Source organism: Musa acuminata, chromosome BXJ2-9 (assembly GCF_036884655.1).
Source record: "Musa acuminata AAA Group cultivar baxijiao chromosome BXJ2-9, Cavendish_Baxijiao_AAA, whole genome shotgun sequence".
NCBI classification, from domain to species: Eukaryota; Viridiplantae; Streptophyta; class Magnoliopsida; order Zingiberales; family Musaceae; genus Musa; species Musa acuminata.
In genome coordinates this window covers 49,909,777-49,979,600 of record NC_088346.1, presented here as the reverse complement: position 1 = coordinate 49,979,600, position 69,824 = coordinate 49,909,777, and the positions used below count along the sequence as shown (strand labels likewise).

Genomic DNA, 69,824 nt, shown 5'->3' with positions numbered 1-69,824 from the left:
ACCACGACTCTTGTAATTCTTGGATTTGTTAGAATTAGATACCATGGTGGGATGGCAAAGGTGCCTACGTTCTGTTCTTCGCCAGGTCAATACCATGATGGAGCGCAATGGCCGTTCATCTGCCATTGGGTATGACGCTTGCACTAAGCTCTATTCACCAGGTAACCTTCTAAAAATTTATGACAGACACTTTTCCTGAATGTGCCATCTCTGTTAGTGTGAATATGCGTCACCAAGGCAATATTTCTAATCATATGCTTTTGTACCTCCTAAATAATTTTGGTTTTTTGCATCCTATCCAATGGCTGAAGAATGTATATGTCCCTACAAATGATTTTGATGCTTACTTTTTCATGCGTAACAAACTCTTAGTCCTGAAATGCATATTATTGACAAATGCACCATAACCTACTTGATACAAAATTCGCTTTTTGCATTAGTATTAACCGGTGCATTTGTTTGTCTGCAGATGTTAAATATGTAGCATCAGATTGGTATATTGTCTGACCTGAAGAATTATGAATTCTTTTTTATTTTTTGCATGACAGCCATTTCTAGTGTGACTTATTCTGTTATTCCTGAAGCTGAGCTGATCGAGAGGCAAATTTGTGTTATTCCTGAAGTTGAACCCTAGCGAAGCGAAGCAAAGCAAAGCAAGCCCGACTGCTGCCGGCGAGTTACTGAGAGCCGGTCGTCGCTCGCTGCCTCTCTCCCAATTCTCAAGCCTTGGCTGTCGTCGCCTGCCGCCGCCAGGAGGTTCTCTCTCGCTCTTTTCTTTTACTTGATGCTCTATCGGAGCGTTCATTCATATCCTGAGAAGCAGTGAGATCGGTGTGTAATAATTAGCACTTTGAACCCTCATGAGTAGTAGTTCTGTGAATCACCCGACACGGCATTTCGTTGTCTTGATTTCTTTTTATTTGTCCTTCTTCTTGCCTTGGTGGTGATTCAGGGCGGGCAAAGGGGGGTTGGGTTGTTGATCTTGGTTTCGATGATCGATGTATTGTCCTGGTGGCCAAATATTATTTAACCATATGAGTAACTACTGATACTAGCGCATCGAATTAACAATACGTTTGGATTTGGTTTTGGCTGGAAATAGTCCTTGCAGAACGAGTTGTAGTTCCGACCGGAGTTACTGGCGTCGGGGTAACTTCAGTTCATGCATTTATCGGTCACATTCTATGTTTTGTTTATTGAACTGGATTGCTCCAGCGGCTATACCAGTTGGTAATTTTTGAAATGCCTCGATTTTGACTTCTCTTTCGTCTTTCGTTCTTAATCTTTATTCTGGTACAAGTTTCATGCCTGCATTGACCGTAACCCCCCGCATGGATGGCATCGTATGAATTGACAGATAATTATGTGGTTCGTGGTTTTGAAACCGAATAAATGTTAGACATGTAACATTTCTGCACAAAAGCTGCTAAATTGTCGTTCGGTATGAAGAATGCAAAAGAAGTTGCTGGTGAAGAATGAAAAAAGACCAAAAAGAAAAAAAGACCAGATGTTGGTGTTTCCCTAATTAAAGTGACATCTGGATTTCATCAGGAAATTGCCATCTCCAACTGACATTTATTTATTTAATTTTTTCGTGTAATGTGATTTTGAAGTTTACTATTACCATGAGCACACACATCGCCATTGGTTGTGTATTCAGAATTTGTGATAGTAGCTAGTCACAGTAGTTTCCTTGTTTCATGCATGATCTTTATAGGGCAATTTTAAAATTAACATTATGAAAGTAACACTGATCTTGTGCTCTTTTCTTGTATCATATATATTGTGTGCAATTGTTTGTCGCATTGTATTGACCACGACTCTTGTAATTCTTGGATTTGTTAGAATTAGATACCATGGTGGGATGGCAAAGGTGCCTACGTTCTGTTCTTCGCCAGGTCAATACCTTGATGGAGCGCAATGGCCGTTCATCTGCCATTGGGTATGACGCTTGCACTAAGCTCTATTCACCAGGTAACCTTCTAAAAATTTATGACAGACACTTTTCTTGAATGTGCCATCTCTGGTAGTGTGAATATGCGTCACCAAGGCAATATTTCTAATCATATGCTTTTGTACCTCCTAAATAATTTTGGTTTTTTGCATCCTATCCAATGGCTGAAGAATGTATATGTCCCTACAAATGATTTTGATGCTTACTTTTTCATGCGTAACAAACTCTTAGTCCTGAAATGCATATTATTGACAAATGCACCATAACCTACTTGATACAAAATTCGCTTTTTGCATTAGTATTAACCGGTGCATTTGTTTGTCTACAGATGTGAAATATGTAGCATCAGATTGGTATATTGTCTGACCTGAAGAATTATGAATTCTTTTTTATTTTTTGCATGACAGCCATTTCTAGTGTGACTTATTCTGTTATTCCTGAAGCTGAGCTGATCGAGAGGCAAATTTGTGTTATTCCTGAAGTTGAACCCTAGCGAAGCGAAGCAAAGCAAAGCAAGCCCGACTGCTGCCGGCGAGTTACTGAGAGCCGGTCGTCGCTCGCTGCCTCTCTCCCAATTCTCAAGCCTTGGCTGTCGTCGCCGGCCTGTCACGACCTTAGCTGGAATTGCCTAAGGCGTGAGGCACCCTTGCGGCCAAAGACTCGAAGCTAGCGTGCGTTGCCAAAATCGCGGGTCACCCGTGCGGCAAAGACGCGAACTTAGCTTGCGTTGCCTAAGTCGCGCTTCGCCCTTGCGATCTTGCTCCGCAAGGATCAGCCACTTTGTAACCTCTCGCAGGTCCCGAAGGACCTGTAAAAGAGAAAGAAAGTTAGATCGAAAGAACGAGCAACGGACAAGTCCCGAAGTCTCGCGAAAAGGGAAGCTTTACAAGCAATTCGTCGAACACCTTGTGTGCACAAGAGAAAAGAGGGAGAGGGGGGAAAAGCAAGGCTTTCAAGGATGAACGAACAGCTGCAAGCCCACAAACAGCCGCTCACCTGGTCCCGGACGCAACACCAAGTTCCCGTAAAGGTCACGTGCGAACTTGCGAAAGAGTGTTCAACGCCCGGTATATAACCGAAGCCCCATCCAGCCCGGTGCCACCTGGGGGGTTCCAGGGGTCTGAAATGGCTGACATTTTGCTTCGACGAGACAGTTCGCCGCGCGAGCCCGTGGCACGCGAAAACGGGGCTGATTTGGGCTGTTTTGGGGCTGTTTTGCTCGGTTCGGTGAGCGGTCGAATTGCAGCGCTGCAGCTTGTTCGAACTTACATATTTACAAGCAAAATGACCCAAAACCAAAAGAAAACCTGCTGTCAAGCAGCTGTACAAGCGGGTGTGAGCGACGAACGGATCGTTGAACGAAGTTGTTGCGGGTGCGCGACGACCGTTCGTGACATTCTCCCCCACTTAAACTGTCGACGCCCTCGTCGACGCTTGTTGGTAGTTGTTGATGACTTCTTCTTCATGTCGCAGGGCGTCTTCAGGCTCCCAACTGGCTTCAGTTCGGGGAAGCTTTCGCCACTTCACCAAGTACTCTGTCTGCTCCGTTCCGTTGGGTAGCTGTATCTTGCGATCCGCCAGAATGGTTTCCACTCGCTTCTCGTAGGAGGCTGTGATGGGAGGTAGCCGAGTTGGAACACTTCGAGAAGCATCTTGCGGGTCCGAATGGTAGGCCTTCAGGTTGCTGGCGTGAAGAACGTTGTGAATTTTGAACCACGCCGGCAGCTGTAGCCTGTAAGAAACATTGCCTACCCTGCTGATAATTGGGAAGGGCCCTTCATACTTACGCACCAATCCTTTGTGAACTCTGTTCCTGAAGAATTGGAGGGATGCCGGTTGGAGCTTTACCAACACCAAATCGCCAACTTTGAACTCTTGCGGTCGCCTTCCCAAGTCAGCCCACTTCTTCATCTTCTTTGCCGCCTTCTCCAAGTAAGCCCGCGCAATATCTGCATTTCGATGCCACTCCTTTGCGAAATGATAGGCTGAAGGACTACTTCCAGTATACCCAATTGCCATGGTGTGCGGAGTCGACGGTTGTTGTCCTGTGATAATTTCGAAGGGGCTCTTGTTGGATGCAGAGCTCCGCTGCAAGTTGTAGGAGAATTGGGCGATGTCCAACAGCTTCACCCAATCTCGTTGATTGGCACTCACGTAGTGCCGGAGATACTGCTCTAAGAGCGAATTTATTCTTTCAGTCTGACCATCCGTCTGGGGGTGGAGGCTTGTAGAGAAGTATAACTTTGACCCCAACAATTTGAATAGCTCGGTCCAGAATCGTCCCAGGAACCGAGCATCCCGATCACTAATGATATTGTGTGGGACTCCCCAATACTTCACTACACCCTTCATCATCAGTCTAGCCGCCTCTTCAGCTGAACAATGTAGGGGGGCAGCAATGAAAGTTGCATACTTTGAAAACCGATCGACCACCACGAGTATCGATCCAAGTCCCCCTACAGGTGGCAAACTTGATATGAAGTCTAAGGAAATGCTCTCCCATGGCCTTTCTGGTACGGGCAACGGCTCCAAAAGTCCCACCGGCTTCCGCTGCTCCACCTTGTCTTGTTGGCAAGTAAGGCATGTTCGAACATACTCCTCCACATCAATCCCCATTTTTGGCCAGTAGAAGGCCCTCTCCACGAGAGCCAACGTTCTGTGAATGCCGGGGTGTCCAGCCCAAAGGGAATCGTGACACTCTTTCAAGAGTTCACGCCTTAGATTGTCCACTCGGGGAACATAAACCCTATTCCCTTTTGTGTAAACAAGTCCCTCCTGGACCCAAAATCATCGTGCCTTGCCTTCTTTGATGAGCTGCATCAGGATAACTGCCTGGGGATCACTATACAGTCCATCTCTGATTCGGGAAAGGAAGGTGGAGTGTAACTGACTTGCTTGGCCTCTGCCCTCCAGTTGTGCAGCATTCATGCATTCCACTTTCCGACTCAGTGCATCGGCCACGACATTCGCCTTCCCGGGCTTGTATTCCATTGCCATGTCGAATTCGGCCAGGAAGTCCTGCCACCGTGCCTGCTTTGGTGAGAGTTTCTTCTGAGTTTGGAAATAGCTCAGGGCGATGTTGTCTGTCCTCAGCACAAATCGCGACCCAAGGAGGTAGTGTCGCCAAACTCGTAGGCAGTGGATCACCGCTGTCATCTCCTTCTCATGCACTGGATACCGCCTCTCGGTCTCGTTGAGTTTGCGGCTCTCGTAGGCCACCGGATGACCTTCTTGCATGAGTACACCACCAATAGCAAAGTCCGAAGCATCTGTATGGACTTCAAAGGGCTCTCCATAGTTTGGCAATTTGAGCACTGGTTCTTCTAGAACAGCAGCTTTCAGGTCTTGGAATGCTATCTCACATTTGTCCGACCACTTCCAAGGCTGCTCCTTCTTCAGCAACTCCGTCAGTGGGGTTGCCCGCTTCGAATACCTGGCAATGAAGCGTCGATAGTAGTTGACGAAACCAAGGAAGGATCTCAACTCTGGCACCTTCTTTGGAGTTCGCCATTCCGCAACTGCTTGCACCTTCGACTTGTCCATCCGAATGGAGCCATCACCGATTCGATGCCCCAAGAATAGGATCTCAGTTTGAGCAAAGTAGCATTTCTCCCTTTTTACGAACAACGTGTTCTCCCTGAGAACCTTGAAAATTGTCCGAAGGTGTTTGACATGCTCCTCGAGCGTTTGGCTGTAGACGACGATATCGTCCAAGTAGACGACCACAAACTTATCCAAATACTCCTTGAATAGCTGGTTCATGAGAGTACAGAATGTGGCCGGAGCGTTGGTTAAGCCGAAAGGCATCACCAAGAACTCAAACGCTCCATATCTGGTCACGCAAGTTGTCTTTGCTTCGTCGCCTTCAGCAATGCGCACCTGCCAATATCCCGACCGAAGGTCGAGTTTCGAGAAATACTTCGCCTTGCCCAATTGATCGAACAAGTCCGCAATGAGCGGGATGGGATACTTGTTCTTCACTGTTACTTTGTTGAGGGCTCTGTAGTCGACGCATAATCGGAGACTCCCATCTTGTTTCTTCTGGAAGAGAACTGGAGCTCCGAAAGGTGCTTTTGAGCTGCGGATGAGACCACCGCTTAGCAGTTCACCTAACTGCTTTCTGAGTTCTGCCAACTCTGGTGGGGGCATGCGGTAGGGTGGTCTCGCTGGAGGCTTCACTCCTGGCTCCAGCTCGATACTGTGATCCACGCCTCTGCGTGGTGGAAGAGTCTTCGGCAACTCGGGTGGCATAACGTCTTTGAACTCCTTCAGGACGTTCGCCACCACGGCAGGTTCTTGAATGGCTTCTTCGTTGAGTGGCTCTAGCTTCATAGCAGCCACGAATGTCAGTTCGCCCTTTCGCACCCCTTTCTTCAATTGTAACGCCGAAATATGTTGGGGCTCCTTGGTTCCTCTCCGAGAGACGGGAACCACGCAGGGGTCATCGCCTCCCATCATACATAGGGAGTTCAAGAACGGCATCGGCACCAACTTCGCCGCGTGCATAAATTCCATTCCAAGAATCACTTGGAAGTCGTCCAGTGGCACGGCCATCATGTTGGTGTTTCCGCTCCAAGTCCCGATTTTGATAGGAACACCCTTCGCCAACCCAGAGATTCGCCTGGCCTCCGAGTTCACCGCTTTCATTCGGCTTGGGCTCTTCTCCAAGATCAACCCAAGTCGTTGTGCTTCACGATCGGCTATGAAGTTGTGGGTAGCGCCCGTGTCCACCATTGCACGGGTCATTTGGCCATTCAGCTTGATGTCTACGTACATCAACTCACCACTTCCTGCTTTCTGTTGCTTTGACTTGTTGTTCTCCCCCACTTGACCCCGCATAGCGTTCAACAAACGCATTGCTCCCATTCGGGGTCCTTGCGACTCTTCATCGTCGCTGCTGGATTCTGAACTGCTTGAGCTAAGGGCCACAGCTTTGCCCTTGTCCGAACGGGGAGGGTGGATGGATGCCGTCAACGCATTGAGTGCCTGTTTTTGTGGGCACTCCCTTACCATGTGCGGTCCTCCGCACAAGAAGCATCCTCCCGGTTTTGAGGCCTTGCCTTTCGGGTTCGGCCCTTTGTGGGAGCTCTTCTTCTTTTGTTCACCCCCGAGCTCCTTCCCTCGAGAATGTTTTTGAGGGCGATTGCTTGAAGATTGTTTCCTTCTCGCTGGGTCTTCAGAGGAAACGAAGTCGGTGAGCCTTTCTGCAGCTGCAATTGCCCCGACCACGTCGGTAACATTCCTTCGATTCAGCTCTTGCTGAGCCCATGGTTTCAAACCATCAAGGAAACTGAACAACTTGTCCTTCTCGGACATGTCCTGTATGTCCAGCATCAGTGCAGAAAACTGCTTTACATAGTCTCGGATGGTGGTACTTTGGCGGAGTTGTCTCAACTTCCTTCTTGCGACGAACTCTGTGTTCTCCGGTAGGAACTGAGTTCTCAACTCCCGCTTCAAGTCTTCCCATGTGTCGACTCGACACCGACCTTGTTGGATTTCCTCCCAACGAGTTCGCCACCAAAGTTTCGCATCTCCGTTCAGATACATTGTTGCTATTGAAACTTTGGTATCTTCAGAATCGGGTCTCGTAGCTCGGAAGTATTGTTCCATGTCGAACAGAAAGTTCTCGAGCTCCTTGGCATCTCTGGCCCCTCCGTATCCATGGGGCTCAGGTGCCCTCAAGTTTTGTGGCGGTGCAACGCGGGTGTTGCCTCCTCCCGCATTTAGCGTTCTTGTGAGCATAGCCACCTTCGCCGTGAGTTCCGCCACAACATCTTGTAAGTGCTGCACGGAGTCCTTGGTGTCATCGGACAGTCGGTCAACTAGGGTCTCGACCTTGTCGATCCTGGACTCCGCTTCCTCTTGCGAGCTCTCTACCCCAACAAGTCTTTGTTGGCCACGGTAGAGTTCCTCCATGCTCGCTTCCAGAACATCCAGGCGGGTTTCCGCCGTCGTGAGTCTCTCCTTATGACTCTTTTTCCTAGTTAGCGCACCAGATTGCGCTTCCTCCGCTCGCGGAGAGTTGCCAACTTCTCGCTCATCCTGTTTGCTGCCGCGATCCTCATGAGCGGCTCCAACAGCATGAGAGCGAGTGTGCACATGCAGCCCACCTGCGGCTGCTTGGGGCAAGGGTCCGGCCTGCCCCGTCTTGCTTGATTCGCCACGATGCTTTGCCATGGCGAAGTTGCGAAGTTCGTTCGCTGTTCGATCGAAGAGCTTGCCCGCTCTGATACCACAATGTCACGACCTTAGCTGGAATTGCCTAAGGCGTGAGGCACCCTTGCGGCCAAAGACTCGAAGCTAGCGTGCGTTGCCAAAATCGCGGGTCACCCGTGCGGCAAAGACGCGAACTTAGCTTGCGTTGCCTAAGTCGCGCTTCGCCCTTGCGATCTTGCTCCGCAAGGATCAGCCACTTTGTAACCTCTCGCAGGTCCCGAAGGACCTGTAAAAGAGAAAGAAAGTTAGATCGAAAGAACGAGCAACGGACAAGTCCCGAAGTCTCGCGAAAAGGGAAGCTTTACAAGCAATTCGTCGAACACCTTGTGTGCACAAGAGAAAAGAGGGAGAGGGGGGAAAAGCAAGGCTTTCAAGGATGAACGAACAGCTGCAAGCCCACAAACAGCCGCTCACCTGGTCCCGGACGCAACACCAAGTTCCCGTAAAGGTCACGTGCGAACTTGCGAAAGAGTGTTCAACGCCCGGTATATAACCGAAGCCCCATCCAGCCCGGTGCCACCTGGGGGGGTTCCAGGGGTCTGAAATGGCTGACATTTTGCTTCGACGAGACAGTTCGCCGCGCGAGCCCGTGGCACGCGAAAAAGGGGCTGATTTGGGCTGTTTTGGGGCTGTTTTGGGGCTGTTTTGCTCGGTTCGGTGAGCGGTCGCATTGCAGCGCTGCAGCTTGTTCGAACTTACATATTTACAAGCAAAATGACCCAAAACCAAAAGAAAACCTGCTGTCAAGCAGCTGTACAAGCGGGTGTGAGCGACGAACGGATCGTTGAACGAAGTTGTTGCGGGTGCGCGACGACCGTTCGTGACAGGCCGCCGCCAAGAGGTTCTCTCTCGCTATTTTCTTTTACTTGATGCTCTATCGGAGCGTTCATTCATATCCTGAGAAGCAGTGAGATCGGTGTCTAATAATTAGCACTTTGAACCCTCATGAGTAGCAGTTCTGTGAATCACCCGACACGGCATTTCGTTGTCCTGAATTCTTTTTATTTGTCCTTCTTCTTGCCTTGGTGGTGATTCAGGGCGGGCAAAGGGGGGTTGGGTTGTTGATCTTGGTTTCGATGATCGATGTATTGTCCTGGTGGCCAAATATTATTTAACCATATGAGTAAGTACTGATACTAGCGCATCGAATTAACAATACGTTTGGATTTGGTTTTGGCTGGAAATAGTCCTTGAAGAACGAGTTGTAGTTCCGACCGGAGTTACTGGCGTCGGGGTAACATCAGTTCATGCATTTATCGGTCACATTCTATGTTTTGTTTATTGAACTGGATTGCTCCAGCGGCTATACCAGTTGGTAATTTTTGAAATGCCTCGATTTTGACTTCTCTTTCGTCTTTCGTTCTTAATCTTTATTCTGGTACAAGTTTCATGCCTGCATTGACAGTAACCCCCCGCATGGATGGCATCGTATGAATTGACAGATAATTATGTGGTTCGTGGTTTTGAAACCGAATAAATGTTAGACATGTAACATTTCTGTACAAAAGCTGCTAAATTGTCATTCGGTATGAAGAATGAAAAAGAAGTTGCTGGTGAAGAATGAAAAAAGACCAAAAAGAAAAAAAGACCAGATGTTGGTGTTTCCCTAATTAAAGTGACATCTGGATTTCACCAGGAAATTGCCATCTCCAACTGACATTTATTTATTTAATTTTTTCGTGTAATGTGATTTTGAAGTTTACTATTACCATGAGCACACACATCGCCATTGGTTGTGTATTCAGAATTTGTGATAGTAGCTAGTCACAGTAGTTTCCTTGTTTCATGCATGATCTTTATAGAGCAATTTTAAAATTAACATTATGAAAGTAACACTGATCTTGTGCTCTTTTCTTGTATCATATATATTGTGTGCAATTGTTTGTCGCATTGTATTGACCACGACTCTTGTAATTCTTGGATTTGTTAGAATTAGATACCATGGTGGGATGGCAAAGGTGCCTACGTTCTGTTCTTCGCCAGGTCAATACCATGATGGAGCGCAATGGCCGTTCATCTGCCATTGGGTATGACGCTTGCACTAAGCTCTATTCACCAGGTAACCTTCTAAAAATTTATGACAGACACTTTTCTTGAATGTGCCATCTCTGTTAGTGTGAATATGCGTCACCAAGGCAATATTTCTAATCATATGCTTTTGTACCTCCTAAATAATTTTGGTTTTTTGCATCCTATCCAATGGCTGAAGAATGTATATGTCCCTACAAATGATTTTGATGCTTACTTTTTCATGCGTAACAAACTCTTAGTCCTGAAATGCATATTATTGACAAATGCACCATAACCTACTTGATACAAAATTCGCTTTTTGCATTAGTATTAACCGGTGCATTTGTTTGTCTACAGATGTGAAATATGTAGCATCAGATTGGTATATTGTCTGACCTGAAGAATTAAGAATTCTTTTTTATTTTTTGCATGACAGCCATTTCTAGTGTGACTTATTCTGTTATTCCTGAAGCTGAGCTGATCGAGAGGCAAATTTGCGTTATTCCTGAAGTTGAACCCTAGCGAAGCGAACCAAAGCAAAGCAAGCCCGACTACTGCCGGCGAGTTACTGAGAGCCGGTCGTCGCTCGCTGCCTCTCTCCCAATTCTCAAGCCTTGGCTGTCGTCGCCGGCCGCCGCCAAGAGGTTCTCTCTCGCTCTTTTCTTTTACTTGATGCTCTATCGGAGCGTTCATTCATATCCTGAGAAGCAGTGAGATCGGTGTCTAATAATTAGCACTTTGAACCCTCATGAGTAGCAGTTCTGTGAATCACCCGACACGGCATTTCGTTGTCTTGATTTCTTTTTATTTGTCCTTCTTCTTGCCTTGGTGGTGATTCAGGGCGGGCAAAGGGGGGTTGGGTTGTTGATCTTGGTTTCGATGATCGATGTATTGTCCTGGTGGCCAAATATTATTTAACCATATGAGTAAGTACTGATACTAGCGCATCGAATTAACAATACGTTTGGATTTGGTTTTGGCTGGAAATAGTCCTTGCAGAACGAGTTGTAGTTCCGACCGGAGTTACTGGCGTCGGGGTAACTTCAGTTCATGCATTTATCGGTCACATTCTATGTTTTGTTTATTGAACTGGATTGCTCCAGCGGCTATACCAGTTGGTAATTTTTGAAATGCCTCGATTTTGACTTCTCTTTCGTCTTTCGTTCTTAATCTTTATTCTGGTACAAGTTTCAAGCCTGCATTGACCGTAACCCCTCGCATGGATGGCATCGTATGAATTGACAGATAATTATGTGGTTCGTGGTTTTGAAACCGAATAAATGTTAGACATGTAACATTTCTGTACAAAAGCTGCTAAATTGTCATTCGGTATGAAGAATGAAAAAGAAGTTGCTGGTGAAGAATGAAAAAAGACCAAAAAGAAAAAAAGACCAGATGTTGGTGTTTCCCTAATTAAAGTGACATCTGGATTTCCTCAGGAAATTGCCATCTCCAACTGACATTTATTTATTTAATTTTTTCGTGTAATGTGATTTTGAAGTTTACTATTACCATGAGCACACACATCGCCATTGGTTGTGTATTCAGAATTTGTGATAGTAGCTAGTCACAGTAGTTTCCTTGTTTCATGCATGATCTTTATAGAGCAATTTTAAAATTAACATTATGAAAGTAACACTGATCTTGTGCTCTTTTCTTGTATCATATATATTGTATGCAATTGTTTGTCGCATTGTATTGACCACGACTCTTGTAATTCTTGGATTTGTTAGAATTAGATACCTTGGTGGGATGGCAAAGGTGCCTACGTTCTGTTCTTCGCCAGGTCAATACCATGATGGAGCGCAATGGCCGTTCATCTGCCATTGGTTATGACGCTTGCACTAAGCTCTATTCACCAGGTAACCTTCTAAAAATTTATGACAGACTTTTCTTGAATGTGCCATCTCTGTTAGTGCGAATATGCGTCACCAAGGCAATATTTCTAATCATATGCTTTAGTACCTCCTAAATAATTTTTGTTTTTTGCATCCTATCCAATGGCTGAAGAATGTATATGTCCCTACAAATGATTTTGATGCTTACTTTTTCATGCGTAACAAACTCTTAGTCCTGAAATGCATATTATTGACAAATGCACCATAAGCTACTTGATACAAAATTCGCTTTTTGCATTAGTATTAACCGGTGCATTTGTTTGTCTACAGATGTGAAATATGTAGCATCAGATTGGTATATTGTCTGACCTGAAGAATTATGAATTCTTTTTTATATTTTGCATGACAGCCATTTCTAGTGTGACTTATTCTGTTATTCCTGAAGCTGAGCTGATCGAGAGGCAAATTTGTGTTATTCCTACAGTGTCTTAACGGACGATTTAGACCGTTATCGTGTGGTGCCGGGCGGCACCGGTGGAACACTGTAGCATGACTGCTACAGTGTCTTAACGGACGATTTCGACCGTTATCGTGTGGTGCCGGGCGGTACCGAATGGTGCATGGCGGTACCGGTCGAACACTGTAGCATTCTAGCCATCCCCGTCGTGGTAGTTCAGAAAGGTCATAGCGTCATCAAGAACACGTTCTTCTCAGCTTGCAGTTGGCCTCTCAACCGAATGGTGTCGCACCATGCAGCATGCGGCGACACGAGAGGTGATGGAAATACTCGTGACCCTGCAAATAAACCGATTATAAATATCCTCTCCCACTTCTTCACTCCCCTTCATCACTCTCGCTCCGTTCCTTGTGCAGAACACTAGCCCATGGCCACCTCCCTTTACATTGTCCTCTCTTTCTCTGTTTGGGTGCTCCTTCTCTTGCACAACTCACCAGCCCCACTTGGCTTGGGCCAGCAGCGAGCAGGTGAACCATGGATGAGTGCTCATCACTACAGCCCCGTGAGCCACTGCAGAATCGATAAGCTAAGCGCCCTTGAGCTCACCCGACGTGTGCCCTCGGAAGCTGGGTACACGGAGTACTGTAACCAGTTTACTGAACAGCTCCAGTGTGTGGGTGTGGCTGCATGTCGTCGTACCATCCAACCGAGAGGCCTTCTCTTGCCATCCATTTCCAGCCCACCACGTCTCGTCTATATTGTGCAAGGCTCGTTCACGCATATACATCGTGCTCTTTTGAATATGATGATTTAATTTCATGTCATATATATTGTCTTAAAGCTCGACGATGGTCTATGATGGATGCAGGAAGGGGAATCATTGGAACAGTGTTCCTTGGTTGCCTAGAGACGTTCCCATCCTTCCAGCAACCCAAACAAATATGGGAGCAGGAGACAGGCAAAGAATGTCAGAGGTTCCGATACGAGCACCAGATGATCCACTGCCATGAGGGAGACATCATCGCATTGCCCGCTAGAGTTACTTATTGGAGCTACAACAATGCCGAGGACTCGGCAACTGTTGTTGCGATTACCGTCACCGTCTTCGACACGAGCAGCAACGATATATATATATATATATATATATATATATATATATATATATATATATATATATATATATATATATATATATATATATATATATATATATATATATATATATATATATATAAAGGCTCGGAACTAAGATAAGGTTACTCATGTTGTGTGCTTCGAATGAAAAGAGCGTGAAAATATTTGTGTTTGAAGTTGGGAATTAATCGTGTTTGAAGTTGGGAATTAATCGGTGCATACAGCATGAATGGTTTGTGTACAAAAGGTTACCGACCTCCGTTGGAAGGAAGGCAACGGCGTCCACACTACCTTCTTGGGCTTGAAACGGGTCATCCATGTTTGGTTCTACCAAGAGCATTTCATGGCAATGATGCGACTGAGATCGATTCCAGTAGACGTCAGCTACGAATGTTAATTTTCACGTATGAGCCGGTTCGGATGTCGAGCCGACCGGATTTGAGATCGGACTCACGTCTCCACTCGGTAAAATCTGACGCCACTAGAAGCCACGAATGATTAACATAAAATAAACAGTCGCCCAGTATTTCCATGACCCCGAAGTTGAACCCTAGCGAAGCGAAGCAAAGCAAAGCAAGCCCGACTGCTGCCGGCGAGTTACTGAGAGCCGGTCGTCGCTCGCTGCCTCTCTCCCAATTCTCAAGCCTTGGCTGTCGTCGCCGGCCGCCGCCAAGAGGTTCTCTCTCGCTCTTTTCTTTTACTTGATGCTCTATCGGAGCGTTCATTCATATCCTGAGAAGCAGTGAGATCGGTGTTTAATAATTAGCACTTTGAACCCTCATGAGTAGCAGTTCTGTGAATCACCCGACACGGCATTTCGTTGTCTTGATTTCTTTTTATTTGTCCTTCTTCTTGCCTTGGTGGTGATTCAGGGCGGGCAAAGGGGGGTTGGGTTGTTGATCTTGGTTTCGATGATCGATGTATTGTCCTGGTGGCCAAATATTATTTAACCATATGAGTAACTACTGATACTAGCGCATCGAATTAACAATACGTTTGGATTTGGTTTTGGCTGGAAATAGTCCTTGAAGAACGAGTTGTAGTTCCGACCGGAGTTACTGGCGTCGGGGTAACTTCAGTTCATGCATTTATCGGTCACATTCTATGTTTTGTTTATTGAACTGGATTGCTCCAGCGGCTATACCAGTTGGTAATTTTTGAAATGCCTCGATTTTGACTTCTCTTTCGTCTTTCGTTCTTAATCTTTATTCTGGTACAAGTTTCATGCCTGCATTGACCGTAACCCCCCGCATGGATGGCATCGTATGAATTGACAGATAATTATGTGGTTCGTGGTTTTGAAACCGAATAAATGTTAGACATGTAACATTTCTGTACAAAAGCTGCTAAATTGTCATTCGGTATGAAGAATGAAAAAGAAGTTGCTGGTGAAGAATGAAAAAAGACCAAAAAGAAAAAAAGACCAGATGTTGGTGTTTCCCTAATTAAAGTGACATCTGGATTTCCTCAGGAAATTGCCATCTCCAACTGACATTTATTTATTTAATTTTTTCGTGTAATGTGATTTTGAAGTTTACTATTACCATGAGCACACACATCGCCATTGGTTGTGTATTCAGAATTTGTGATAGTAGCTAGTCACAGTAGTTTCCTTGTTTCATGCATGATCTTTATAGAGCAATTTTAAAATTAACATTATGAAAGTAACACTGATCTTGTGCTCTTTTCTTGTATCATATATATTGTGTGCAATTGTTTGTCGCATTCTATTGACCACAACTCTTGTAATTCTTGGATTTGTTAGAATTAGATACCATGGTGGGATGGCAAAGGTGCCTACGTTCTGTTCTTCGCCAGGTCAATACCATGATGGAGCTCAATGGCCGTTCATCTGCCATTGGTTATGACGCTTGCACTAAGCTCTATTCACCAGGTAACCTTCTAAAAATTTATGACAGACTTTTCTTGAATGTGCCATCTCTGTTAGTGCGAATATGCGTCACCAAGGCAATATTTCTAATCATATGCTTTAGTACCTCCTAAATAATTTTTGTTTTTTGCATCCTATCCAATGGCTGAAGAATGTATATGTCCCTACAAATGATTTTGATGCTTACTTTTTCATGCGTAACAAACTCTTAGTCCTGAAATGCATATTATTGACAAATGCACCATAAGCTACTTGATACAAAATTCGCTTTTTGCATTAGTATTAACCGGTGCATTTGTTTGTCTACAGATGTGAAATATGTAGCATCAGATTGGTATATTGTCTGACCTGAAGAATTATGAATTCTTTTTTATTTTTTGCATGACAGCCATTTCTAGTGTGACTTATTCTGTTATTCCTGAAGCTGAGCTGATCGAGAGGCAAATTTGTGTTATTCCTGAAGTTGAACCCTAGCGAAGCGAAGCAAAGCAAAGCAAGCCCGACTGCTGCCGGCGAGTTACTGAGAACCAGTCGTCGCTCGCTGCCTCTCTCCCAATTCTCAAGCCTTGGCAGTCGTCGCCGGCCGCCGCCAAGAGGTTCTCTCTCGCTCTTTTCTTTTACTTGATGCTCTATCGGAGCGTTCATTCATATCCTGAGAAGCAGTGAGATCGGTGTTTAATAATTAGCACTTTGAACCCTCATGAGTAGCAGTTCTGTGAATCACCCGACACGGCATTTCGTTGTCTTGATTTCTTTTTATTTGTCCTTCTTCTTGCCTTGGTGGTGATTCAGGGCGGGCAAAGGGGGGTTGGGTTGTTGATCTTGGTTTCGATGATCGATGTATTGTCCTGGTGGCCAAATATTATTTAACCATATGAGTAACTACTGATACTAGCGCATCGAATTAACAATACGTTTGGATTTGGTTTTGGCTGGAAATAGTCCTTGAAGAACGAGTTGTAGTTCCGACCGGAGTTACTGGCGTCGGGGTAACTTCAGTTCATGCATTTATCGGTCACATTCTATGTTTTGTTTATTGAACTGGATTGCTCCAGCGGCTATACCAGTTGGTAATTTTTGAAATGCCTCGATTTTGACTTCTCTTTCGTCTTTCGTTCTTAATCTTTATTCTGGTACAAGTTTCATGCCTGCATTGACCGTAACCCCCCGCATGGATGACATCGTATGAATTGACAGATAATTATGTGGTTCGTGGTTTTGAAACCGAATAAATGTTAGACATGTAACATTTCTGTACAAAAGCTGCTAAATTGTCGTTCGGTATGAAGAATGCAAAAGAAGTTGCTGGTGAAGAATGAAAAAAGACCAAAAAGAAAAAAAAGACCAGATGTTGGTGTTTCCCTAATGAAAGTGACATCTGGATTTCACCAGGAAATTGCCATCTCCAACTGACATTTATTTATTTAATTTTTTCGTGTAATGTGATTTTGAAGTTGACTATTACCATGAGCACACACATCGCCATTGGTTGTGTATTCAGAATTTGTGATAGTAGCTAGTCACTGTAGTTTCCTTGTTTCATGCATGATCTTTATAGAGCAATTTTAAAATTAACATTATGAAAGTAACACTGATCTTGTGCTCTTTTCTTGTATCATATATATTGTGTGCAATTGTTTGTCGCATTGTATTGACCACGACTCTTGTAATTCTTGGATTTATTAGAATTAGATACCATGGTTGGATGGCAAAGGTGCCTACGTTCTGTTCTTCGCCAGGTCAATACCATGATGGAGCGCAATGGCCGTTCATCTGCCATTGGGTATGACGCTTGCACTAAGCTCTATTCACCAGGTAACCTTCTAAAAATTTATGACAGACACTTTTCTTGAATGTGCCATCTCTGTTAGTGTGAATATGCGTCACCAAGGCAATATTTCTAATCATATGCTTTTGTACCTCCTAAATAATTTTGGTTTTTTGCATCCTATCCAATGGCTGAAGAATGTATATGTCCCTACAAATGATTTTGATGCTTACTTTTTCATGCGTAACAAACTCTTAGTCCTGAAATGCATATTATTGACAAATGCACCATAACCTACTTGATACAAAATTCGCTTTTTGCATTAGTATTAACCGGTGCATTTGTTTGTATACAGATGTGAAATATGTAGCATCAGATTGGTATATTGTCTTACCTGAAAAATTATGAATTCTTTTTTATTTTTTGCATGACAGCCATTTCTAGTGTGACTTATTCTGTTATTCCTGAAGCTGAGCTGATCGAGAGGCAAATTTGTGTTATTCCTGAAGTTGAACCCTAGCGAAGCGAAGCAAAGCAAAGCAAGCCCGACTGCTGCCGGCGAGTTACTGAGAGCCGGTCGTCGCTCGCTGCCTCTCTCCCAATTCTCAAGCCTTGGCTGTCGTCGCCGGCCGCCGCCAAGAGGTTCTCTCTCGCTATTTTCTTTTACTTGATGCTCTATCGGAGCGTTCATTCATATCCTGAGAAGCAGTGAGATCGGTGTCTAATAATTAGCACTTTGAACCCTCATGAGTAGCAGTTCTGTGAATCACCCGACACGGCATTTCGTTGTCTTGATTTCTTTTTATTTGTCCTTCTTCTTGCCTTGGTGGTGATTCAGGGCGGGCAAAGGGGGGTTGGGTAGTTGATCTTGGTTTCGATGATCGATGTATTGTCCTGGTGGCCAAATATTATTTAACCATATGAGTAACTACTGATACTAGCGCATCGAATTAACAATACGTTTGGATTTGGTTTTGGCTGGAAATAGTCCTTGAAGAACGAGTTGTAGTTCCGACCGGAGTTACTGGCGTCGGGGTAACATCAGTTCATGCATTTATCGGTCACATTCTATGTTTTGTTTATTGAATTGGATTGCTCCAGCGGCTATACCAGTTGGTAATTTTTGAAATGCCTCGATTTTGACTTCTCTTTCGTCTTTCGTTCTTAATCTTTTTTCTGGTACAAGTTTCATGCCTGCATTGACAGTAACCCCCCGCATGGATGGCATCGTATGAATTGACAGATAATTATGTGGTTCGTGGTTTTGAAACCGAATAAATGTTAGACATGTAACATTTCTGCACAAAAGCTGCTAAATTGTCGTTCGGTATGAAGAATGCAAAAGAAGTTGCTGGTGAAGAATGAAAAAAGACCAAAAAGAAAAAAAGACCAGATGTTGGTGTTTCCCTAATTAAAGTGACATCTGGATTTCACCAGGAAATTGCCATCTCCAACTGACATTTATTTATTTAATTTTTTCGTGTAATGTGATTTTGAAGTTGACTATTACCATGAGCACACACATCGCCATTGGTTGTGTATTCAGAATTTGTGATAGTAGCTAGTCACAGTAGTTTCCTTGTTTCATGCATGATCTTTATAGGGCAATTTTAAAATTAACATTATGAAAGTAACACTGATCTTGTGCTCTTTTCTTGTATCATATATATTGTGTGCAATTGTTTGTCGCATTGTATTGACCCCGACTCTTGTAATTCTTGGATTTGTTAGAATTAGATACCATGGTGGGATGGCAAAGGTGCCTACGTTCTGTTCTTCGCCAGGTCAATACCTTGATGGAGCGCAATGGCCGTTCATCTGCCATTGGGTATGACGCTTGCACTAAGCTCTATTCACCAGGTAACCTTCTAAAAATTTATGACAGACACTTTTCTTGAATGTGCCATCTCTGTTAGTGTGAATATGCGTCACCAAGGCAATATTTCTAATCATATGCTTTTGTACCTCCTAAATAATTTTGGTTTTTTGCATCCTATCCAATGGCTGAAGAATGTATATGTCCCTACAAATGATTTTGATGCTTACTTTTTCATGCGTAACAAACTCTTAGTCCTGAAATGCATATTATTGACAAATGCACCATAACCTACTTGATACAAAATTCGCTTTTTGCATTAGTATTAACCGGTGCATTTGTTTGTCTACAGATGTGAAATATGTAGCATCAGATTGGTATATTGTCTGACCTGAAGAATTATGAATTCTTTTTTATTTTTTGCATGACAGCCATTTCTAGTGTGACTTATTCTGTTATTCCTGAAGCTGAGCTGATCGAGAGGCAAATTTGTGTTATTCCTGAAGTTGAACCCTAGCGAAGCGAAGCAAAGCAAAGCAAGCCCGACTGCTGCCGGCGAGTTACTGAGAGCTGGTCGTCGCTCGCTGCCTCTCTCCCAATTCTCAAGCCTTGGCTGTCGTCGCCTGCCGCCGCCAGGAGGTTCTCTCTCGCTCTTTTCTTTTACTTGATGCTCTATCGGAGCGTTCATTCATATCCTGAGAAGCAGTGAGATCGGTGTTTAATAATTAGCACTTTGAACCCTCATGAGTAGTAGTTCTGTGAATCACCCGACACGGCATTTCGTTGTCTTGATTTCTTTTTATTTGTCCTTCTTCTTGCCTTGGTGGTGATTCAGGGCGGGCAAAGGGGGGTTGGGTTGTTGATCTTGGTTTCGATGATCGATGTATTGTCCTGGTGGCCAAATATTATTTAACCATATGAGTAACTACTGATACTAGCGCATCGAATTAACAATACGATTGGATTTGGTTTTGGCTGGAAATAGTCCTTGCAGAACGAGTTGTAGTTCCGACCGGAGTTACTGGCGTCGGGGTAACTTCAGTTCATGCATTTATCGGTCACATTCTATGTTTTGTTTATTGAACTGGATTGCTCCAGCGGCTATACCAGTTGGTAATTTTTGAAATGCCTCGATTTTGACTTCTCTTTCGTCTTTCGTTCTTAATCTTTATTCTGGTACAAGTTTCATGCTTGCATTGACCGTAACCCCCCGCATGGATGGCATCGTATGAATTGACAGATAATTATGTGGTTCGTGGTTTTGAAACCGAATAAATGTTAGACATGTAACATTTCTGTACAAAAGCTGCTAAATTGTCATTCGGTATGAAGAATGAAAAAGAAGTTGCTGGTGAAGAATGAAAAAAGACCAAAAAGAAAAAAAGACCAGATGTTGGTGTTTCCCTAATTAAAGTGACATCTGGATTTCACCAGGAAATTATCATCTCCAACTGACATTTATTTATTTAATTTTTTCGTGTAATGTGATTTTGAAGTTGACTATTACCATGAGCACACACATCGCCATTGGTTGTGTATTCAGAATTTGTGATAGTAGCTAGTCACAGTAGTTTCCCTGTTTCATGCATGATCTTTATAGAGCAATTTTAAAATTAACATTATGAAAGTAACACTGATCTTGTGCTCTTTTCTTGTATCATATATATTGTGTGCAATTGTTTGTCGCATTGTATTGACCACGACTCTTGTAATTCTTGGATTTGTTAGAATTAGATACCATGGTGGGATGGCAAAGGTGCCTACGTTCTGTTCTTCGCCAGGTCAATACCATGATGGAGCGCAATGGCCGTTCATCTGCCATTGGGTATGACGCTTGCACTAAGCTCTATTCACCAGGTAACCTTCTAAAAATTTATGACAGACACTTTTCCTGAATGTGCCATCTCTGTTAGTGTGAATATGCGTCACCAAGGCAATATTTCTAATCATATGCTTTTGTACCTCCTAAATAATTTTGGTTTTTTGCATCCTATCCAATGGCTGAAGAATGTATATGTCCCTACAAATGATTTTGATGCTTACTTTTTCATGCGTAACAAACTCTTAGTCCTGAAATGCATATTATTGACAAATGCACCATAACCTACTTGATACAAAATTCGCTTTTTGCATTAGTATTAACCGGTGCATTTGTTTGTCTACAGATGTTAAATATGTAGCATCAGATTGGTATATTGTCTGACCTGAAGAATTATGAATTCTTTTTTATTTTTTGCATGACAGCCATTTCTAGTGTGACTTATTCTGTTATTCCTGAAGCTGAGCTGATCGAGAGGCAAATTTGTGTTATTCCTGAAGTTGAACCCTAGCGAAGCGAAGCAAAGCAAAGCAAGCCCGACTGCTGCCGGCGAGTTACTGAGAGCCGGTCGTCGCTCGCTGCCTCTCTCCCAATTCTCAAGCCTTGGCTGTCGTCGCCGGCCTGTCACGACCTTAGCTGGAATTGCCTAAGGCGTGAGGCACCCTTGCGGCCAAAGACTCGAAGCTAGCGTGCCTTGCCAAAATCGCGGGTCACCCGTGCGGCAAAGACGCGAACTTAGCTTGCGTTGCCTAAGTCGCGCTTCGCCCTTGCGATCTTGCTCCGCAAGGATCAGCCACTTTGTAACCTCTCGCAGGTCCCGAAGGACCTGTAAAAGAGAAAGAAAGTTAGATCGAAAGAACGAGCAACGGACAAGTCCCGAAGTCTCGCGAAAAGGGAAGCTTTACAAGCAATTCGTCGAACACCTTGTGTGCACAAGAGAAAAGAGGGAGAGGGGGGAAAAGCAAGGCTTTCAAGGATGAACGAACAGCTGCAAGCCCACAAACAGCCGCTCACCTGGTCCCGGACGCAACACCAAGTTCCCGTAAAGGTCACGTGCGAACTTGCGAAAGAGTGTTCAACGCCCGGTATATAACCGAAGCCCCATCCAGCCCGGTGCCACCTGGGGGGTTCCAGGGGTCTGAAATGGCTGACATTTTGCTTCGACGAGACAGTTCGCCGCGTGAGCCCGTGGCACGCGAAAACGGGGCTGATTTGGGCTGTTTTGGGGCTGTTTTGCTCGGTTCGGTGAGCGGTCGCATTGCAGCGCTGCAGCTTGTTCGAACTTACATATTTACAAGCAAAATGACCCAAAACCAAAAGAAAACCTGCTGTCAAGCAGCTGTACAAGCGGGTGTGAGCGACGAACGGATCGTTGAACGAAGTTGTTGCGGGTGCGCGACGACCGTTCGTGACATTCTCCCCCACTTAAACTGTCGACGCCCTCGTCGACGCTTGTTGGTAGTTGTTGATGACTTCTTCTTCATGTCGCAGGGCGTCTTCAGGCTCCCAACTGGCTTCAGTTCGGGGAAGCTTTCGCCACTTCACCAAGTACTCTGTCTGCTCCGTTCCGTTGGGTAGCTGTATCTTGCGATCCGCCAGAATGGTTTCCACTCGCTTCTCGTAGGAGGCTGTGATGGGAGGTAGCCGAGTTGGAACACTTCGAGAAGCATCTTGCGGGTCCGAATGGTAGGCCTTCAGGTTGCTGGCGTGAAGAACGTTGTGAATTTTGAACCACGCCGGCAGCTGTAGCCTGTAAGAAACATTGCCTACCCTGCTGATAATTGGGAAGGGCCCTTCATACTTACGCACCAATCCTTTGTGAACTCTGTTCCTGAAGAATTGGAGGGATGCCGGTTGGAGCTTTACCAACACCAAATCGCCAACTTTGAACTCTTGCGGTCGCCTTCCCAAGTCAGCCCACTTCTTCATCTTCTTTGCCGCCTTCTCCAAGTAAGCCCGCGCAATATCTGCATTTCGATGCCACTCCTTTGCGAAATGATAGGCTGAAGGACTACTTCCAGTATACCCAATTGCCATGGTGTGCGGAGTCGACGGTTGTTGTCCTGTGATAATTTCGAAGGGGCTCTTGTTGGATGCAGAGCTCCGCTGCAAGTTGTAGGAGAATTGGGCGATGTCCAACAGCTTCACCCAATCTCGTTGATTGGCACTCACGTAGTGCCGGAGATACTGCTCTAAGAGCGAATTTATTCTTTCAGTCTGACCATCCGTCTGGGGGTGGAGGCTTGTAGAGAAGTATAACTTTGACCCCAACAATTTGAATAGCTCGGTCCAGAATCGTCCCAGGAACCGAGCATCCCGATCACTAATGATATTGTGTGGGACTCCCCAATACTTCACTACACCCTTCATCATCAGTCTAGCCGCCTCTTCAGCTGAACAATGTAGGGGGGCAGCAATGAAAGTTGCATACTTTGAAAACCGATCGACCACCACGAGTATCGATCCAAGTCCCCCTACAGGTGGCAAACTTGATATGAAGTCTAAGGAAATGCTCTCCCATGGCCTTTCTGGTACGGGCAACGGCTCCAAAAGTCCCACCGGCTTCCGCTGCTCCACCTTGTCTTGTTGGCAAGTAAGGCATGTTCGAACATACTCCTCCACATCAATCCCCATTTTTGGCCAGTAGAAGGCCCTCTCCACGAGAGCCAACGTTCTGTGAATGCCGGGGTGTCCAGCCCAAAGGGAATCGTGACACTCTTTCAAGAGTTCACGCCTTAGATTGTCCACTCGGGGAACATAAACCCTATTCCCTTTTGTGTAAACAAGTCCCTCCTGGACCCAAAATCATCGTGCCTTGCCTTCTTTGATGAGCTGCATCAGGATAACTGCCTGGGGATCACTATACAGTCCATCTCTGATTCGGGAAAGGAAGGTGGAGTGTAACTGACTTGCTTGGCCTCTGCCCTCCAGTTGTGCAGCATTCATGCATTCCACTTTCCGACTCAGTGCATCGGCCACGACATTCGCCTTCCCGGGCTTGTATTCCATTGCCATGTCGAATTCGGCCAGGAAGTCCTGCCACCGTGCCTGCTTTGGTGAGAGTTTCTTCTGAGTTTGGAAATAGCTCAGGGCGATGTTGTCTGTCCTCAGCACAAATCGCGACCCAAGGAGGTAGTGTCGCCAAACTCGTAGGCAGTGGATCACCGCTGTCATCTCCTTCTCATGCACTGGATACCGCCTCTCGGTCTCGTTGAGTTTGCGGCTCTCGTAGGCCACCGGATGACCTTCTTGCATGAGTACACCACCAATAGCAAAGTCCGAAGCATCTGTATGGACTTCAAAGGGCTCTCCATAGTTTGGCAATTTGAGCACTGGTTCTTCTAGAACAGCAGCTTTCAGGTCTTGGAATGCTATCTCACATTTGTCCGACCACTTCCAAGGCTGCTCCTTCTTCAGCAACTCCGTCAGTGGGGTTGCCCGCTTCGAATACCTGGCAATGAAGCGTCGATAGTAGTTGACGAAACCAAGGAAGGATCTCAACTCTGGCACCTTCTTTGGAGTTCGCCATTCCGCAACTGCTTGCACCTTCGACTTGTCCATCCGAATGGAGCCATCACCGATTCGATGCCCCAAGAATAGGATCTCAGTTTGAGCAAAGTAGCATTTCTCCCTTTTTACGAACAACGTGTTCTCCCTGAGAACCTTGAAAATTGTCCGAAGGTGTTTGACATGCTCCTCGAGCGTTTGGCTGTAGACGACGATATCGTCCAAGTAGACGACCACAAACTTATCCAAATACTCCTTGAATAGCTGGTTCATGAGAGTACAGAATGTGGCCGGAGCGTTGGTTAAGCCGAAAGGCATCACCAAGAACTCAAACGCTCCATATCTGGTCACGCAAGTTGTCTTTGCTTCGTCGCCTTCAGCAATGCGCACCTGCCAATATCCCGACCGAAGGTCGAGTTTCGAGAAATACTTCGCCTTGCCCAATTGATCGAACAAGTCCGCAATGAGCGGGATGGGATACTTGTTCTTCACTGTTACTTTGTTGAGGGCTCTGTAGTCGACGCATAATCGGAGACTCCCATCTTGTTTCTTCTGGAAGAGAACTGGAGCTCCGAAAGGTGCTTTTGAGCTGCGGATGAGACCACCGCTTAGCAGTTCACCTAACTGCTTTCTGAGTTCTGCCAACTCTGGTGGGGGCATGCGGTAGGGTGGTCTCGCTGGAGGCTTCACTCCTGGCTCCAGCTCGATACTGTGATCCACGCCTCTGCGTGGTGGAAGAGTCTTCGGCAACTCGGGTGGCATAACGTCTTTGAACTCCTTCAGGACGTTCGCCACCACGGCAGGTTCTTGAATGGCTTCTTCGTTGAGTGGCTCTAGCTTCATAGCAGCCACGAATGTCAGTTCGCCCTTTCGCACCCCTTTCTTCAATTGTAACGCCGAAATATGTTGGGGCTCCTTGGTTCCTCTCCGAGAGACGGGAACCACGCAGGGGTCATCGCCTCCCATCATACATAGGGAGTTCAAGAACGGCATCGGCACCAACTTCGCCGCGTGCATAAATTCCATTCCAAGAATCACTTGGAAGTCGTCCAGTGGCACGGCCATCATGTTGGTGTTTCCGCTCCAAGTCCCGATTTTGATAGGAACACCCTTCGCCAACCCAGAGATTCGCCTGGCCTCCGAGTTCACCGCTTTCATTCGGCTTGGGCTCTTCTCCAAGATCAACCCAAGTCGTTGTGCTTCACGATCGGCTATGAAGTTGTGGGTAGCGCCCGTGTCCACCATTGCACGGGTCATTTGGCCATTCAGCTTGATGTCTACGTACATCAACTCACCACTTCCTGCTTTCTGTTGCTTTGACTTGTTGTTCTCCCCCACTTGACCCCGCATAGCGTTCAACAAACGCATTGCTCCCATTCGGGGTCCTTGCGACTCTTCATCGTCGCTGCTGGATTCTGAACTGCTTGAGCTAAGGGCCACAGCTTTGCCCTTGTCCGAACGGGGAGGGTGGATGGATGCCGTCAACGCATTGAGTGCCTGTTTTTGTGGGCACTCCCTTACCATGTGCGGTCCTCCGCACAAGAAGCATCCTCCCGGTTTTGAGGCCTTGCCTTTCGGGTTCGGCCCTTTGTGGGAGCTCTTCTTCTTTTGTTCACCCCCGAGCTCCTTCCCTCGAGAATGTTTTTGAGGGCGATTGCTTGAAGATTGTTTCCTTCTCGCTGGGTCTTCAGAGGAAACGAAGTCGGTGAGCCTTTCTGCAGCTGCAATTGCCCCGACCACGTCGGTAACATTCCTTCGATTCAGCTCTTGCTGAGCCCATGGTTTCAAACCATCAAGGAAACTGAACAACTTGTCCTTCTCGGACATGTCCTGTATGTCCAGCATCAGTGCAGAAAACTGCTTTACATAGTCTCGGATGGTGGTACTTTGGCGGAGTTGTCTCAACTTCCTTCTTGCGACGAACTCTGTGTTCTCCGGTAGGAACTGAGTTCTCAACTCCCGCTTCAAGTCTTCCCATGTGTCGACTCGACACCGACCTTGTTGGATTTCCTCCCAACGAGTTCGCCACCAAAGTTTCGCATCTCCGTTCAGATACATTGTTGCTATTGAAACTTTGGTATCTTCAGAATCGGGTCTCGTAGCTCGGAAGTATTGTTCCATGTCGAACAGAAAGTTCTCGAGCTCCTTGGCATCTCTGGCCCCTCCGTATCCATGGGGCTCAGGTGCCCTCAAGTTTTGTGGCGGTGCAACGCGGGTGTTGCCTCCTCCCGCATTTAGCGTTCTTGTGAGCATAGCCACCTTCGCCGTGAGTTCCGCCACAACATCTTGTAAGTGCTGCACGGAGTCCTTGGTGTCATCGGACAGTCGGTCAACTAGGGTCTCGACCTTGTCGATCCTGGACTCCGCTTCCTCTTGCGAGCTCTCTACCCCAACAAGTCTTTGTTGGCCACGGTAGAGTTCCTCCATGCTCGCTTCCAGAACATCCAGGCGGGTTTCCGCCGTCGTGAGTCTCTCCTTATGACTCTTTTTCCCAGTTAGCGCACCAGATTGCGCTTCCTCCGCTCGCGGAGAGTTGCCAACTTCTCGCTCATCCTGTTTGCTGCCGCGATCCTCATGAGCGGCTCCAACAGCATGAGAGCGAGTGTGCACATGCAGCCCACCTGCGGCTGCTTGGGGCAAGGGTCCGGCCTGCCCCGTCTTGCTTGATTCGCCACGATGCTTTGCCATGGCGAAGTTGCGAAGTTCGTTCGCTGTTCGATCGAAGAGCTTGCCCGCTCTGATACCACAATGTCACGACCTTAGCTGGAATTGCCTAAGGCGTGAGGCACCCTTGCGGCCAAAGACTCGAAGCTAGCGTGCCTTGCCAAAATCGCGGGTCACCCGTGCGGCAAAGACGCGAACTTAGCTTGCGTTGCCTAAGTCGCGCTTCGCCCTTGCGATCTTGCTCCGCAAGGATCAGCCACTTTGTAACCTCTCGCAGGTCCCGAAGGACCTGTAAAAGAGAAAGAAAGTTAGATCGAAAGAACGAGCAACGGACAAGTCCCGAAGTCTCGCGAAAAGGGAAGCTTTACAAGCAATTCGTCGAACACCTTGTGTGCACAAGAGAAAAGAGGGAGAGGGGGGAAAAGCAAGGCTTTCAAGGATGAACGAACAGCTGCAAGCCCACAAACAGCCGCTCACCTGGTCCCGGACGCAACACCAAGTTCCCGTAAAGGTCACGTGCGAACTTGCGAAAGAGTGTTCAACGCCCGGTATATAACCGAAGCCCCATCCAGCCCGGTGCCACCTGGGGGGGTTCCAGGGGTCTGAAATGGCTGACATTTTGCTTCGACGAGACAGTTCGCCGCGCGAGCCCGTGGCACGCGAAAAAGGGGCTGATTTGGGCTGTTTTGGGGCTGTTTTGGGGCTGTTTTGCTCGGTTCGGTGAGCGGTCGCATTGCAGCGCTGCAGCTTGTTCGAACTTACATATTTACAAGCAAAATGACCCAAAACCAAAAGAAAACCTGCTGTCAAGCAGCTGTACAAGCGGGTGTGAGCGACGAACGGATCGTTGAACGAAGTTGTTGCGGGTGCGCGACGACCGTTCGTGACAGGCCGCCGCCAAGAGGTTCTCTCTCGCTATTTTCTTTTACTTGATGCTCTATCGGAGCGTTCATTCATATCCTGAGAAGCAGTGAGATCGGTGTCTAATAATTAGCACTTTGAACCCTCATGAGTAGCAGTTCTGTGAATCACCCGACACGGCATTTCGTTGTCTTGAATTCTTTTTATTTGTCCTTCTTCTTGCCTTGGTGGTGATTCAGGGCGGGCAAAGGGGGGTTGGGTTGTTGATCTTGGTTTCGATGATCGATGTATTGTCCTGGTGGCCAAATATTATTTAACCATATGAGTAAGTACTGATACTAGCGCATCGAATTAACAATACGTTTGGATTTGGTTTTGGCTGGAAATAGTCCTTGAAGAACGAGTTGTAGTTCCGACCGGAGTTACTGGCGTCGGGGTAACATCAGTTCATGCATTTATCGGTCACATTCTATGTTTTGTTTATTGAACTGGATTGCTCCAGCGGCTATACCAGTTGGTAATTTTTGAAATGCCTCGATTTTGACTTCTCTTTCGTCTTTCGTTCTTAATCTTTATTCTGGTACAAGTTTCATGCCTGCATTGACAGTAACCCCCCGCATGGATGGCATCGTATGAATTGACAGATAATTATGTGGTTCGTGGTTTTGAAACCGAATAAATGTTAGACATGTAACATTTCTGTACAAAAGCTGCTAAATTGTCATTCGGTATGAAGAATGAAAAAGAAGTTGCTGGTGAAGAATGAAAAAAGACCAAAAAGAAAAAAAGACCAGATGTTGGTGTTTCCCTAATTAAAGTGACATCTGGATTTCACCAGGAAATTGCCATCTCCAACTGACATTTATTTATTTAATTTTTTCGTGTAATGTGATTTTGAAGTTTACTATTACCATGAGCACACACATCGCCATTGGTTGTGTATTCAGAATTTGTGATAGTAGCTAGTCACAGTAGTTTCCTTGTTTCATGCATGATCTTTATAGAGCAATTTTAAAATTAACATTATGAAAGTAACACTGATCTTGTGCTCTTTTCTTGTATCATATATATTGTGTGCAATTGTTTGTCGCATTGTATTGACCACGACTCTTGTAATTCTTGGATTTGTTAGAATTAGATACCATGGTGGGATGGCAAAGGTGCCTACGTTCTGTTCTTCGCCAGGTCAATACCATGATGGAGCGCAATGGCCGTTCATCTGCCATTGGGTATGACGCTTGCACTAAGCTCTATTCACCAGGTAACCTTCTAAAAATTTATGACAGACACTTTTCTTGAATGTGCCATCTCTGTTAGTGTGAATATGCGTCACCAAGGCAATATTTCTAATCATATGCTTTTGTACCTCCTAAATAATTTTGGTTTTTTGCATCCTATCCAATGGCTGAAGAATGTATATGTCCCTACAAATGATTTTGATGCTTACTTTTTCATGCGTAACAAACTCTTAGTCCTGAAATGCATATTATTGACAAATGCACCATAACCTACTTGATACAAAATTCGCTTTTTGCATTAGTATTAACCGGTGCATTTGTTTGTCTACAGATGTGAAATATGTAGCATCAGATTGGTATATTGTCTGACCTGAAGAATTAAGAATTCTTTTTTATTTTTTGCATGACAGCCATTTCTAGTGTGACTTATTCTGTTATTCCTGAAGCTGAGCTGATCGAGAGGCAAATTTGCGTTATTCCTGAAGTTGAACCCTAGCGAAGCGAACCAAAGCAAAGCAAGCCCGACTACTGCCGGCGAGTTACTGAGAGCCGGTCGTCGCTCGCTGCCTCTCTCCCAATTCTCAAGCCTTGGCTGTCGTCGCCGGCCGCCGCCAAGAGGTTCTCTCTCGCTCTTTTCTTTTACTTGATGCTCTATCGGAGCGTTCATTCATATCCTGAGAAGCAGTGAGATCGGTGTCTAATAATTAGCACTTTGAACCCTCATGAGTAGCAGTTCTGTGAATCACCCGACACGGCATTTCGTTGTCTTGATTTCTTTTTATTTGTCCTTCTTCTTGCCTTGGTGGTGATTCAGGGCGGGCAAAGGGGGGTTGGGTTGTTGATCTTGGTTTCGATGATCGATGTATTGTCCTGGTGGCCAAATATTATTTAACCATATGAGTAAGTACTGATACTAGCGCATCGAATTAACAATACGTTTGGATTTGGTTTTGGCTGGAAATAGTCCTTGCAGAACGAGTTGTAGTTCCGACCGGAGTTACTGGCGTCGGGGTAACTTCAGTTCATGCATTTATCGGTCACATTCTATGTTTTGTTTATTGAACTGGATTGCTCCAGCGGCTATACCAGTTGGTAATTTTTGAAATGCCTCGATTTTGACTTCTCTTTCGTCTTTCGTTCTTAATCTTTATTCTGGTACAAGTTTCAAGCCTGCATTGACCGTAACCCCTCGCATGGATGGCATCGTATGAATTGACAGATAATTATGTGGTTCGTGGTTTTGAAACCGAATAAATGTTAGACATGTAACATTTCTGTACAAAAGCTGCTAAATTGTCATTCGGTATGAAGAATGAAAAAGAAGTTGCTGGTGAAGAATGAAAAAAGACCAAAAAGAAAAAAAGACCAGATGTTGGTGTTTCCCTAATTAAAGTGACATCTGGATTTCCTCAGGAAATTGCCATCTCCAACTGACATTTATTTATTTAATTTTTTCGTGTAATGTGATTTTGAAGTTTACTATTACCATGAGCACACACATCGCCATTGGTTGTGTATTCAGAATTTGTGATAGTAGCTAGTCACAGTAGTTTCCTTGTTTCATGCATGATCTTTATAGAGCAATTTTAAAATTAACATTATGAAAGTAACACTGATCTTGTGCTCTTTTCTTGTATCATATATATTGTATGCAATTGTTTGTCGCATTGTATTGACCACGACTCTTGTAATTCTTGGATTTGTTAGAATTAGATACCTTGGTGGGATGGCAAAGGTGCCTACGTTCTGTTCTTCGCCAGGTCAATACCATGATGGAGCGCAATGGCCGTTCATCTGCCATTGGTTATGACGCTTGCACTAAGCTCTATTCACCAGGTAACCTTCTAAAAATTTATGACAGACTTTTCTTGAATGTGCCATCTCTGTTAGTGCGAATATGCGTCACCAAGGCAATATTTCTAATCATATGCTTTAGTACCTCCTAAATAATTTTTGTTTTTTGCATCCTATCCAATGGCTGAAGAATGTATATGTCCCTACAAATGATTTTGATGCTTACTTTTTCATGCGTAACAAACTCTTAGTCCTGAAATGCATATTATTGACAAATGCACCATAAGCTACTTGATACAAAATTCGCTTTTTGCATTAGTATTAACCGGTGCATTTGTTTGTCTACAGATGTGAAATATGTAGCATCAGATTGGTATATTGTCTGACCTGAAGAATTATGAATTCTTTTTTATATTTTGCATGACAGCCATTTCTAGTGTGACTTATTCTGTTATTCCTGAAGCTGAGCTGATCGAGAGGCAAATTTGTGTTATTCCTACAGTGTCTTAACGGACGATTTAGACCGTTATCGTGTGGTGCCGGGCGGCACCGGTGGAACACTGTAGCATGACTGCTACAGTGTCTTAACGGACGATTTCGACCGTTATCGTGTGGTGCCGGGCGGTACCGAATGGTGCATGGCGGTACCGGTCGAACACTGTAGCATTCTAGCCATCCCCGTCGTGGTAGTTCAGAAAGGTCATAGCGTCATCAAGAACACGTTCTTCTCAGCTTGCAGTTGGCCTCTCAACCGAATGGTGTCGCACCATGCAGCATGCGGCGACACGAGAGGTGATGGAAATACTCGTGACCCTGCAAATAAACCGATTATAAATATCCTCTCCCACTTCTTCACTCCCCTTCATCACTCTCGCTCCGTTCCTTGTGCAGAACACTAGCCCATGGCCACCTCCCTTTACATTGTCCTCTCTTTCTCTGTTTGGGTGCTCCTTCTCTTGCACAACTCACCAGCCCCACTTGGCTTGGGCCAGCAGCGAGCAGGTGAACCATGGATGAGTGCTCATCACTACAGCCCCGTGAGCCACTGCAGAATCGATAAGCTAAGCGCCCTTGAGCTCACCCGACGTGTGCCCTCGGAAGCTGGGTACACGGAGTACTGTAACCAGTTTACTGAACAGCTCCAGTGTGTGGGTGTGGCTGCATGTCGTCGTACCATCCAACCGAGAGGCCTTCTCTTGCCATCCATTTCCAGCCCACCACGTCTCGTCTATATTGTGCAAGGCTCGTTCACGCATATACATCGTGCTCTTTTGAATATGATGATTTAATTTCATGTCATATATATTGTCTTAAAGCTCGACGATGGTCTATGATGGATGCAGGAAGGGGAATCATTGGAACAGTGTTCCTTGGTTGCCTAGAGACGTTCCCATCCTTCCAGCAACCCAAACAAATATGGGAGCAGGAGACAGGCAAAGAATGTCAGAGGTTCCGATACGAGCACCAGATGATCCACTGCCATGAGGGAGACATCATCGCATTGCCCGCTAGAGTTACTTATTGGAGCTACAACAATGCCGAGGACTCGGCAACTGTTGTTGCGATTACCGTCACCGTCTTCGACACGAGCAGCAACGATATATATATATATATATATATATATATATATATATATATATATATATATATAAAGGCTCGGAACTAAGATAAGGTTACTCATGTTGTGTGCTTCGAATGAAAAGAGCGTGAAAATATTTGTGTTTGAAGTTGGGAATTAATCGTGTTTGAAGTTGGGAATTAATCGGTGCATACAGCATGAATGGTTTGTGTACAAAAGGTTACCGACCTCCGTTGGAAGGAAGGCAACGGCGTCCACACTACCTTCTTGGGCTTGAAACGGGTCATCCATGTTTGGTTCTACCAAGAGCATTTCATGGCAATGATGCGACTGAGATCGATTCCAGTAGACGTCAGCTACGAATGTTAATTTTCACGTATGAGCCGGTTCGGATGTCGAGCCGACCGGATTTGAGATCGGACTCACGTCTCCACTCGGTAAAATCTGACGCCACTAGAAGCCACGAATGATTAACATAAAATAAACAGTCGCCCAGTATTTCCATGACCCCGAAGTTGAACCCTAGCGAAGCGAAGCAAAGCAAAGCAAGCCCGACTGCTGCCGGCGAGTTACTGAGAGCCGGTCGTCGCTCGCTGCCTCTCTCCCAATTCTCAAGCCTTGGCTGTCGTCGCCGGCCGCCGCCAAGAGGTTCTCTCTCGCTCTTTTCTTTTACTTGATGCTCTATCGGAGCGTTCATTCATATCCTGAGAAGCAGTGAGATCGGTGTTTAATAATTAGCACTTTGAACCCTCATGAGTAGCAGTTCTGTGAATCACCCGACACGGCATTTCGTTGTCTTGATTTCTTTTTATTTGTCCTTCTTCTTGCCTTGGTGGTGATTCAGGGCGGGCAAAGGGGGGTTGGGTTGTTGATCTTGGTTTCGATGATCGATGTATTGTCCTGGTGGCCAAATATTATTTAACCATATGAGTAACTACTGATACTAGCGCATCGAATTAACAATACGTTTGGATTTGGTTTTGGCTGGAAATAGTCCTTGAAGAACGAGTTGTAGTTCCGACCGGAGTTACTGGCGTCGGGGTAACTTCAGTTCATGCATTTATCGGTCACATTCTATGTTTTGTTTATTGAACTGGATTGCTCCAGCGGCTATACCAGTTGGTAATTTTTGAAATGCCTCGATTTTGACTTCTCTTTCGTCTTTCGTTCTTAATCTTTATTCTGGTACAAGTTTCATGCCTGCATTGACCGTAACCCCCCGCATGGATGGCATCGTATGAATTGACAGATAATTATGTGGTTCGTGGTTTTGAAACCGAATAAATGTTAGACATGTAACATTTCTGTACAAAAGCTGCTAAATTGTCATTCGGTATGAAGAATGAAAAAGAAGTTGCTGGTGAAGAATGAAAAAAGACCAAAAAGAAAAAAAGACCAGATGTTGGTGTTTCCCTAATTAAAGTGACATCTGGATTTCCTCAGGAAATTGCCATCTCCAACTGACATTTATTTATTTAATTTTTTCGTGTAATGTGATTTTGAAGTTTACTATTACCATGAGCACACACATCGCCATTGGTTGTGTATTCAGAATTTGTGATAGTAGCTAGTCACAGTAGTTTCCTTGTTTCATGCATGATCTTTATAGAGCAATTTTAAAATTAACATTATGAAAGTAACACTGATCTTGTGCTCTTTTCTTGTATCATATATATTGTGTGCAATTGTTTGTCGCATTCTATTGACCACAACTCTTGTAATTCTTGGATTTGTTAGAATTAGATACCATGGTGGGATGGCAAAGGTGCCTACGTTCTGTTCTTCGCCAGGTCAATACCATGATGGAGCTCAATGGCCGTTCATCTGCCATTGGTTATGACGCTTGCACTAAGCTCTATTCACCAGGTAACCTTCTAAAAATTTATGACAGACTTTTCTTGAATGTGCCATCTCTGTTAGTGCGAATATGCGTCACCAAGGCAATATTTCTAATCATATGCTTTAGTACCTCCTAAATAATTTTTGTTTTTTGCATCCTATCCAATGGCTGAAGAATGTATATGTCCCTACAAATGATTTTGATGCTTACTTTTTCATGCGTAACAAACTCTTAGTCCTGAAATGCATATTATTGACAAATGCACCATAAGCTACTTGATACAAAATTCGCTTTTTGCATTAGTATTAACCGGTGCATTTGTTTGTCTACAGATGTGAAATATGTAGCATCAGATTGGTATATTGTCTGACCTGAAGAATTATGAATTCTTTTTTATTTTTTGCATGACAGCCATTTCTAGTGTGACTTATTCTGTTATTCCTGAAGCTGAGCTGATCGAGAGGCAAATTTGTGTTATTCCTGAAGTTGAACCCTAGCGAAGCGAAGCAAAGCAAAGCAAGCCCGACTGCTGCCGGCGAGTTACTGAGAACCGGTCGTCGCTCGCTGCCTCTCTCCCAATTCTCAAGCCTTGGCAGTCGTCGCCGGCCGCCGCCAAGAGGTTCTCTCTCGCTCTTTTCTTTTACTTGATGCTCTATCGGAGCGTTCATTCATATCCTGAGAAGCAGTGAGATCGGTGTTTAATAATTAGCACTTTGAACCCTCATGAGTAGCAGTTCTGTGAATCACCCGACACGGCATTTCGTTGTCTTGATTTCTTTTTATTTGTCCTTCTTCTTGCCTTGGTGGTGATTCAGGGCGGGCAAAGGGGGGTTGGGTTGTTGATCTTGGTTTCGATGATCGATGTATTGTCCTGGTGGCCAAATATTATTTAACCATATGAGTAACTACTGATACTAGCGCATCGAATTAACAATACGTTTGGATTTGGTTTTGGCTGGAAATAGTCCTTGAAGAACGAGTTGTAGTTCCGACCGGAGTTACTGGCGTCGGGGTAACTTCAGTTCATGCATTTATCGGTCACATTCTATGTTTTGTTTATTGAACTGGATTGCTCCAGCGGCTATACCAGTTGGTAATTTTTGAAATGCCTCGATTTTGACTTCTCTTTCGTCTTTCGTTCTTAATCTTTATTCTGGTACAAGTTTCATGCCTGCATTGACCGTAACCCCCCGCATGGATGACATCGTATGAATTGACAGATAATTATGTGGTTCGTGGTTTTGAAACCGAATAAATGTTAGACATGTAACATTTCTGTACAAAAGCTGCTAAATTGTCGTTCGGTATGAAGAATGCAAAAGAAGTTGCTGGTGAAGAATGAAAAAAGACCAAAAAGAAAAAAAAGACCAGATGTTGGTGTTTCCCTAATGAAAGTGACATCTGGATTTCACCAGGAAATTGCCATCTCCAACTGACATTTATTTATTTAATTTTTTCGTGTAATGTGATTTTGAAGTTGACTATTACCATGAGCACACACATCGCCATTGGTTGTGTATTCAGAATTTGTGATAGTAGCTAGTCACTGTAGTTTCCTTGTTTCATGCATGATCTTTATAGAGCAATTTTAAAATTAACATTATGAAAGTAACACTGATCTTGTGCTCTTTTCTTGTATCATATATATTGTGTACAATTGTTTGTCGCATTGTATTGACCACGACTCTTGTAATTCTTGGATTTATTAGAATTAGATACCATGGTTGGATGGCAAAGGTGCCTACGTTCTGTTCTTCGCCAGGTCAATACCATGATGGAGCGCAATGGCCGTTCATCTGCCATTGGGTATGACGCTTGCACTAAGCTCTATTCACCAGGTAACCTTCTAAAAATTTATGACAGACACTTTTCTTGAATGTGCCATCTCTGTTAGTGTGAATATGCGTCACCAAGGCAATATTTCTAATCATATGCTTTTGTACCTCCTAAATAATTTTGGTTTTTTGCATCCTATCCAATGGCTGAAGAATGTATATGTCCCTACAAATGATTTTGATGCTTACTTTTTCATGCGTAACAAACTCTTAGTCCTGAAATGCATATTATTGACAAATGCACCATAACCTACTTGATACAAAATTCGCTTTTTGCATTAGTATTAACCGGTGCATTTGTTTGTATACAGATGTGAAATATGTAGCATCAGATTGGTATATTGTCTTACCTGAAAAATTATGAATTCTTTTTTATTTTTTGCATGACAGCCATTTCTAGTGTGACTTATTCTGTTATTCCTGAAGCTGAGCTGATCGAGAGGCAAATTTGTGTTATTCCTGAAGTTGAACCCTAGCGAAGCGAAGCAAAGCAAAGCAAGCCCGACTGCTGCCGGCGAGTTACTGAGAGCCGGTCGTCGCTCGCTGCCTCTCTCCCAATTCTCAAGCCTTGGCTGTCGTCGCCGGCCGCCGCCAAGAGGTTCTCTCTCGCTATTTTCTTTTACTTGATGCTCTATCGGAGCGTTCATTCATATCCTGAGAAGCAGTGAGATCGGTGTCTAATAATTAGCACTTTGAACCCTCATGAGTAGCAGTTCTGTGAATCACCCGACACGGCATTTCGTTGTCTTGATTTCTTTTTATTTGTCCTTCTTCTTGCCTTGGTGGTGATTCAGGGCGGGCAAAGGGGGGTTGGGTAGTTGATCTTGGTTTCGATGATCGATGTATTGTCCTGGTGGCCAAATATTATTTAACCATATGAGTAACTACTGATACTAGCGCATCGAATTAACAATACGTTTGGATTTGGTTTTGGCTGGAAATAGTCCTTGAAGAACGAGTTGTAGTTCCGACCGGAGTTACTGGCGTCGGGGTAACATCAGTTCATGCATTTATCGGTCACATTCTATGTTTTGTTTATTGAATTGGATTGCTCCAGCGGCTATACCAGTTGGTAATTTTTGAAATGCCTCGATTTTGACTTCTCTTTCGTCTTTCGTTCTTAATCTTTTTTCTGGTACAAGTTTCATGCCTGCATTGACAGTAACCCCCCGCATGGATGGCATCGTATGAATTGACAGATAATTATGTGGTTCGTGGTTTTGAAACCGAATAAATGTTAGACATGTAACATTTCTGCACAAAAGCTGCTAAATTGTCGTTCGGTATGAAGAATGCAAAAGAAGTTGCTGGTGAAGAATGAAAAAAGACCAAAAAGAAAAAAAGACCAGATGTTGGTGTTTCCCTAATTAAAGTGACATCTGGATTTCACCAGGAAATTGCCATCTCCAACTGACATTTATTTATTTAATTTTTTCGTGTAATGTGATTTTGAAGTTGACTATTACCATGAGCACACACATCGCCATTGGTTGTGTATTCAGAATTTGTGATAGTAGCTAGTCACAGTAGTTTCCTTGTTTCATGCATGATCTTTATAGGGCAATTTTAAAATTAACATTATGAAAGTAACACTGATCTTGTGCTCTTTTCTTGTATCATATATATTGTGTGCAATTGTTTGTCGCATTGTATTGACCCCGACTCTTGTAATTCTTGGATTTGTTAGAATTAGATACCATGGTGGGATGGCAAAGGTGCCTACGTTCTGTTCTTCGCCAGGTCAATACCTTGATGGAGCGCAATGGCCGTTCATCTGCCATTGGGTATGACGCTTGCACTAAGCTCTATTCACCAGGTAACCTTCTAAAAATTTATGACAGACACTTTTCTTGAATGTGCCATCTCTGTTAGTGTGAATATGCGTCACCAAGGCAATATTTCTAATCATATGCTTTTGTACCTCCTAAATAATTTTGGTTTTTTGCATCCTATCCAATGGCTGAAGAATGTATATGTCCCTACAAATGATTTTGATGCTTACTTTTTCATGCGTAACAAACTCTTAGTCCTGAAATGCATATTATTGACAAATGCACCATAACCTACTTGATACAAAATTCGCTTTTTGCATTAGTATTAACCGGTGCATTTGTTTGTCTACAGATGTGAAATATGTAGCATCAGATTGGTATATTGTCTGACCTGAAGAATTATGAATTCTTTTTTATTTTTTGCATGACAGCCATTTCTAGTGTGACTTATTCTGTTATTCCTGAAGCTGAGCTGATCGAGAGGCAAATTTGTGTTATTCCTGAAGTTGAACCCTAGCGAAGCGAAGCAAAGCAAAGCAAGCCCGACTGCTGCCGGCGAGTTACTGAGAGCTGGTCGTCGCTCGCTGCCTCTCTCCCAATTCTCAAGCCTTGGCTGTCGTCGCCTGCCGCCGCCAGGAGGTTCTCTCTCGCTCTTTTCTTTTACTTGATGCTCTATCGGAGCGTTCATTCATATCCTGAGAAGCAGTGAGATCGGTGTTTAATAATTAGCACTTTGAACCCTCATGAGTAGTAGTTCTGTGAATCACCCGACACGGCATTTCGTTGTCTTGATTTCTTTTTATTTGTCCTTCTTCTTGCCTTGGTGGTGATTCAGGGCGGGCAAAGGGGGGTTGGGTTGTTGATCTTGGTTTCGATGATCGATGTATTGTCCTGGTGGCCAAATATTATTTAACCATATGAGTAACTACTGATACTAGCGCATCGAATTAACAATACGATTGGATTTGGTTTTGGCTGGAAATAGTCCTTGCAGAACGAGTTGTAGTTCCGACCGGAGTTACTGGCGTCGGGGTAACTTCAGTTCATGCATTTATCGGTCACATTCTATGTTTTGTTTATTGAACTGGATTGCTCCAGCGGCTATACCAGTTGGTAATTTTTGAAATGCCTCGATTTTGACTTCTCTTTCGTCTTTCGTTCTTAATCTTTATTCTGGTACAAGTTTCATGCCTGCATTGACCGTAACCCCCCGCATGGATGGCATCGTATGAATTGACAGATAATTATGTGGTTCGTGGTTTTGAAACCGAATAAATGTTAGACATGTAACATTTCTGTACAAAAGCTGCTAAATTGTCATTCGGTATGAAGAATGAAAAAGAAGTTGCTGGTGAAGAATGAAAAAAGACCAAAAAGAAAAAAAGACCAGATGTTGGTGTTTCCCTAATTAAAGTGACATCTGGATTTCACCAGGAAATTATCATCTCCAACTGACATTTATTTATTTAATTTTTTCGTGTAATGTGATTTTGAAGTTGACTATTACCATGAGCACACACATCGCCATTGGTTGTGTATTCAGAATTTGTGATAGTAGCTAGTCACAGTAGTTTCCCTGTTTCATGCATGATCTTTATAGAGCAATTTTAAAATTAACATTATGAAAGTAACACTGATCTTGTGCTCTTTTCTTGTATCATATATATTGTGTGCAATTGTTTGTCGCATTGTATTGACCACGACTCTTGTAATTCTTGGATTTGTTAGAATTAGATACCATGGTGGGATGGCAAAGGTGCCTACGTTCTGTTCTTCGCCAGGTCAATACCATGATGGAGCGCAATGGCCGTTCATCTGCCATTGGGTATGACGCTTGCACTAAGCTCTATTCACCAGGTAACCTTCTAAAAATTTATGACAGACACTTTTCCTGAATGTGCCATCTCTGTTAGTGTGAATATGCGTCACCAAGGCAATATTTCTAATCATATGCTTTTGTACCTCCTAAATAATTTTGGTTTTTTGCATCCTATCCAATGGCTGAAGAATGTATATGTCCCTACAAATGATTTTGATGCTTACTTTTTCATGCGTAACAAACTCTTAGTCCTGAAATGCATATTATTGACAAATGCACCATAACCTACTTGATACAAAATTCGCTTTTTGCATTAGTATTAACCGGTGCATTTGTTTGTCTACAGATGTTAAATATGTAGCATCAGATTGGTATATTGTCTGACCTGAAGAATTATGAATTCTTTTTTATTTTTTGCATGACAGCCATTTCTAGTGTGACTTATTCTGTTATTCCTGAAGCTGAGCTGATCGAGAGGCAAATTTGTGTTATTCCTGAAGTTGAACCCTAGCGAAGCGAAGCAAAGCAAAGCAAGCCCGACTGCTGCCGGCGAGTTACTGAGAGCCGGTCGTCGCTCGCTGCCTCTCTCCCAATTCTCAAGCCTTGGCTGTCGTCGCCTGCCGCCGCCAGGAGGTTCTCTCTCGCTCTTTTCTTTTACTTGATGCTCTATCGGAGCGTTCATTCATATCCTGAGAAGCAGTGAGATCGGTGTGTAATAATTAGCACTTTGAACCCTCATGAGTAGTAGTTCTGTGAATCACCCGACACGGCATTTCGTTGTCTTGATTTCTTTTTATTTGTCCTTCTTCTTGCCTTGGTGGTGATTCAGGGCGGGCAAAGGGGGGTTGGGTTGTTGATCTTGGTTTCGATGATCGATGTATTGTCCTGGTGGCCAAATATTATTTAACCATATGAGTAACTACTGATACTAGCGCATCGAATTAACAATACGTTTGGATTTGGTTTTGGCTGGAAATAGTCCTTGCAGAACGAGTTGTAGTTCCGACCGGAGTTACTGGCGTCGGGGTAACTTCAGTTCATGCATTTATCGGTCACATTCTATGTTTTGTTTATTGAACTGGATTGCTCCAGCGGCTATACCAGTTGGTAATTTTTGAAATGCCTCGATTTTGACTTCTCTTTCGTCTTTCGTTCTTAATCTTTATTCTGGTACAAGTTTCATGCCTGCATTGACCGTAACCCCCCGCATGGATGGCATCGTATGAATTGACAGATAATTATGTGGTTCGTGGTTTTGAAACCGAATAAATGTTAGACATGTAACATTTCTGCACAAAAGCTGCTAAATTGTCGTTCGGTATGAAGAATGCAAAAGAAGTTGCTGGTGAAGAATGAAAAAAGACCAAAAAGAAAAAAAGACCAGATGTTGGTGTTTCCCTAATTAAAGTGACATCTGGATTTCACCAGGAAATTGCCATCTCCAACTGACATTTATTTATTTAATTTTTTCGTGTAATGTGATTTTGAAGTTTACTATTACCATGAGCACACACATCGCCATTGGTTGTGTATTCAGAATTTGTGATAGTAGCTAGTCACAGTAGTTTCCTTGTTTCATGCATGATCTTTATAGGGCAATTTTAAAATTAACATTATGAAAGTAACACTGATCTTGTGCTCTTTTCTTGTATCATATATATTGTGTGCAATTGTTTGTCGCATTGTATTGACCACGACTCTTGTAATTCTTGGATTTGTTAGAATTAGATACCATGGTGGGATGGCAAAGGTGCCTACGTTCTGTTCTTCGCCAGGTCAATACCTTGATGGAGCGCAATGGCCGTTCATCTGCCATTGGGTATGACGCTTGCACTAAGCTCTATTCACCAGGTAACCTTCTAAAAATTTATGACAGACACTTTTCTTGAATGTGCCATCTCTGGTAGTGTGAATATGCGTCACCAAGGCAATATTTCTAATCATATGCTTTTGTACCTCCTAAATAATTTTGGTTTTTTGCATCCTATCCAATGGCTGAAGAATGTATATGTCCCTACAAATGATTTTGATGCTTACTTTTTCATGCGTAACAAACTCTTAGTCCTGAAATGCATATTATTGACAAATGCACCATAACCTACTTGATACAAAATTCGCTTTTTGCATTAGTATTAACCGGTGCATTTGTTTGTCTACAGATGTGAAATATGTAGCATCAGATTGGTATATTGTCTGACCTGAAGAATTAAGAATTCTTTTTTATTTTTTGCATGACAGCCATTTCTAGTGTGACTTATTCTGTTATTCCTGAAGCTGAGCTGATTAAGTGGCAAATTTGTGTTTGTTGCAGGCCAATTTGCACATCCATGGATAGTTTCTGATATTTCTTCCTCAAGAATTGGAAAGCCTTCCTATCAATATTTGCAACATTTGGTAATTGCCTTAAAACATTACACATATAAAATAAACTGTATGTCAGAATCAAGATAATGAAGAATGGAAGACCAATATACTATCTGCCTTCATTTCTTTTATACATCATTGAATTGTTGGACCTGCATTTAAGAAAATTAAGCTCTCACCATATGTTTTTTTATTTATATTACCTTTTATTTTAGTATGGGGGCCCAAAAAGTCTGTCATTTTGTATATGTATAGGCTTGCTCAGTTTTTGCTGGATATAAATCCTTTGGAATTCATATGATACAACTTTCTCTAGTGACCTAGAGTGCTGATTCTACATCAAATTTTGGTCTTCTTAATATGCCCCTTGAGCTTTTCTCCAGGTGCAAAGAAGCAGGATTTTTAGCACTAGAATTTTATTTAAGTTTCTTGATATAAAAGAAAAGTAAGATGCTTTTCTTACTTGCGACGTCATCGTTATTTTTCTTTAAACTTAACTACCTCAGAGTGACACAATTAAAAGGAAAAAAATAGTGACAGACAATTGTTCATACTGTATTTTTGACCACATGTCCTCCTATTGCAGCAAATTTCCAGTTCGAGGAAACTGTTTGCGGAAGAAGATGCAAACATTGTACCTATTTCATCCCCTTTGACACCTCTTATGGGGGATCCTATGAAGACTGGAAAAAAGGATGCACTATCAAAACCATTGAGGGTTCAAGCTATTAAGAAAGATATAAGACAGGTATACTTTATCCATAGCACCTTTTGTGCAGTTGTGGTTTCATAGTTGCTAGTTGCTCAGAAAAGCTGCACAGCATGAGTGCTCGTACTCTTTTTAAGATATAAACCCTTTGAGATCAGCCCATCTATGCAAGACGATTCAGTTTACTTCATGCTTGACCTTAAATACAGGCCTTATCTCTGCGTAAACGGTACAAGGTTTGAAAATTTGGTTTGAACATGCTCCAAAACCAGTTTTTCTAGTATTGATTAAAACATTTGCTCAAATGCCTTGTGCATTGCACCCTTTGGGTTTTTGATTTTATCATTCATCTCTTATTGGATATGTTGATGTCAGAGTCCCAAGAAGGTTAATCTGGTTGCTAAACTAGTACGTGGAATGCGTGTTGAAGATGCTCTGTTGCAACTGCAAGTAACTGTCAAACGAGCTGCAAAGACCGTCTATCAGGTATCACAAAGCATCACCTCGTGTCTTGCAGGAGCAAAAATTTGATTCAGTTGTCGATTGTAATTGCATTCTTTGAATATTGGGAATGTTTCTGATATGTGAGCTTATTATCTATAAATTGCAGCCTATTTCAGAACCACTGCATTCTTGTATGTATTGCAGGTGATACATTGAGCCCGAGCTAATGCAGCTCATAATCATGGACTGAACCCAGATCGTCTTCTTGTTGGTAAGTGAATGCTTTGAGATTTTTTTTTGGGGTGGGAGGGGAGACAATTAGCTGCCTGTCTCACATTTGCTGCTGCGGTGGTGCGATAGACGAAGCCTTCGTTGGGAAGGGTGTGCATCTGAAGCGGATATCCTACCATGCCAAAGGGAGGAGTGGGATCATGGTGAGACCCAAATGTCGCCTGACGGTGGTGGTGAGAGAAACCACCCCAGAAGAGGAGGCGAAGATCGCCAAGCTGCGGGTCAGCAACTTTAAGAAGCTGACGAGGCGGGAGAGGCAGCTCTTCCCTCATCAGCTCATCGAGACCACTCCCAGGTGGGGCAGAAAGCGGGAAAAGGCTGCACCGGTGTAATGTTTCCTTCTCTGCACGGTGCTCAGGAAAGAGATTGGATTCATCTGCTTTATAGTTGAGGTCCATCTCAAAAAACACATCTGCAAGTAACTAGGAGCTGCCGAAGAATAAATGTTGAAGTCTTTCGCTGCTTGAGTTGGGACAGTAAAAGTGCAAAGCACACATGACTTGATGTAAACATGCCAAGGATGTTTGTGAGTATTTAACTCGTTTGTTCTTTTCAGATTAGAGGGCGGAGTTGGTACTATTCATCATCTACCTCCGCTCCTCTCTATTCACATCTTCTATAATGTTGTGTTACATGGAACGAAAACGCTCTGGAGGCTTACCCGCTCGCCTATTTGCCTGATGCTTTTACATGCCACAGTGGAGCAATGAGGGTCCACCTGTGGGTCCTCTGCTGCGTCTAATTAACAGGCAAGTAAGTAGCAAAGCGGGTAAGACAAATATGAAAGGTATAATAAACTTTTTATAATGGTTTCTTCCACTCGCTTGTAGTTGGTAGGGGTAGACCGAAGGGGCACAACAAATAGACCGGAATCCGTACATAAATATTGGATCAAATCAATAACTTGAACCTGGAAATCGTTCGGGTCGGATTCATGTTTGTCTCTTATTGGTTCTTCTCCGATGTGGATTCGTTCCTAATATTTAACTTAACGGGCGACTGGGTCTTAGGGATCTTAATGGGCGAAAGGGCAAGGAGTGTTGGGCCCACAAATTTAGGGTGTCCCGTAGACGACGGTCGGCGAAGGGGGCGTGTGGGTTTAGGTGGCCGGAAGCACATTCGGAAGGGCAAGCCAAGGCAGGGGGGATGAGCCTGTTGACGGCGGCGGCGCTGCAGGGGGTGGCGCTGGCGCAGGCGCGGGCCAGGATCTTCGGACACGTCCTGAATCCTTTGGGGAAGCGATCCCCTCGCAAGATCCTCCGGAAGAAGCTCATCGGAGACAAGGTCGCCCAGTGGTACCCTTACGACATCAAGAATGACGATCCCCTCGTCCTCGCTCGCGAAGAGAAACTGTACGTCTACGCCCCCCCCTCCTCTTATATCTTTTTTCTTTCCCCCCGTATTTGGTGGTGCTCCATTTCGATGTTTTTCGATGCACTCTACGTGCTTGGCCTTTTGCTTCTGAAAACCGATGTTGTAGCGTCGTGGTGTTTCGCATATGTTTGTTTGTTTCTTGTAGGTGGTGATGTATGACCTCTGCAAATCACGTAATAAGTTACATGCAAAAACACTATGAGTTGGTGCATGATGGACCAAAAAGTAGGATGGTTTTGTGTGTTATGATTGATGAGATATAGTGCGGAGTACCTTCTACAGAAGAACGCATCTGTATGCTGTAATTTTGAGAATGAGGTTGCAGGCAAAATTCCGTGCTTCTGTATTATTGCTTGCATTTGTTAGTACACATGCCACGATTGCTTTTCGAAGCAACCACTATCACTTGATCGTCACTGCAATGTAGTTTCACTTATTATCATGGAAACCATTCTTCTTCTATGATTGAAGGCTCGCTTCTGACATGCAAGATATTATATCGGATCCTGAATCATGGTTATTAATCTTTTGGTGTCCATCTGTTTGTCTGGTGTCAAAAATATCAGAATTACTGCAAACTTTGGACCCTTCGGACTTTGTTACCGGTAAAGCGAAAGGAACACCTTCTCGTTTGTGATCTAGAACTGGACATTTTTAGCATACTTAAAAATCAAGGTTTAAAATCTCAGTCCGGTGCTGATACCTGTCGGCGGCTGGACTTGACATATCGACACTTGGTGTGCATTGCTATCGTCTGGACCTGAGAGGGAAAGAGATGGGTGGGAGGGAGGAGGATGTGATGAGAAAAGGAGGCTGTGACAGAGGTGGTCTGATGCTATATTCATATAACTTTTCTTTTCTTACCATCCTTCCATATCATTTATCATACTTATCCTGCTGAGGTAGTTGATGCAGCAGGAATATCGTTCTAATTAATTAAAATATTCTGGTGGTTACTTTGGTTAAGACACCAGCATTCATATAGATTAAAGAAACAAGCACACGTTATACTTCTTAACATGATCTTTACTTTATGACATTATTATAACTGCTTTCTCTTTGTAGTAATTTATGATAACATAAGATCTACAAATTTGTTAAATTCCTCGATCCCTTGCCTATTTATATCTCTTGAATTGTCATGGATAAAAAGGCAGAAAGATCTACTTGTGTAAGCTAAGTTTACTATTCATTATTCAGGTCCTTGGATAAGTGTAGCACTCTTCTATGAGTATAGATCTATATACGTGATGAATGTATATTAGTATATAGGTAGAAATTATCTGCTAACTGTGGGTAGTGTTAGCGTGAAACTGGAGGATGATTTTGGATTCTACTTGACACATTTGTGTGTTGTCTTTGACCTGATATTATGGCATAATAAGGTCTAAAATGTTCATTGTAGAACACAGTTCCTGAAATAGAGTTCCATTTTTTTTTTGTTATGTTTATAGAAGCCTATTCATATTGTACAACAGCTAGCAAATTTAACTTGAACAATACAAATTTTAAATCATTATAAATGTGCTCCGGCTGTATAGGTTCACTTTTGACCAGACCACCTTTGACTCTTAATTTTTAAGCTGGAACTAAATAAACACAATATGGCTTGACACCCGCAACTTTATGCTTTTCAGTTTTTAATAGAGCAGGATAGGTTTCTGACATCATAAATTAATGAAGTTTCAAGATCAGTCATCCACCTCGTTGCTTGGTTTTTTTTGGTCAAATTCGGGATTCCTACAAGCAGCTTTCAACATCTTCTGAACTTGATTGGGCATTTTTATCCCATCCCAGTGACCTGATATAACCTATGCACATCTTCATATCATCGATCAAACTCATTAGAAGCTTAGCATGCACTGTTAATTTTGTTTCTATTGTGATGATCGAATCTTGCAACTACTACCACTTTGTAGTTTATCGTATGCTTGAAAGCGATCAAGAACTCAATCCATCGGATTAGACAAGGTAACTTTTGTCACAAATTTCAGATCCTGCTAAACTGTATTGCGAAGAACTCTTTTTTGTAGTCTCCATCCACTATGTGCAAATGAAATCATACCATATTTTTGTGAAAAACTTTCTTCTGAAACTGGAGATATGGATCACTTATCTTCACTGATTTTTATTTATTTATTTTTCTGCCTGTGTTAGGCGATTGGCCAAGTTGGAAATGTTGAAGCGCCGCGGGAAGGGCCCTCCAAAGAAGGGCCAAGGAAGACGTGCCTGCCGTTAAGCACAATAAATAATTGTCTCATTCATTACCAGCGTTTCGGAATTTGTTGAGCTCCTCATGTGCTAGACTATCTCGGTAGCTTATCATTTGCGTGACTATCTATGTTTAATCACACCCTTATGTGCTAGATAGAGAGACCTGTAATCATGGGAGAGGGTAATTGATCCTTCAGTGTCATGGACCAGTTTTTGTGTAATGCACCGTCGAACATGGGGGGCGGTTCTCTGGTGCGTGGATTGTTGTTGGCTCACTGTCTACATTGCATTAACTTGTTGTGAGTAATGGTATGGTGACAACTCGTCATTGGTATTGCGTTGCGTGATGCAATCTAGCCAACACTATAAGACTTTGACAACCATTTTAGTCATGAATGGAAATGAATTGCATCCGATGGGATTTAGACCCAAGTAGCTTTCTTGTTCGTTATCATAACTAAAAATGTTTTGTTCTGATAGACTGTAGCAAGCAAAGCAAAAAAATTTTGAGAGGACCAAAAAAAAAAAAAAAGACATTTCTTTTTTTATATGCTTCGACTTTCTTTCTTTGTTGATCGAACGAGTTTTGCCTTCCGGTTTGTTAAACGTAGGATTATGATCTCACTGTCTTCCGTGCGTACTCGTGCATCCTCAACTCGTGGCCGTCCGTGGTTGGTCTGATTTGATCCTTTGGACTTCTCGGCGACGACTTGCCCCTCGGCGGCACCAACAGACACGCTCCCGCCCCTTAGTCTGCCCCCTTATCATCTCCAAGGAATCGGGTGGGAGAGAACGGTGGAGACGAAGTCTTGCGCGAAGGTAATCGATCTCTGCCTCCTTGCAAGTTATTTTGAGTTCCTTTTTGCAACGATTTACGGATTGCAATCGAATGACGGGCCGTCCTGATTTGGTCATACAAACCGGTGAAGAATATCGGTCCATAGATCTTCACGATAGGGTATTGTGTTCCATCGAGCTGTTTGAACTCGAAAACCTGCGGCTGGTTCTTAAAATTGCATTCTAGGGTTTCCAATCGAACGAAGGGCCGTCCTGATTTAATCATTGAAACCAGTGAAGAATATCGGGACATAGATCTTCAAGATAGGATATTGGGTTCCATCGAGCTGTTAGTTTTGCCAAACAAGAAGCTGCAGGTTTTAAAATTGTTGGGTTCCATCGAAAACCTGCAGCTGGTTGTTAAAATTGCATTCTAGGGTTTTTTTTTTCTTTTTGTTGTCGTTGATATCTTCAGCTCCAATTTCGCAAAAGAAGTCTTCCTCGGATTTGGTTGATTTAAGTCGGTCTTTTCGGGCTCCGGTCACCAAATTGTCTCTCGTTCGAAAAGAAAAAGGTTTGCCATTTACGTACTGTCGGGAGCAACCAAGATGTAGGAAAGGTTGGTCTTCAGATATGGTCGTCATTACTGTTTATTTAGTGTACTTGCACATTCATGAAACTGGGGAAGCTGCTATCATTTGAATCCGACATAAAGAACCGAACAGTAAGTCTCGCATTGTGCTTGTTGATTATTTGAGCTCTGTTTTTCTCGTCTTTATCCTACATCCTTCTTGAACTGCAAGTTTAAAGCCTCCGTGTAGTGATATATAATTGAACCTTATATCTGCAGATGCAGGTATCTATGTCAAGCTGCATTTCATTTATAGTATTTAATTTCTTTGGCTTTCATCAATGCAATTTTTTTTTATAGAAACCAACTTAAATGTTATTTTTTAAGTGATATGTTGGAGCCAATACATCAAGGTATCTTCTTTTGTTGTTGCATATTCTGAAAATTGAAACCTTATATACTTCATCAGGTTCATCATCCATGGGTGAACGTGATTTTGTTGATAAAGACAAGCTGATACTAAGGGGCTTGCAGTTTCATGGATTTCATGGTGTGAAACTGGAGGAAAAGAAGCTTGGTCAAAAGTTTGTGATCGATGTGGATGCTTGGATGGACTTGAGCAATGCTGGTAAATCTGATGACATTTCTGACACAGTCAGCTATACTGCTATTTACCGGTAACTGTTCCTTTTTCTTTTCCCTCTTCCTTTTTTGACAATGCAGTGGTTATACATTATGTCTGTTTTAATAAAACTTATAGCAGTTATAAACAGTTGATATATTTCCTCTTAAGATATATCTGCTATGGCTACCGGCAGAGTTGTTTGTCTTGGTACCTAGTAGTCTGCATCTCTGTTTTAGTGGTGGGTGGGGTTAGATTTCATGCTCGATCAACCATTTCTTCTTTTTTTTTTTTTTCAATGTTAACCAGCTTGTTTGCAGAAATGGCCCGTGACTGACCTGACTATTTCATCTCTAAGTTTAAGGCCCTAATGATGGGATGACCTGAGGCCACAACCATACGTAAAGTTTAGAGATGATTTTTCTTCTAAGCAAAAGATAGGTTCATTATATTTTTTGGTAAGTTATTTTAAAAATACTGGCTGCTAAATTTTTCATCAACTCTTTTGGTCATACATCTTATTAAAGAACACCCAAGTCACTAGTCTTCATCCTGACTTAGCCATAGTAATATTCATAGACTAATGTGAGCCTTTGAACTTGCAAGTAGTTTTTTAGAATGAAATACTACCTTTGATAATTTTATCAAGATAGACAGCAAAAATGAGCTCACAGTTGAGGCATTATGTGAACTTTTGCGAATGGAGGGAAGACCATATGTAATTTAGTACTTGAAATGAGAACTCTTAATATAGCAGACAATGTGATGAGAATGTCTTAAGCATCAGGAGGTGACCTGCCTCCATGGAATATTGGAAATTGAGAGAATGAGAATTTCTTTATAACATATTTTACTGATGTTCACTATTCGAGAGAATGAGAATGGATGCAAGGAGGAGGGTTGTTGCAGAGTGGAATGATGGTTTATATTTCCTGCTAATGCTACAGTACCATTGGAGCAAAAGGAGAATCTAGGAAACATTTTGACAATATGTTATCCTTCATGCATTTGCACAATCCTCACTTCTAGCTTTGGTATTATCTTTCTGGTACAATATATAATTAGGTTAGTGACGCCAACAGTCGTGTGAACACAGGTTGAATCATATCACCATGCAAAATGGGTGACATGCCATGCCGACCTCTCCCGGATGTGTGCCAAGACCACTCAGTGGCCTTTACTATCTTGCACATCAAGGACGATGATTCTTCCTGTACATAATGGTGTGCACAAACTTCCTACTTGGTTTGATAAACTTGAAGAGAGTCGACAAAGATGCAAAATGTGAGCTTGAGGCCTGGGGATGGTTTATCCGCAAGGTTCAAAACTTCAGGAACCCAAAAAACATATAAAGAACTCACTTTTGGGTGGTGCACAACAATATAGTCAAATGCTCTTATAATAATCCTGCAGGACAATGTATGCATCAGCTTATCAGTGGCATGTTCCAATTGTTCCTATAAAAATAGTATTGGTTTATGGGTTCTTCAAATTCTTTCCCAGGAGGAAGTGTGGGTTTCATAGGAGTGAACATTTCAAAAGGTGGCTCTATTTGTTAATTTGGCTTATGGATCCTTCATATCTACTGATATATTTTGGAAACTCTCTTTCTGATAGCAATTATCTTCTTCTCAGCTTACTAGTGTGTGTGTGTGGTTAATAGATGGAAGTGTAGAGTCTGGTCAGGAAATTTGCTTTTGAGAGCATGATATGATAGATCACTGCTGTCACTACTTTTCCGTGAAATCTTCACTTGAGTTGCCAAGTGAATCAAAAAGTTTTTCTTCTTGTTTGGCAAAACTAACAAGAACGTGGATTGCATGTCATCATATGTGGATTACATTAGAGTTGGTGGTGGATGTGCAGGATAGTGAAGGAAGTGGTGGAGGGTCCATCTCAGAATCTGCTGGAGTCGGTAGCTCACTTGATTGCAAATACCACGTTACTTCAATTCCCTCAGATATCTGCTGTGAGGGTGAAGGTGGGGAAGCCTCATGTGGCCGTTCGTGGCACCATCGACTACTTGGGCGTTGAAATCCTCAGATACAAAAAAGCGTCCTCTGTGGATTAAGAGGCTCTGCCAAACCATGGATGTGTTGATGATGATGCCATCGGTCCTTATCGAAAGGTATGTATGTATCTATCTATCTATTATATCATCGAACATGTGTTTTGACTTGCTGGCCACGCACGTAGTGGGCCGTGTGTCTTTAAAAGTCGTGTTGTTGAACCGTCGTGAATCCTAGCCGATCGATCGATCGATCGATCCTTCTTGTTGATCGATCGGCTAATAAATAAGAAACAAAGGACCACTTCACCCGGTCTCGTACCCGCCTGGTAAATGGCGACGTGGGATCCACTTCGGTTTACCCGATGTGGTTTGCGTTCGATGAATGGGCGATGGCTGATTGTCTACGTGCGATATGCGGGGGGGTCTGATAGTGCCCTCATCGTTATACGTTGTGGTCGGTGGGGATAGTGTTACTTTGTTACACGGGCGCCAACATGGCGACATCAAATCAATAGGTCTCTCTCTCTCTCTCTCTCCCTCTGTGGGTTGTAGGCATCGTCGTCGGCCAAACGAGGGAAGGAGGAGCCGCTTGCTTCCTCTCCCAATCGAAGGAAGACTCCGGAACAAGGTATGTGTGTATCTATGTATATCGTCGAACATGCAATCGGTCATATGTGGAATTTTGTGGTGCTTTCGAGTGTGTTTTTTTGTCGATTGCATTTTTTTGGGTTTATTTTTTTTGGCTCGCTACTATGAGGATATGTCATCACCTCTTTCTTTGGATGCGAAGCTATTTCTTGTTATACATTAGGAGGAGGTAAAAGATAAGAAATGGGTAAAAGAAAAACTCACCCTCGTGCGTTCTTGAAGCCTCTCCTCTCCTCGGTCCTGTGCGGAAGTTGTTGCATGTGTCGAGTAAATGAACTCATGGTTCCTTTCTTTTTCTTGTGAAACTTTTTGAGACTCCGGTCGATGCGGACTCCACTGACCTACCACCCCCTCGTTACTCGGGTGGGTTTAGTTGGGTTCTTTCAATATAACATACGACGAAGGCCAAGGGGGAAGCATAGTCAGAGAGGGAAGTAAGTAAATTGGGATGCGGTGCTTTCTTGAATTCTTCTCCTTTGCCGTATGTGATAAGGTGCTCTTAAAGAGGGTGGCTTTTCTTGTTTCCAACTACCGGAGATTAGATTCAGTTCACCCACTCTAAGCTATGAGAGCTGAGTCCGGCTGGTGGTGGTGGTGGTGGTTTATCACCATTCAGAAAACCACGTCACCGCTCGCTCATTCACTCTCCACTGTCAGTATATCCATTAATTCCACTCCTTCCAAATCCTCTTGTCGTTGCCATTTTACACTAGCGAAGCATTCATTCATCATGCCCATTACTCCATCTGCCAGCTAATTCCAGCTAATTATATATATAAATATCTAAGAAAATGAAAGGAAAGAGCAAAAGAAAAAGGTGATCTGTATTTACGCCGGTTGTTGGCGCCTTTAATGCACCGTAATTACCTTCCGGTCTCCTCCGGTGAGCAGCAGTGCTCGCCGAGCCACGAAACACCGTCCCGTCATCGTGGTGCCCCGGCGCCAGGCTACTGACGTCAGCGCTGTGGTAGGGCGTCGCCGTTCTGATGCGATACGAAGCTGTTTGCTGATCGGCCCGCAACACCTAGGCTACAATCAGGCACCAACCTCCTGCCCCACCTACAGGTCGCCACGTACGCACATTCGATGAGGTTAATCTAACCCGTCCATCTGACGAAGCCGCCCATCGCGCGGCTGACGTAGTTTGTGGCGACGTCGGAGTGGTTGTGTCCCAAGCGACGATGCGCCTCGGGCGCATCGTAACCAAAACGTTGTCGTTGGAGTTAACCGTTCGATCGCGAAGCATTCGAATCGTAAGGCAGATTCGATGACGACGATGCGATGAGCTCGAGCGCACGGTACGCATTTACCAGAATATAACCGCCGCGTCTCTCCCGTCCTAGTCCTCGTTTCCACCGTCATCGGCGAGCGAGGATAAAGAGAGGAGTAGGCAATGGGGGAGGCGGCAACCGAGAACGGGGTGAGGAAGGCGACATCCCCGGAGGAGGAGCACCCGCGCAAGGCGTTCGGGTGGGCGGCGAGGGACGCTTCCGGACTCTTCTCTCCCTTCGCGTTCTCCCGGAGGTGAACTCCCCCCAGCCGTTTCTCTCGATTCACGCCTTTCCTGTTGCGCTTTTCTGTCTTGGATCTCGTCACCACCTCCGGAGGAGTCTCGCTCGATGCTCTGTTTCTTTTTCCGTCGCCTTCTCGAAGATCTTGAATTTGTTCTCATGTTTCCTTCAAGAAATGCGTTTAATCGATCGTATTTTCTTCATCTGTGAGTTTTCGGAAAGCGGGGAGCGATGAAAGAAAGAAAAACAAAATTAAAGCGATGGCATCATTTTCTGGGTAGTTTTGTGACGGTTTTCTTCTCTTCCTTTGGTTCTTATTCGATTTTCTCTTTCGTTTCTCTCCCCATCTTCCTCCCAACACTTGCACTCCCCCCAGGCTCCTGTTCTTGAACCGTTTCTTTAAGAACCTTCTTCGAGTAGCTTTCTCGTGTTCTTTCCTACGTTATCAGTTCACGAGTTCACAAAGTTGGCAAAGCTGACAAATAGGCAAAAGAAAATATCAGAAGGCGTATGTAATGTATTTTTTCGGATTCGTTTCTTATGTCGTAATTTGATGAATTTATTTTTGTTCTGTTTTCCGAACGATGCATATTTTGTATGTTAGAGGAGATGTAAGCTGCTGCTCCACTGTGTTGCCGATGGAGTTATTTTGGGGAGAGAATCGGTGACGAAAATGAATAGTAACATGATAGAATGGGTAGAAAGAAGGAATCCGACGACACAGTTTAAAGGAACGCATGGAGAATAGAGAAGAAGAGATTCGATGATGTCTTTCTTTCTCGTCTTGTCTCGAAACAAAGTAGGACCGATCATAGACTAATAATTATACAAGATTCGGAGGATGCCCGTATTGTGTGTGGTACGATGAAATTATGTAGGAGCCCGTATTCAAAGATTCCCTGAAAATTACGCACATCTTTTGCTAATCGAAGGCAAAGAAAGACTAGGGTAGGGTAGGCAGGACCCTCTCTCTCTCCCGGAGGGATTCAAATTGATGTGTCAGCAGATGTGCATCATCCAATATAGTACGTGATAGTGGTGTTGTGAGAGTTTGCTTTTATCTTATATGCCGGCCTCGTCATTCAGATGCGAAGCAGGAACGGCTATACGACGACAGCCCATACGTTCTTTTGTTATCACGTATGAGATACGAAAATAGGAAAAATGGTCGTTTCTTGTACTTTTTTTTTTTTTTGTATGGTAGGCATAAAATCTGATGCGTGTCAAATAATGTGATTAGTGTTAATTTTTTGTGTGCAGGAATAACGGGGATGAGGATGTTACGATCAAGATATTGTATTGTGGGATGTGCCACTCCGACCTTCACGTTGCCAGGAACGAATGGGGACGTACGGCCTATCCGGTCGTCCCGGGGTATGCCCAAACCCACGTCTAATAAGTCTCTTTGGGGCCTTTCCCTGTACGTCTAATTTGGGGTTTTTTGTTTTTTTTTTGCAGGCATGAGATCGTTGGGATGGTAACCCAAGTCGGGGGGAGCGTGCAGAAATTCAAGGTAGGAGACAGGGTGGGGGTTGGGTGCATGGTTAACTCTTGCCGCTCTGGCTCTTGCCATGGCTGCCAGCAGGGTCTCGAGAACCACTGTCCTGGACTCGTATTCACCTACAATTCCGTCAACGTGGACGGCACGATGACATACGGAGGCTACTCCGACATGATCGTGGTGGATCAACACTTCGTGATCCGGTTCCCGGAGAACATGCCCTCGGACAGTGGCGCCCCACTGCTGTGTGCGGGTATCACCGTGTACGCCCCCATGAAGTACCACGGTCTGGACCAGCCCGGAAAGCATCTCGGAGTGGTCGGCCTCGGTGGTCTGGGCCACGTGGCTGTTAGGTTCGGCAAGGCCTTGGGGATGAAAGTTACCGTGATAAGCTCTTCCCCCGGCAAGGAGAAGGAAGCCACGGAGCGTCTGGGAGCCGATGATTTCTTGGTGAGCAGCGACCCTGGACGAATGCAGGTGGGTGGGTACCATTCATTCATTCATTCCAAAGCGCGCTGTCGCATGACCACAATTGACTGACTGACGCACGTACGTTTCCAAGGCTGCCATGGGTACCATGGATGGTATCATCGACACGGTTTCGGCGGTCCATGATGTCACGCCATTGATGTTTCTGTTGAAGACTCGCGGGAAGATGATCATGGCGGGAGCACCCGAGAAGCCGTTGCAGTTGGACGCATTTTCTCTCATCCTGGGTAGGTTGGTGGTGGAGATTTATCATTTTTTTTTTCTTTTCTTCGGTGAGGGAGATTATTTTTTAATAAAAATAAAAAATCTGAAACGGGGGAGGAAACACAGGTGAGAAAAGCATAGCCGGTACCTGCATCGGAGGAGTTAAGGAGACGCAGGAGATGATAGACTTCGCTGCAGAGCACAACATAACCGCGGACATCGAACTCGTCAGCATGGACCGCGTGAACGAGGCCATGGAACGACTTAGCAAGGGCGACGTCAGGTACCGATTCGTCATCGACATTGGCAACACCTTAACTGCCGCCTAAGGAGTGTGTGTTCTTATCATTAGCAAAACGTCAGGCTCCTCGCAACTTTTGTTCTTGCTGCAGCGAGTACCTGTGGTTGGTGTTTTCATCTCTCTTTTTTTTTTTTAAACCATAAATAAAAAAGTATGGAAGAAACCTTTTCTTTCGACACAAGTCATCCCGCTCAAAGTGAATGGTTTATCAAAGCGAATGGTTCATTGACTGTCATCATCATTGTACATGTTTTTTTTTGTTTCAATATTAGAGACTATTTTTTGAACTTCAAACTTCAAAGGCACGATATTTTTTGAAGAGAACAATATTATTTATAGAAGATGGTGGTGATCTCAACAAAATCCATATATATTACAAATCTCTTTTGGCAAAGAGATTTAAACAATGTGAACTAAGTGAATTGCTTAAATAAAATGCTAGAATTAAACATAATTATCAATCTGACATGCAATTCTAAGAGCCCAATGAGTAAGCACCAGATACTATGGGAAGAAACATATGATCTAAATGAAAAGAGAAGCATCAAGAGACCAAGTATACACAACAAGGAAACATTCGGATGACAATAGTCTTGCAATTAAAAAAAAAAAATCTATGAATACCCGGTCAGATTTAAGAAAATCATTAGAAGCTTGAATCATGATTTTCCTTTCATCATGAAGTTCCTTTCATCACAACAAACACATGAGAATTTATTCAAGTCCAAAAGAATAATACAAAGAGACTTTTGAATTAAGGGGCCTGCTAGCTCCTAATTCATTGAGAGCTCTTGACCAATTTGTTCTTTGACCCCGTTTGTATGTGCAATTTGTTCTTTTTAACTTCTTTATGAATTTTTGTACTTCAACAAAGTCCTCTTCCTTTGAACTCGATAAAGATGATTCAGGTACTTCAACAAGATCTAGATAATGAGCTGAAATACGATCATAAACAATCTCAAATTGAGTCTTGCCCGTAGAACGATTAACCACAAAGTTATTAGTAAATTCAGCACAAGGTAGCATGAGATCCTATTGTTTTGATCTTTTGCAACAAAACATCGTAGCAGATTATCTAAGGTTTTATTAACAACCTCAGTTTGCCCATCTATTTAAGGATGACAAGCACTTACTATATAATAGGTTGGTGTCAAATTTCTTCCATAAACTTCTTCAAAAATGACTAAGAAATTTAGTATCTCTATCTGATGTGATAGATTTAGGAATTTCATGAAGTTTGACCACTTCATTGAAATAAAGGTTAGCAATATAAGAAGTATATGATCTTTTTGCAAGGAATAAAATATGCCATTTTGACAAATCGATCAACAACAACAAAGATAGAATATGTACCTCTTTGAGTTTTTGATAGACCAATCACGAAATTCATACTAATGTCTTCCTAGGGAGCATTTAGGAATTGGTAAAGGAGTATATACACCAAGATTCTGAGTTTGCCCTTTTGATGTTTAGCATATTCAACATCTTTTCACATAACGTGTAACATCTCGATAGATTGTTGGCCAAAAATATTTCACCTTAATGAGAAGTACTGTTTTATCTCTCCCAAAAATATTTCACCTTAATGAGAAGTACTGTTTTTGGATAACATGCTCTCTTAGAGAATATTTAGGAATATAAAGTTAAGTTCCACGAAAGAGAAAACCATCTTCAATAACATAATCTTCATGATGACCCTTCGTGCGTAACTTGCATATTTCTCCAAAATCTTCATCATTGAAGTATTTCTTATTTCATCAAATCATTTTAGTTGGGCTCGCATAGTTTTAAGAAGCTCGCATAGTATTAAGAAGCGCTAATCGCCAACTAAGTGTATCTGCAACCTTATTACACATTCCATTGTTATGCTTCAAGACAAAAGTATAGTCTTGTAAAAATGCCACCCATCTTGCATGTCACCTATTGAGATTTGCTTGAGAATTTATATGTTTAAGAGCTTCATGATCAGAATTTAAGATAAATTCTCGTTGGATCAAAAAAGTTCTCCAATGTCGTAGTACTTGAACAATAGCATAAAATTCAATATCATAGGTTGAATAATTCTTTCTTGAATTGTTAAGCTTTTTACTAAAGAATGCAAGCGAATGTCTATCTTGGCTAAGTACTCCACCATACCCACATGAGAGGCATCATAATCAACTTCAAATATTTTAGAAAAAATCAGTAACTAAAGAACAGGAATAGTGGATAATTTCACCTTTAATAGTTCAAAATTATTGTTTGCCTCAGGTATTCATTAAAACACTTCTTTCTTTATGCAATCGGTTAGAGGAGCTACAATAGTGCTAAAATTCTGAATAAATCGACGTTAAAAGGATGCCAACCCATGAAAACTTCGAATATCTTGTAAAGATGTTGTTGTTAGCCAAGTTTGGATAGGAACACTTGGATACCTACCGAGGTTAAGATAAAGCCTAGAAAAGCTAGGCTAGAGGTCATGAAGGAACACTTAAGATTTACATATAGTTTTTTTGCCATCAATATTGATAGAATAGTTCTCGAATGTTCAATATGATCAAGTTTGTTACGATAATAAATACGAATATCATCAAAGTAAACAACAACAAACTTCCCAATATAAGGATGTAGAATTTGATTCAGTACCTGGATGAGGGTGCTCAGAGCATTTGAAAGTCCAGATGACATAACTAGTCATTCATATAAACCGTCTCGAGTCTTGAAAGCAGTTTGCCATTCATCTCTTGGTTTAATACCAATTTGGTGATAACCGCTTCATCGATCAATTTTAGAGAAAATTTGAGCAGCAGCAAGCATATCAAACATATCCTCCACACATGGAATAGGAAATATGTACTTGATGGTAATTCGATTGATAGCTCGACTATCGACACACATCTGTCAAGTTCCAACCTTCTTTAGAGTCAATAGAGCTGGAAAGGTGCACTGGCTTAAACTTTCTCGAATATAACCCTTGTGCAGTACAGTGATTGAAAGAGGCGCTCGGGCGAGGCAAGGCGAGGCCCGAGTGCCTCGCTAATGTCCCAGGCGCCACCTGGGCGCTCGCCCGAGCCCAGGCGCTGGGCACTTCGGGCGAGCGCCTGGGTAAACCAAGTGACCGAACCAGGATTTTAGGTCTGGTTCGGTCCTGGTTCGGTTGTTAGTTGGTTCAATCGAACCAACTAAACCGATATAACCCTTACCCAACCCTAACCCGTTGCCGCTGTCGCTCCCGATCTCGCTGCTCGTCGCTCCTGCTCCCGCTGTCGTTGCTCGCGCCTCCCACGAGCCCTCCCGCGAGCCTTCCCGCTGCTCGCGACTCCCACGAGCCCTCCCGCTGCTCGCGCCTCCCGCGAGCCTTCCCGCTGCTCGCGACTCTCGCGAGCCCTCCCGCTGCTCGCGCCTCCCGCTCCCTTTCCCTTTCCGGCTGCCGCTGCCACCGCTCGTCGCTGCTTCCTCGTTTCTCCGTCAGGCTCAGTATACAGTATACTCTTAATATTAAGTTTATTTGAATTTTGAAATGATTAATTTTCAATACTGTTAATAGATTAATAATATATTATTTTGATTTTAATGTTGTTAATTTTTATTTTAATGTAAAATTTTATTGTTTTGAATTTTGAAACTTTTTGTTAATGTGACATTGTGATTTTGTATCTTAGATTTTCTTAATTTAATAGCATATTTTTATTTAAAATTTTAAATAATTATATTTATTAATTATATTATATATTTTTATATTTTAGCGCCTCGCTTCGTTCGGGCGAGCGCCTCGAGCGTTTTTGGACCTTGGCATCTTTTGGCGCCTAGCGCTTTTTAAATCACTGGTGTAGTAGATCCATAACTATTCTATTCAACTCTTCATGTTCTTTTGGACTCATCCGATAGTGAGATTTGTTTGGAAAGACCGCTCCTAGAATTAGATCAAATTGATATTGAATGTCTTGAAGAGGAGGTATGCCACTAGGAAGTTCTTCAGAACATATGTATTTGAATTCCTCCAAAATAGCTTCTACTTCACCAAGAATTTCCATAGGCTGCATGCATTCTTTAGCAACTAATATAAATACAACTCCACTTTCTTCGCTTTCTCTTGTAAAGGTTTGGGAGCAAACTCTTCTTTGCATGGCAAAAAACACAATTCTAACTCCATTGAATTTAAAAGTATAAGTGTTCTTTCTACTATCATGGATAATACACCTATCATATTGCCATGGTCTTCCCAAGAGTATATGGCTAATATCCATTGGTACTACATCATACCACATATTATCTTTATAATTTTTTTTCGTTGAAAAAGAAAATAGGCAGCGATTAGTATCTCGTACCTCGTTGTCTTTGTTGAACCATGCAATCCGATATGGTTCTATCTTGAGCTTAAGCTTATCTACCATATCTTGAGATAATATTCTCACAACTATCACTATCAATAACAAGAGAACAAACTTTGTCTTAGACTTGCAACATGTCCTGAAAATATTATTTTGTAACTATTCTTCATTAGAATCATCTCTTGGAGTAGCAAACGCTCTATGGATTATCGAGCATTCACCTTCTTCGGGTGGTGCAATTTCTTCGGAAGCCTCCTCGTGGCATTCATTATATATTGGTTTTTCAATATCTTTAAGTTGTTCATTGGCATCTTATTCTTCCACAAAGTTAACTCGTGCATTAGCTTGTCTATTTGGGCACTTGTTCATGTAATGTTCTACTCATTTGCATTTAAAGCAAGTAGGCAAGTGACTGGTGCGACTAGATTGTCCTCCACGATTGGCAGGAGTTAGTTTGGATGCATTTTTCATGATTTTGCTAGCTTTTGATCCACTAACATTATAACGAGTAGAGTCAGCTTTAGAAGAGGAATGTAAAGGAACATTAGAATACCTCTTTGCTCCACTTTTAATATGTTTTGCTTCAACTTTTAGTGCTAATTGATAAGCATCAGATAACATTCATACTCGTTGCATCTCCACTTCATTGTGAATCATAATTCGTAGGCCGCCGACATATCTTGGAACAAGTTGTTCTTCCATCTCTTGAGTGTTATTTCGGGTCATCAACTTGTAGAATTCTTCAGTGTAGTTGATGACGGTTTTGCTACCTTACTAAAGATTGTTAAATTGTGAAAAGAAAGTTTGAACATAATCAGATGGAAGAAAATTCTCACGGAGCCGAATTTCATCTTCTCCCAAGATGAAATCTTCATCTTCCCTTTCTGAAGGTGCATCTCTTGCACCTTGTCCCACCAATTTGAGACGTAGCCTCGAAACCTTATAACAATTAATTTTACTTTTCGATCTTTGGTATCTCCTTGTACTCAAAGAAATTCTCAACAATATTAAGCCAATTAATAAATTCTTCAGGTTGAAGTCGACTATGGAACTCCGACAAGTCAATCATGATATTGTCATTTGAACGAAAAAAACCTCTCCACGGATAAGTCTCCTACAGCTTCTTTGAATGCAAAGGGATTCATGTCTTCGAATCTATCACTTGCATAACCATAGTCTAAGCCTCTAGAGCCATGGGTTTCTAGACATTCAAGACATATAGTAAGCTCTTCAACTTGTCTCCTTAGTGCTTCAATTTATGCATCCCTTTCATCTCTATCCGGTTGCATTATTCTTTCGTCGCGTCGCTGCCGTCTACCCCTTCTAGTTGCCATAAGAAAGAAGTACTCCAAGAGTGTAGTAAGACTCTGATACCAAATGATGTAAAACAAGATGAAGAGAGAAGAAGAGGATGAAAAAAAGAAATCAGATATGGGAGAACAAAAGAAAACTCTCTCTTTTTCAAAGAGATAACTACGAGCTAGTAGCTCAAAATATAAAAGTTTGATAATGTTTCAAAAACAAGAATGCCCCATCAATCTTCCTTCCTTCCCCTTTTATAGATCCCATGTACATTGAATCCCTCAACCAACAAATTAATGAGTCACGATTTATTAAACGTCAAACACAAATTACAATACATATTAAATTCATAGCGCATTGTACTTTGATGGTTTTGAATTTTCATAATTATCTCAAGATATGAATCATTTTCTTGAAATTTGATAGGATTGAGTTTGAAATTTATTGTCTTGAAACTTGGGAGCATTCAATTCAGCTCTCCGATATACAAGCAGTAGTAGAGTGAATAAAGTTAAACTAAGTGCATTACTAAAGGATAATAGAAAGTACTACAAAGAGAAAGTCTCGGGTGGGTGCCTTTAGTATGTGGGATACAAGCATTCAAGACCCTTAATATGAAGAAAATGGCAAATCAAAATAATACCCCTCATGATGAAGATATCGAAAAGAAAAACTTTTAACATCAAGAAATCATTCAATAAAGATGTGTCGAACTGAGGAATACTGTATTTTGAGCACAAACTAGCAATAATATATAAACTAGGAACATCATAATAAACAACTATCTACACGTGTTGACAATTTCATTGAGTTATCATAAACAACTATCTACATGTGTTGACCATTTTGTTAAGTTATCAGAAAGGAAGCACATGTAAGAAATATTACCTTCTGCATAGCGAGATGATGAGAAATCAGGAGGCATTTCTTGCATGCCATAGATCTCACTTTTTGTTGATTCTCTCAAAAGCTTAGCATCATGAACTCTGGATGAAAGAAACAGAGGTTCAGAACATCAAACGAAAAGAAAACTGGACAGAGAATTTAGCTGATGGCATGGCAAAAATGACATAAGAAAATGTAGAAATTCTAGATTTAATGAACAAGCAAAAAAATATTCCTATAATTACATGGCTCGACTAAACCAAGAAAATAACAGATCTTAATGGGATGATAGCTATTAGTAAAACAGGTTACAGGAGAACTCCTCAGATCTCTAAAGAATTACATTAATCTTCATACTCAAAAACCAACACTTACTATAATCAAACAGGATCAACATCTCAACCTTACAGTCTAAATATCAAACATCTACCATGACAAACTTCTCATGCATCTGCATATCCCAGAAGAAAGAAAGAAAGAAAGAACACACAAGTCCAGGGCACGTAATCACATCGGGAAAAGACTTAGGGTTTCAGAATCCTGATTCCATCCTTCCAATTGGTCAGCGAAAATCCTCAAAGCTCCAAGAATTACATTAACCTTCATGTTTGGAAATCAACACTTGCTACAATCAAACAGGATCAACACTACGGATTTACGTATATCATCAAGAAAAGCCTTGGGGTTTCAGAATCTTGATCGGTCAGACAGAGAACGACAACGTTCCTCTTCCCAATTGGTCAGCCGGCAAAAACCCTCCAAGCTCTACGAATTAAATTAACTTTGGCATTCGAAAATGAACACTTCCTATGATCAACACTACAGATTTACATATATCAACCTTACAACCCTACATATCAAAACATCTACCGTAACAAACTTCTCATGCATCAACAGATGGGGGCACAAAGACAAGAAACCAAGAAATGATCAGATCAAGAAAAGAATTAGGGTTTCAGAAGTAATTGAGAGATTGCCTGGTGACGGTCTCCTTGTGGACCCGGAGGACATGGTCGGCCATGCCGCCGGCGGTGGAGAGCTTCTTGTGGCAGACATGGCACTCGAAGTGCTTGGCCTACTGGAGCTGGAGGAGGATCGTCTCGTCGTCGAATTCCGGTCACAGTAGTAGAACCACAACGTCGATGCCCGCGTCTTCCTCTTCCCGTCGCCGGCCGACCAGGTCGCGTCGTCCTCTCTCCTCTCCGCTCGCCTTCTTCGATCCGGAGCTTCCGGCTTTGGATTTTGGTGACCGCCCCATCCGCGAGAGTAAAAGAAATCAGATGGTTGGATGGTAATTAAACAAAATAACGCGGGAGATGGGAGGTGAAATAGAATATACTATGTATCTATCTTAACTGCTTTATGATTCGTAAATATTGATTTTGATCCGACGTCCAATAATGACTAGTGAGCGGTAAACGCGGCCCATATAGCGGAAGAAATCCGACCCGTTTCTGCTGCCTCGTTCCGCAAGATTGCCCGTCTCCAATTCTCTTAATCCGATCTCTCTTTTGATTTCATGGGATTCTGTATCTCGGATAAGGTTCTTTTTGCCGGTGGACACTTGTGCTTGTCGCTCGCCATTGCTATGTCACCGTTCGTCTCCTAGCCTAGGGTTTTGCACCAACGAACGAGGAATTGGGTAATTTTTGTTCTTTTAATTCCATTCGACGCGGATCGCAATCTTTTTGGGCATACTTTGTTTAGATTGTCATATGCATCTCGATAATGGCGAATAATTAACGAAAGGTTTTTTTTTTTGGTTTGGGGGGTGGGTATCGAACCTGCGGGCATGAAAGACTGGAATTGTTTGTCCATTTTCAGTCAATGATGAATAATGAGTTCATAAAGGTTGAGCCGATATAAGTCCCATTCCGTAAAGAAGTCGCACTTCATGGAAATTTTTGTTCTCTATTTTGACGGGTTTAGGGTTCTTCTATTATTTTCAATCTTTTTCGTCTTCATAGTTGCTTGCTACATATAATGCAGTAACATATTTTGCCATTCGAAGGTCATTCTACATAAAAATAATAATAATAATAATAATTTTCCAGTTATGTTACTAGATGAAATTGTATTTATCATCCCTGGTGGAAAGTAGATGCTTCTTTGAGTGAAAGTGTCTTGAAGAACAGTATTCAGATCAAATGCTCTCCGTTATCCTTAAGCAATGTCTTTTGTAGATAATTGTTTGAGCAAAGTGTCTCGAAGAATAGTATTTAGGTTAAATGCATCCCATTATCCTTAAGCATTCCTAGTGGACTGTAGTCAATCCTTTGAGTGAAGTATCTCCAATAACAGAATTTAGTTATTCTTATGTATTATATAGTGAATTCTTTGAGTGAAGCTTCTCCGAGAATAGAATTTAGTTATTCTTATGCATTGTATCTGTTGACCTTATCATCCCTAGTGGAATGTAAATAATTCTTTGCGGGAAAGATCTCCAAGAATACTATTCAGATTAAATGCTCTCCTTTATTCTTAAGCATACTTTGTCATGTCAATTATCACAATATGAGATTTCAAAAATTCTCATTGTTTTTAGTATGGATGCCGTTGTTATGGGTATGGGTGGTATGGATCAAATGTACACCAAGTAGGAAATCTGATGACTGCATTTCATATAGTGCTACAGTGTCATTTCCGTGACAAGACCTTTCATTTGGCACAGCATATCTTGGCCGGTTTACCAAAGTATGGGGATGACGAATAATTCCTTGCTGTAATGCTATAATTTTAGATAGTGCATCGGACAAAGTGAACACTTGATAACTTGAATTTGTTATGTCAAGTTCCGTATGCTATAATTTTAGACAGTGCTCTGTTTGCATGAGATGCTTCTCTATGTTTGCGTTCTTGATTTTTACCGAGAGTTTGTGCAAGATCATAAAGTCAGGATGCAACTATCTTTGTTTCTTTCGTCGGATCATCCTGATGGAGATGATCCAGATTTCTTTTGAACACACAAGAAAAACCTTTCCATTGCGATTGGTGGGTCTTCATAAAACTAAACAAGAAGTTTCTTGACAGGATGTGGCAGCTGGATAATCTTGGGAAGAACAGACCATGAAGATGAAGATGTTGCCTACAATCCCTGGCATGGCTCGGATAATTTAGGGAGTCAGTGCTGTTGTTTGGCATCGTATTCTATGCTCTCTGTGCTTTCATAAAGGATGGTCCAGAACAAGGTGCTTGATATTTGCTCTGTTCCTCACAATGTGTTGCTATCAGACCTTTGTCTTATGTTCGTTGCATTATTGACCTAATGTGCTCTTCTTTGAAGCGATGGTGCAGAGTCATAGATGAGGTAATGATTTGGTCCCTCCACCTTGACTCGTATCTGAAGAGAATTTAGTTGATGGTTAATAATGTAGCTTGGTACCATGTTCTCCAGGGATGTGTTACAGCCATTGGTTAGAAACCCAGTTGGTGAAGCATATGTTCTCCTTTAAACTACATGGATGAAATGTGCTCGACATCTTTGTGAGAAAAAGTAGATTGCTATGATCTCAGAAGTAGCCTCGACCATAGATGAACAACAATGTTCTTTGTCCACAGTAATGAACATTTGAGAAAATGATCAGAACAATATCAATGGTAGAGTAAATGGTTTAATTCTATACTCCAATTCAGTTGACTAAACCAATCCTTTTTTTTTCACATTAAATTAGCCATTCATACCATCAGACCGATACCGTTGCAGGACGTAAGTCTGACCCACTGATGCTTTCTTCCTTTCTTTCTTTTCTGGAGGAAATCTATTGAAGCTGTCTTAAGATGTATCTTGGTCTTCTTTTTACACTATTTAATAACTTTGAACCATTTGGAAAAGTTGATGCTTGTGCCAATACTTTTTTTTTTTTTTTTCCAGATTCTGTCGATGAAAGATATTGCATTGGGTAGAATCATTTTGATGGCTGTTAATCTGTATCACTCACCAAGGTATCTCAAGCAGTTTCAGAAGCAGAATCTTGTGCCGGAGGGCCAAGTAGATATAAGTCGGTGGCTATCGGCCGTGAAAACATGAACAGAGACCACGAGACGAGCGATACCGATGAGCCGCATCAGAATGCAACTTGAATTGGTCAGTGAACCGAACCCTTTTTTTCTCCTGTTGATGTGGAGGCAATAACTTTTTCTCTTTTTTTTTTTTTTGCATCAAAATGAAACATATAATCTATTTCTTGGCGGGTGGTCACCGCCTCTCCTTATTCTAAGGATCTCAAGAAAATCAAAGTGGCAACCCAAGTGCTTCAAACATTGCAATCACTTGCACTGCTTTACCCGGAGAAAAACTAACGTGTAAGAAGTGAAGTAGGCTGTTGGGCGTACCCGAGGATAGCAGGAAAAATATTCCCGGATAAGCCTCAGCTCACAGTTATCGGGAATCATCCCTATGCCCACCTCGCAAGAAGGGACATCAAACCTGAACCCAGAAGAAGTGCAAGATGTGCTCCTAATTGCAGCCTTCCATTACTCTGCATTCTGGGGTTCTTGAAATCAGCGGCCAAGAGATCGACCAGAGACATGTATATTAGAATTCCTGCAGAGGCAGCATTGAAGATGCCTTGGATGATAAGAGCAGTCGAGCTAGTCTCGTCGTAGCTAGAGGAAATCGCAATGCCGAGGGAGATGCCGATCGGAGCTGTGAGAGAGAAGAAGACTGCCATGATCACTGTTGCCTTGGCTCTGAACTTTGCCTGCCAGGGTAGAGGCAACATATGTAACAAGGCAAAACATCAAAGCAGTATCACTGTGTCAAGTTTGATAGTTTTATGAACACTAAAATGAACAATTTCTTAAGCCGGTCGGGTTGTGTTGCTGAACACTAAATCAAGTCAAAATATGCCATATTATTGATCTTAATGTTAATCTTCGTTTTTGGTTTTTCTTTCTTTTGTGGGTCAGGTTCCTCCTGAAATCTTTTTGACGAATGGTTGTTGCAGAGATCACTGTCAAATGTTAAAAGGATCACAGGAAGTGAATCTCATGCAGTTGCAGGAGCGAAGAACATGGAAGTGGCGTTTGCCAATTTGCAAAAGGTATGAGATGTCGCACCACCACCTTTTTACTTCCAACTTGTGGGAATCAGAATGTGATGTCGAGAGTGAAGAAGATGGAAGAAAGGAGTTCCCGAGTACCTGGACGATGCATCCACCGAGTCCTATGCCTTCAAAGAATTGATGGAAGCTCAAGGCTGCAACCAGAGGCCTGATGGTGGAGGATGTTTCAGATGCACCCAGCGAAATGCCAATGATCACGGAATGGACCAGAATGCCCAGCTCCAGAACCTACACATTTCCAAGTTGAAGCTCATCATCACTCTCTGTATATGCTTCTCTGGAACTGAAATGATCTTTGTGTATATATTTCTTCTGTGCTAAAAGTCATCTCTCAGCTATAATCAATAGAATATTTACTGTTGTTAATCAGGAAAGAAGCAGCGGGATTAATATGGAGGACTGCTACCCATCAGCGACGACGCTTACTTGGGAGATAACTCGGTGCCGGATCTTGTCGGAGAGCGAAGCCTCCTCCGGCGAGCCCGCCGCCGCTGCCGAGCCATGCGCATGCCCGTGAGTTGCGTGCGTGTGGACGTGGACGTGGCCGGCGTGGTCGCGGGCGGACTCCTCGTCCCCCTTCCTCTCGTCCTTTTCCTCGACCGGCCGCGCCTTGCTGAAGTGCGACCTCTCGTAGTAGCTCGTGGCGAAGGAGTCGATCATCAATGTCACCATCGCGGAAGACATGGCGATGAACCCGGCGACCGGGAAGTCCTGCCACTGCTGCTCGCCCAGGCAGGGCGACGTCAAGCTCTCGAATGCGTCCGGGAGGATGTGTATCAGTCCGGTGGCAAGTATGACGCCTGCGGCGAAGGCCTTGATCACGAAGAACACGTCGCTCTCGGGGCTCATGGCTGCGAACGATCTCCCCAGGATCGGAATTAGGACTCCCATGGCACCTGCGCTTAGGATCGCCGCGATGGCTATCAACTTTAGTGTTAGCGCCTTGGCGCTGTCTCGAGCTTCCCGTTTGGTGGTGCAGTCGCAGTCGCCCGAAGCTCGGAGCTGTGGGAAGAGGAGGAAGAGAGAAAGAAGAATAAACGCAGCCTTCGTGGCCTTCTCCATGGAACCGAACGCACACGAAGTGGCGAAGGGGGCGGTGGAGTGATGTGATGTCGTAGGGTGGTGGTATGACAGTGAAGCAAAACCTTAAATAGGAGAGAGAAAGGATATGATGAGCTCATGGTGGGGGTCGATGGGACAAGAAGTGGGTGAGTTGGATGAAGGAGCTTAAACTAAGGGAGAAGAACCCTTTGGTTGTTTGGAGGAGGACTGCACCGGGCACTGTGGATGTTGACATGATGTTGTCATCGCGGATTAATGAATGATCGGGGAGGAACATTAGGAGGAGGCCCGACACGGGTGGTGGGGTGGCCAACTCCCGGGTCAATTGCCTTTTTTCTACTGTGTGTAGGTCTCTCCTTTTACTGCACTGCCGAGTATGTCGCCGGTGCAGAGAATGTTACATGCACACAACATGTGATCGCAAGCAAATCTCCTTTTTTTTTCGTTTTATTCTCTTCGACCTCGTTCCTTCGAGAGAGAGGAGCGTCGCGTAAGCTTAGTCTCGGCTAATTCGATCTTTGGCATGCGCTTCTTGCCCGACGAGGGTAGAGGCAGCAGCAGCAGCAGCTGCAACGCTGTCTTGTCAGAACCGGAGCTGGAGATGACAAAAGGATGAAGGGAACCTTCTCACGTTCCAGTTTCTCGGACATGTTGTGTGCGCTCACCCCTCGGTTCTGCTTCCACAGAATAAACATTAATGTCCGATGCTGATTGACTCCGAAAAGAATGGTTCCGATGCAACCATCATTTCCTATCGTCGTAAAGCTACAAAGAGCTTTACGACTTGTGGCCGTCCATTCCAATTCTCGCACCATGGAATAAGATGGTTTAAACAGTGTGGCGACAACTTTCTCTTTACCTCTCTTCTTCTCATCATCTTCATCTGAAGTAAAACATTAACCAAGTAATCGCATACTCTGTTCGATCTGGTTCATGCGACCAACCAAACGCTTAGGGAACTGCGATGTGGCCAGAGTTCTCGATCGCTGCAATTTGTTCTCCTCGGGCAATCTCCAGCCGCACACGAAAAGCCACGAATCGTACGTTGAACTAGCTGTCTCGTCTCGAAGCTCACAAATCTTTTTAATGCTGATATGTCACAGCTCCGTCTATCGATGGCAATATGGAGCCTAGCTCAGAAACTTTAGATGGGTCCTTTTCGATCGGTTGGGTGCTCCACTCCCGGCCATAGGCAAGTGTGCCATTGGCACAGGAGCTCAGCTGAAGCTTTGCCCGGTGGTCAGTCGAAAGCATCTGCAAAGCATCCGAGATCTCTTTTATTTAGTTCTCTCTCACAAGGACTGTCAACTCCTTCCCATTAGGCTCTGGCTCCACATCTGTGTCGAGATATCCACCGGA

At 43.2% G+C, this 69,824-nt stretch overlaps 5 protein-coding genes and 3 long non-coding RNA genes across 12 annotated transcripts; 6 read left to right on the top strand and 2 right to left on the bottom strand.

Moving 5' to 3' along the window:
• The first annotated feature begins 11,917 nt into the window (after positions 1–11,917).
• On the top strand, positions 11,918–13,638 carry LOC135623883 (uncharacterized). Of its 2 annotated transcripts, none has more exons than XR_010491546.1 (3): positions 11,918–12,042; positions 12,503–13,242; positions 13,344–13,638. It is a non-coding gene; the product is annotated as an uncharacterized LOC135623883 (long non-coding RNA). The 2 variants fall into 2 exon arrangements; XR_010491547.1 differs by lacking the exon at positions 11,918–12,042 and having other exon boundaries at positions 12,378–12,792; positions 12,892–13,242; positions 13,344–13,632.
• A 27,918-nt stretch (positions 13,639–41,556) lies between these two features.
• On the top strand, positions 41,557–44,242 carry LOC135623879 (uncharacterized). Its single transcript, XM_065127326.1, has 6 exons — positions 41,557–41,663; positions 42,124–42,206; positions 42,763–42,924; positions 43,261–43,371; positions 43,534–43,600; positions 43,690–44,242. The coding sequence occupies exons 1-5, from the start codon at positions 41,600–41,602 to the stop codon at positions 43,543–43,545; spliced, it is 432 nt and encodes a 143-aa protein (XP_064983398.1). The 5' UTR covers positions 41,557–41,599; the 3' UTR covers positions 43,546–43,600; positions 43,690–44,242.
• Positions 44,243–44,625: 383 nt separating this feature from the next.
• LOC135623881 (uncharacterized) lies at positions 44,626–47,545 on the top strand. Its single transcript, XM_065127328.1, has 2 exons — positions 44,626–44,972; positions 47,152–47,545. The coding sequence occupies exons 1-2, from the start codon at positions 44,767–44,769 to the stop codon at positions 47,231–47,233; spliced, it is 288 nt and encodes a 95-aa protein (XP_064983400.1). The 5' UTR covers positions 44,626–44,766; the 3' UTR covers positions 47,234–47,545.
• Positions 47,546–47,806: 261 nt separating this feature from the next.
• Positions 47,807–51,503, top strand: LOC135623880 (dihydroneopterin aldolase 1-like). Its single transcript, XM_065127327.1, has 3 exons — positions 47,807–48,027; positions 49,026–49,233; positions 51,045–51,503. Exons 2-3 carry the CDS (start codon positions 49,037–49,039, stop codon positions 51,247–51,249), a joined length of 402 nt encoding a protein of 133 aa, XP_064983399.1. The 5' UTR covers positions 47,807–48,027; positions 49,026–49,036; the 3' UTR covers positions 51,250–51,503.
• A 1,683-nt stretch (positions 51,504–53,186) lies between these two features.
• LOC135623874 (8-hydroxygeraniol dehydrogenase-like) lies at positions 53,187–56,063 on the top strand. The gene is made up of 5 exons (XM_065127323.1): positions 53,187–53,361; positions 54,609–54,722; positions 54,807–55,326; positions 55,412–55,565; positions 55,669–56,063. Exons 1-5 carry the CDS (start codon positions 53,231–53,233, stop codon positions 55,869–55,871), a joined length of 1,122 nt encoding a protein of 373 aa, XP_064983395.1. The 5' UTR covers positions 53,187–53,230; the 3' UTR covers positions 55,872–56,063.
• Positions 56,064–56,369: 306 nt separating this feature from the next.
• Positions 56,370–63,632, bottom strand: LOC135623878 (uncharacterized). Of its 2 annotated transcripts, none has more exons than XR_010491544.1 (3): positions 63,318–63,632; positions 62,344–62,441; positions 56,370–61,520 (listed from the first exon to the last, which is right to left on the bottom strand). It is a non-coding gene; the product is annotated as an uncharacterized LOC135623878 (long non-coding RNA). The 2 variants fall into 2 exon arrangements; XR_010491543.1 differs by having other exon boundaries at positions 56,370–56,778; positions 63,318–63,631.
• Positions 63,633–63,783: 151 nt separating this feature from the next.
• LOC135623877 (uncharacterized) lies at positions 63,784–68,915 on the top strand. Of its 3 annotated transcripts, XR_010491542.1 has the most exons (5): positions 63,784–63,982; positions 65,371–65,647; positions 66,212–66,424; positions 67,287–67,668; positions 67,774–68,915. It is a non-coding gene; the product is annotated as an uncharacterized LOC135623877 (long non-coding RNA). The 3 variants fall into 3 exon arrangements; XR_010491541.1 differs by having other exon boundaries at positions 63,786–63,982; positions 65,371–65,528; positions 66,212–67,668; XR_010491540.1 differs by having other exon boundaries at positions 63,786–63,982; positions 66,212–67,668.
• LOC135623875 (zinc transporter 4-like) lies at positions 66,474–68,465 on the bottom strand. Its single transcript, XM_065127324.1, has 3 exons — positions 67,830–68,465; positions 67,482–67,631; positions 66,474–67,040 (listed from the first exon to the last, which is right to left on the bottom strand). The coding sequence occupies exons 1-3, from the start codon at positions 68,463–68,465 to the stop codon at positions 66,735–66,737; spliced, it is 1,092 nt and encodes a 363-aa protein (XP_064983396.1). The 3' UTR covers positions 66,474–66,734.
• Positions 68,916–69,824: the final 909 nt, after the last annotated feature.

Coding starts and splice junctions, on each gene's coding strand:
- LOC135623880 (XM_065127327.1), top strand. CDS start 49,037: ATGGGTGAACGTGATTTTGTTGATAAAGACAAGCTGATACTAAGGGGC. Junction 49,234..51,044: donor AGCTATACTGCTATTTACCG/GTAACTGTTCCT, acceptor GTGGATGTGCAG/GATAGTGAAGGAAGTGGTGG.
- LOC135623874 (XM_065127323.1), top strand. CDS start 53,231: ATGGGGGAGGCGGCAACCGAGAACGGGGTGAGGAAGGCGACATCCCCG. Junction 53,362..54,608: donor CCCTTCGCGTTCTCCCGGAG/GTGAACTCCCCC, acceptor TTTTGTGTGCAG/GAATAACGGGGATGAGGATG. Junction 55,566..55,668: donor CGCATTTTCTCTCATCCTGG/GTAGGTTGGTGG, acceptor GAGGAAACACAG/GTGAGAAAAGCATAGCCGGT.
- LOC135623875 (XM_065127324.1), bottom strand. CDS start 68,465: ATGGAGAAGGCCACGAAGGCTGCGTTTATTCTTCTTTCTCTCTTCCTC. Junction 67,632..67,829: donor GGCACCGAGTTATCTCCCAA/GTAAGCGTCGTC, acceptor GGAAATGTGTAG/GTTCTGGAGCTGGGCATTCT. Junction 67,041..67,481: donor TCGGTGGATGCATCGTCCAG/GTACTCGGGAAC, acceptor CTACCCTGGCAG/GCAAAGTTCAGAGCCAAGGC.
- LOC135623881 (XM_065127328.1), top strand. CDS start 44,767: ATGAGCCTGTTGACGGCGGCGGCGCTGCAGGGGGTGGCGCTGGCGCAG. Junction 44,973..47,151: donor CTCGCTCGCGAAGAGAAACT/GTACGTCTACGC, acceptor TGCCTGTGTTAG/GCGATTGGCCAAGTTGGAAA.
- LOC135623879 (XM_065127326.1), top strand. CDS start 41,600: ATGGAGCGCAATGGCCGTTCATCTGCCATTGGGTATGACGCTTGCACT. Junction 41,664..42,123: donor CACTAAGCTCTATTCACCAG/GTAACCTTCTAA, acceptor TGTTTGTTGCAG/GCCAATTTGCACATCCATGG. Junction 42,207..42,762: donor ATCAATATTTGCAACATTTG/GTAATTGCCTTA, acceptor CTCCTATTGCAG/CAAATTTCCAGTTCGAGGAA.